Raw genomic sequence first — 72089 nt, 5'->3', positions numbered from 1 at the left:
TTATGATCTTGAAAATTTGTTTAAGCCTCATGATGAATATGATATTTGCAATATTATTGAAAGTGGGTTTGGATAAGTCGTGACTTTAGTTGATGATAATCCCACTATTTTTGAAGAGCGTCAACTTTGCATGCATGTGGATCATGAAAAGAATATCCTATGTGATAGTTACATTGTTGAATTCGAATATGATCCCACATGTAATTGCTATGAGAGAGGAAAATATTTTGGTAGAAACTTTCATGTTACTGAATTACCTCTCGTTATGTTGAGATTGCTATTGTCTCTTTCTTCTTCCTTGCATATGGTAACTATTGGTTGTCTTGACAATCTGTTTTTCTATAAAATGCTTATGCATAGGAAGTATGTTAGACTTAGATGTGATTTTCACATGCTTTATGATGCTCTCGTTGTGCTTCAATTCTTGTCTTTTGTGTGAGCATCATTGAATTATCAATGCCTAGCTAAGGGCGTTAAACAATAGCGCTTGTTGGGAGGCAACCCAATGAAGTTGTCTTTTTCTTTCTGTTTTGTTGCGTCCACACTTTCATAATTCTGTTTTGATTGTGTTTTTTGTGTTTATTTTTTTTTGTTTGATCCAAGCAAAGCCTTTATGACTAGTCTTGGTAATGGTTGTTTGATCTTACTGGAAAAAGACAGAAACTTTTCGCTCACGAGATGATTTTTCATTTTTACTCAGAAAGAGCTTTTGAGTTGATTCTTTTTTCTGCTGATTCATATGATTTTTTCCCAGGCCATTGTATGTTTTCAGATTTTTTGAGGTACCAGAAGTATACGAAGTATACAGATCGCTACAGACTGGTCTGTTTTTGACAGATTATGTTTTTGTTGAGTTGGTTGCTTGTTTTGATGAAACTATGATTAGTATCGGGGGTACTAGCCATGGAAAAATGAGAATACAATATCCTATCATCAATATAGATAGAATTCAAGTTTGCTACAGTACCAAAAGAAGTGGTAGTTTGTTTTCTTGTGCTAATGTTATCACGAGTTTCTGATTAAGTTTTGTGTTGTGAAGTTTTCAAGTTTTGCGTGATGTTCTCATGGACAAATAGATAAGGAGTGGAAGGAGCTCAAGATTGGGGATTCCCGAGGCATCCCAAGCCAAATTCAAGGACACCAAAAAGCCTAAGCTTGGGGATGCCCCGAGAAGGCATCCCCTCTTTCGTCTTCAATCCATCGGTAACATTACTTGGAGCTATATTTTTATTCACCACATGATATGTGTTTTTTGCTTGGAGCGTCTTGTATCGTAGGAGTCTTTTCCTTTTGTTGTGTCACAATCATCCTTGCTTCACACCTTTTTGAGAGAGAGAGAGACGTGCACTCATCGTGATTTTTGCTAGAATGCTCATAGTGCTTCACTTATATCTTTTGAGCTAGATACTTTTGCTCTATGTGCTTAACTTATATATTTTAGAGCACGGCGGTGCGTGATTTGGTAGTTGGCTTATGCTATGAAAGTAGTACCAAAAGTGATACATACCCAAAGAGGATGCAAAAACCTCCATCTTCATGTGCATTGAGTAGAAAGAGAAGTTTTGATTCCTCCCAAATAGTTTTGAGACATGGATTTGGTAACATTAAGAGTTATGTTAGTAGGGTGTTGTGAATCTAGAAATACTTGTGTTGAAGCTAGTGATTCCCGTAGCATGCACGTATGGTGAACCGCTATGTTAGGAAGTCGGAGCATAGTTGATCTATTGATTGTCATCCTTTGTGTTGAGGTCGAGATCGCGCGATGGTTTACACCTACCAACCCTTCCCCTCGGAGTATGCGTTTAGCACTTTGTTTCGATTACTAATAAAAACTTTCGCAACAAGTATGTGAGTTCTTCATGACTAATGTGAGCCCATGGTATAGATGCACCTTCACCTTCCACCATTGCTAGCCTCTCTAGTGCCTCGCAATTCTCGCCGGTGCACAAACCCACCAAATTCCTTCCTCAAAACAGTCGCCATATCTACCTACTATGGCATTTTCATAGCCATTCCGAGATATAGTGCCATGCAACTCGCACCGTTCTGTCTCATGACTTGTGCCGTCACTCTCATATTGCCATTGCATGATCGTAAGATAGCTAGCGAGATGTTTCAACGTCATACGCCATGCTAGATCGTTGCACATCCCGGTACACTGCCGGAGGCATTTCCTATGGAGTCATCATCATTGTGATCTTTGAGCTGTGAGTAAATAAAAGTGTGATGATCATCATTATTAGAGCATTGTCCCATGTGAGGAAAAAAAGAGGCCAAAGAGCCCAAAAACAAAAAAAAGAGAAAAGAAAAAAAGAGAGGCCTAAGAGCCCAAATGAAAAAATAGAAAAAGAGAGAAGGGACAATGCTACTATCTTTTTCCACACTTGTGCTTCATGATAGCACCATGTTCTTCATGATTGAGAGCTTCTTGCTTTGTCACGGCCATATGCTAGTGGGAATCTTCATTATATAACTTGGCTTGTACTCCCTCTGTAAACTAATATAAGAGTGTTTATATAACTAAAATAGTGATCTAAACGCTCTTATATAAGTTTAAGGAGGGAGTATATTCCAATGATGGGCTTCCTCAAAATTGCCCTAGGTCTTCGTGAGCAAGCAAGTTGGATGCACACCCACTAGTTTTCCTTTTGAGCTTTCACATACTTATAGCTCTAGTGCATCCTTTGTATGGCAATCCCTACTCATTCACATTGATATCTATTAATGGGCATCTCCATAGCCTTTTGATATGCCGAGTCAATGTGACCATCTCCTCCTTTTTGTCTCACAACCACAACCACACTCTATTCCACCTATAGTGCTATATCCATGGCTCGCGCTCATGTATTGCATGATAGTTATAAAAAGTTTGAGAAAGTAAGAGTGCGGAAACAATTACTTGGCCAATACCGGGGTTGTGCATGATTTACATTAGTTGTGTGAGGATGATGGAGCATAGCCAGAACATATAATTTTGTAGGAATAACTTTCTTTGGCCTTGTTATTTTGAAAGTTCATGATTACTTTGCTAGTTTTCTTGAAGTATTATTGTTTTCATGTCAATAGCAAACTATTGTTTTTGGGACTAACTTATTAACTCAGTGCCAAGTGCGAGTTCCTGTTTTTTCCATGTTTTTGACCCCTTTCAGAGGAGATTTTGAAACGGAGTCCAAACAAAAGAAAATCCCCGAAAAGATTTTTTCTGGAACGGAAGAAGATCGGGAAGCTTGAGAGCCAAGGCAGGGGAGCCTCAGGGGCCCCACAAGCCCCCACCCCGCGGCCAGGGGGTGAGTCGCGGCCCACAGGCTTGTGGGCCCCCTGAGCGCCCCCTGACCTAGGGGTTGCGCCTATAAATTCCCTAAAAATCTCAAAAAAAATGAGGAGATCATCGAAAGTACTTTTCCACCGCCGCAAGCTTTTGTCTCCGCAAGATACCATCTGGGGCACGTCCTGGTGCCCTGCCGGAGGGGGGATTCGGATACGGAGGGCTTCTTCATCAACACCATGACCTCTCCGATGATGCGTGAGTAGTTCACCATAGACCTACGGGTCCATAGCTAGTAGCTAGATGGCTTGTTCTCTCTCTTGGATCTTCAATACAAAGTTCTCCATGATCTTCATGGAGATCTATCCAATGTAATCTTCTTTTGCGGTGTGTTTGTCGAGATCCGATGAATTGTGGATTTATGATCAGATTATCTATGAATCTTATTTGAGTTTCTTCTGGTCTCTCTTATGCATGATTTCATATCCTTGTAATTCTCTTCGAGTTGTGGGTTTTGTCTGGCCAACTAGATCTATGATTCTTGCAATGGGAGAAGTGCTTGGTTTTGGGTTCATACCGTGCGATGACCTCACCTAGTGACGGAAGGGGTAGCGAGGCACGCATCATGTTGTTGCCATCAAGGATAAAAAGATGGGGTTTTCATCATTGGTTTGAGATTATCCCTCTACATCATGTCATCTTGCTTAAGGCGTTACTCTGTTCATCATGAACTTAATACACTAGATGCATGCTGGATAGCGGTCGATGTGTGGAGTAATAGTAGTAGATGTAGAAAGTATCGGTCTACTTGTCTCGGACGTGATGCCTATATGTATGATCATTGCCTTAGATATCGTCATGACTTTGCGCGGCTCTATCAATTGCTCGACAGTAATTTGTTCACCCACCGTGATATTTGCTATTATGAGAGAAGCCTCTAGTGAACACTATGGACCCCAGGGTCTACTCCACACCATATTTTCAGCCTTACACTTTTTACTTCGTTGCACTTTCCGCCTTCATATCTCACTTTGCAAACAATCTTGAAGGGGTTGACAACCCCTTTGAAGCGTTGGGTGCAAGCTTGTTTGTGTTTGCGCAAGTGCTCTTGACTTGACGAGGCCCTCCTTCTGGATCGATACCTTGGTTCTTAAACTGAGGGAAATACTTACTGCTCCTGTGATGCATCACCCTTTCCTCTTCAAGGAAAAAAACGACGCAAACTAGAGAAGTAACAAGAAGAATTCCTAGCGCCAAGGAAGGACTTTTGTTGCCGCAGCAGGGGGGAGTACTACGGTCGACACACTCCATATGGACAAGTCCCTGGACCTTTTGCAAAGTTCTTACAGGAGACTGGCATAGTTGCCCAGTATTCAATGTCGGGCGAGCCTCAGCAAAATGGAGTAGCTAAAAGGTGTAACCGTACCCTTATGGATATGGTGCATAGCATGATGAGTTACTCCAACCTGCCATTGGGATTATGAATGGAGGCGCTTAAAACCGCCATTCACATTCTCAACAGAGTACCAAGCAAGTCGGTGCCCAAAACACCGCATGAGCTGTGGATAGGAAGAGTACCATCCCTGCAACACTTCAGGGTGTGGGGATGCCCAGCTGAGGCCAAAATGTTTAATCCAAATATTGGAAAGTTAGATCCCAAAACAGTGAATTCCCATTTCATTGGCTATCCTGATAGATCAAAAGGTTTACGTTTCTACTGTCCACAAAGATACACAAGGTTTGTAGAAACGAGACATGCGGTCTTCTTAGAGGACGAAATGATGAGGGGGGCATGGTAGCTCGGAAAATAGATCTTGAGGAGAAGAGGGTGCATGCACCTAATCCGATGATTCAAGAGCCATTTTTCGCACTACCTGTTGTAACTCCAACTATGACAACTATGGGAGAAGATCCGGAACCTGTCCTTCAGGATCCGACTGAACCTGTCGTTGAGCATGAAAGGGAGGTACAACAGCCAATCTTAGAGGATGTGCCTGAGAATGAGGCACTTAGAAGATCTAACAGAACAAGAAGATCAGCTATTTCTGCTGATTATAAAATTTATAACACAGAATTGGTTCATATAGAAGGTGATCCCACTTCATATGAAGAAGCGATGAGAAGTCCTCACTCATCGAAGTGGCTAGAGGCGACGGAACACGAGATGAAATCGATGAGTTCCAACGATGTTCGGGACTTAGAAATTGTTCCTACAGGAGCCAAAACAGTAGGTTGTAAGTGGGTCTACAATACAAAGTATGACTAATGGAAATATAGAAAAGTATAAAGCACAACTCGTCGCAAAAGGATTTACACAAATAGAAGGGATAGACTACAATGAGACTTTTTCCCCAGTCTCATGCAAGGATTCCTTCAGAATCATAATGGCATTAGTTGCACATTTTGATTTAGAGTTGCATCAAATGGATGTAAAGACGACATTTTTAAACGAGGATTTAGAAGAAAATGTCTACATGAAACAACCCAAGGGTTTTATCATGGAAGGCAAGGAAGATATGGGATGCCGCCTAAAGAAATTCATTTATGGACTAATACAAGCCTCTAGACAATGGTATCTAAAGTTTAACGATACTATTAAAAGGTTTGGATTTCAAGAAAATGTTGAGGATAACCGCGTTTATGCAAAGTTTAAAAATGGGAAATGCATTTTACTAACTTGTATGTGGATGATATCTTGCTTGCAATCAATGGTGTTAGTTTAATACAAGAGACAAAGAAGTTTTTATTCTCAAACTTTTATATGAAAGACCTTGGTGATGCTTCATATGTTGTGGGCATTAAAATTCACCGAGATAGGAAAAATGGAGTCTTAGGACTGTCGCAGAAAGCATATTTAGAGAAAGTTCTCAAAAAGTACAATATGCATAAGTGTAAAGCCACACCTGCTCCTATAGTCAAGGGCGATAGTTTTGGGAATTACCAATGTCCCAAGAATCATTACGAGCTCGATGAGATGAAAACAATGCCATATACTTCGGCTGTTGGAAGTTTACAGTATGCACAAGTGTGCACACGCCCTCACTTAGCTTTTATCACCGGGGTACTCGGTAGATATCAAAAAAATCCATGCCAAGAGTACTGGAAGATGACAAAAAAAACATTGCGTTATGTGCAAGGCACAAAAGATATCATGCTAACATACAGAAGATCTGATTCCCTAGAGATAAAAGGGTATTCAGACGCGGATTTTGTGGGAGATAGAGATGATAGAAAATCCACGTCTAGATACGTGTTCACTCTTGTTGGAGGGGCTATTTCATGGAAAAGATCCAAACATACCATAGTTGCATCGTCCACGATGCAAGCAGAGTTTATAGCATGTTTTGAAGCCACCGGGCAGGTGATATGGTTAAAGAAATTTATACCTGACTTGAAAGTGGTAGATTGTATTCACAAGCCACTAAAGATATACTGTGACAACCAGCCCGCAGTATTTTATGCTCACAACAACAAGTCGAGTAATGCTTCCAAGACAATAGATATGAAGTATTATGTTGTGAAAGATAGCATCCAGGATCAAACTATAAGTCTCGAGCATATAAGTACAAAGAATATGCTTGCGGATCCGCTAACGAAAGGCTTACCATCCAGTGTGTTCAAGGAACACTTAGCCAGCATGGGTTTGATGGAAAACCTATGATTCCTGGATCATAAGAGGCCCAAAAGTAAAAGAATTTTTTTCAAAAAAAAACGTGTGTTGTGGCTGTATGATTCTATCGGCAACTAAGTTGAGACGATGAGACATGCTCTACATGCCTATATGTGATGGAACAAATAAATTAGAAAGTATAAAGTCAAAAGTAAAAGTTGAGATCAAGGGGGAGAATGTTAGGTTGATCTCTTCCCGTGTTGGCTCAACGACCCACCGGACCCTGATCTACGCGCCCTGGTCGGGGGCGCCCAACCCGTTATGGTTGGTGGGGCCCTGTGACCCGCGATGTATAAACAGAGGTGGAGGCCGGGGCACGACTTACGAGGTTCGCCGTCGCCACACACCCCACCTACAAACCCATCCGATCTAGGGTTAGCGCGGTGCTCACGGAAAGCTCCACCGATGCCACACCCTTCTCTGTCACCACCGTTGTCACCACCACACCGATGGAGGCCGGCGGGAGTTCATCAAGTTCTGGACAAGGTAAACCCTCGGCTACTACCGTGACTCATCTAACCTAGAAGATCCACGGGGTCTATCACTTTTTATTCAATGTTGGTTTACTGCTGCTTATCCCTGCAGTTTGTTGCATAATTAGTAATCCATTCATTCCTAAATATAAGTCTTTTTAAAGATTTCACAATAGACTACATACGGAGCAAAACGAGTGAATCCATATTCTAAAATATGTCTATATACATCCGTATGTAGCCCGTAGTGAAATCTCTAAAAGGACTTATATTTAGGAACGGAGGGAGTAGAATACAACAAGTTGTTATATTGCAACTACCTTTTTCTTAATCAGGTATACTTATACACCAAATAGGTAAAGTTTGTACTGTCCAACATACAACCAACTGTGCTAGTTATTCAGTAGTATAAGATTTTTAAGAGAAAAACAAGTTGATTTATCTATTGTAAGATATGGTGAAGGTGTGCAGCCATCCAGGTATAAGATAGAAAATGGTTCTAGAATTTCATGAGTAGCAGCAATATAGAAATACAATAGCACAAAGGTCAAAGGTACAAAGAAAACACACTTGACAGAAGAAATGCAAAATGCATAGCTGTAGCAGATTTTAGTACCTGTCCAGATTTGTGACAAATGGGAAGATAGCGAAACCGTCCATAGCAATTTTCCAAAGCAGCTGCACAAATACGTGCTTCATACCATTGTACGATTATTTACGACTGCGCGTTTCATGTGATTTGATCTTCCTCAAAATAAAATACAATCCCACATCACTGAAACGAGTAACACGGCTGGTGAAAGATAGATGACATATCACTTCCTTTTCTAAAAAAAAAGAAAGATGGCATATCACTTGATTGACTTGCTTCTCAGAGCAGGTCCGTCCAGAGGGGGGCCCAAAATCAAGGGGTCCAACCGAAGGAAGAACCAGGAAAGCCGGTAAGGTTTGTACATTGGCTGGCTTGACGGGAATATCCTATTTGACGCTCTTTGCGTCAAACTGTCGGGCAAACACATAGGAGAACAGACGAGTGATTCTTACATGGGTTGGGGTGATCCCGGTTTTGGAAACCTTCCAGAGGTTAGCTGTTTTTTTCGGTTTTGAGAAACTTCTAGAAGGTTCACTGAACCAGTTTTCTTTTGTTTTCTTTTTCTGTTTTTTCTTTTTCTCTTTTCTGTTTTCAAAAACTGTTCTGAATTACCAAAAAATGTTCTGGATACTAAAAAAATGTTTTATTTTTTCAAGCAAATAGAATTGCTTGGCTTGTTTAATTAAGTTTAACTTCAAACTTACAAAAAAATTGCAAAAAAAAGTAAACTCTCCCATTGAAGGGATCTCGGTTCGAATCCGAGTGGCGGCATTCTTGAAAAGGAATATAATAGATTAGAAATCAATTCGAAACTTACAATTTCTAATGTTTAGTTTTCTGTTTCTGTTTCAAAAAAATCTGGATTTTAAAAAATATTTCGGAATTTGAAAAATGTTCCGAACTTTGAAAAAATATCACAGCATTTGAAAAACGTTTCGGAATTTGAAAAAATGTTCTCTAATTTAAAAGAATGTTTCGGAATTTGAAAACGTTCTGGGATTTGAAAATATGTTCTGGAACTTAAAAAAATGTTCGTAATTTGAAAAAATGTTCTAGAATTTGAAAAAATGTTCTGGAGTTTTGGAACAATGTTCCGCAATTTGAAAAAATATACCGCAATTTGAAAATATGTTCTGGAATTTCTATCGAAACGTTTTGGATTTTTCAAAAAAATGTTCCAAATTTTGAAAAATTGTTCCGGAATTTGAAAAAAAAATCCAGAATTTGAAAAAATGTTTCAAAATTCTAAAACATGTTCCGTAATATGAAAAATGTTCTTCATTTTCGTAAAAATGTTTGCTTTTTCAAAAAATGTTCGTAAGTCTACAAAATATTTGTGTTTCAAAAAGTGTACATAAGTTAAAAAAATGTTCCCGATTCAAAAAATGTTTACAGAATTTAAAAAATGTTCCCGATTCAAAAAATGTTATTTTATAAAAATAATTATTCTAAATTTTTAAAATGCTTATGTTTTCAAATTTATGTGTGCTCTTATAAATTCTTCAGAAAGTCAAAAAGATTTCCATTTATAAATTTTATTCATAAATGCAAAAGCTGTTTGAGTTTCATTAATTCATAAAATAAAAAATGTAACCTTTTCGAAGATAGAGAAAGAGAAACACAAAAGAAAATAAGGAAGAAGAAAAAAAAATAAAAATGGAAAATAACTAAAAAAGCGGGGAAAAAAGCAGCCGTTTAACTCGCCAGTAGGAGGTCCCGGCTTGACGCTGCCTGGTAGACCGATCCAATCGAACAAACAAAACTGTCTCCGGAAACGGCGGCGGCGTTGTCTATAAAAAAGTTGCAGCAAGGCGTGCGCGTGTCTCTCCAGTCACCACGAATTCACCATATGTAATATCAATATTTCATTGCAAATCCAATGTAATCCCTAGTACTCCCTCCGTTCTAAAATAAGTGTCTTAAAATTAATATAATTTAGTCCTAGAACTAGTACAAAGTTGAAACATTTATTTTAAGACGGAGGGAGTAGTATACTAGTATAACTCTATCCTAATAAAAATTAATAGGGTTGTATACTTTGTGCTAGCATATTTAATTCAAAAGAGTCAATAGATTCGCTACATTAACACTTGGAAATAGTGCTATGGAGAAATTAATTATGAAGATATAATTAAAGACTTCTATTTCAAAAAATACTAGAAACATCATCCTTTTCAACAACATGAGGTCACTATATGATTTTTCTAATGCATGTACTCTTATAGCATCATTGTCCGTATATTTTAGATATTCCATAAAATAATGTATATTTGAAGTTATACAACTACGCGAAACTATGTTTTAAAAGGATTTATGTAATTTTACTGTTTTCTTGAAAAATATTAGGCCCTACATTTCGCACCGGGGCCTCAAATTTCTAAAGACGGCTCTATCTCAAAGTTGTAAGGAAAAGGAAAAGGTACAGACACCTCTTGAGAAACTTAGTCACCTGCGCAGAATTTTCAGCATAGATTTGCTGATGCCGAGCCCCGGCCCCAGTTCATTTATGTGCATAAAAGCCTGAAGAGGCATTTGGAAAAGTGTCATCAATATCAACACAAAGTTCATCATCTACGTTGGTATGCACCTCTGCAAAAACAATGTTTTGCGAAAATCTGAATGGACTGATTCACTGAATATGTGGTAGCAGCAGTGTTGTGGTGTAACTGTATCGTCGGATTCTTGCTCTCCTGGCTGTATACGGAGTATGATGGATTACAAAAATCCACTATAAAATGCAGCTGCACTATTTGGATGAAATAAACGCACCCTTAGATGAAAAAATGCAGCACATCATTCCACATTATTATGTTTTTTTTCTTTGAAAATACTACAACTTTTGAACCGAGCTTCACAATGACGATCCGTTTTTACGATTGTGTTTCTTACTACGAGCTCTTCAAAACTAGATCCCATATGAATATGTTTCAACAAACTTTTTTTAAGCAACTGTGGGGTGATATGTAGGCAACTTTAGTATTAAAGAAAAACAACTTCTTATTAGTGTGCATATTATGATCGTCTATCAACGAAAAATCCTTCAAAATTACCTATCATGACTAGAAGGTTAAATAACTTCACCCTTTAACAATCACAAGGCAAATGTGGTCATATATTTTCAAATTAAAATGGTTAAATTATGCGTCGGGTGTGCATGTTTGGCTCGGCATGCGTTGGATGTCCATTAATTCATGTATGAAAAAAAAATCAAAAAGCTATAACTATCAAACCGTGTGTCGAAATTATGATATGTTTTCGCCTTGGATTCCTCGTGACGGACTCTTCAAAACGAGATCTCATATGAATATGTTTTGAAGAATTTTTTTTCAAAACCAAGTTCGATGTTAGATGAGGCAACTTTAGTGCTAAACAGAAGTACTTTGATGCTAGATATATTGCATCTTGTGTATACACATGAGTTGTTTGTTGAATACACTGGAGTTGCGCAAAAACATACTAAAAGTTGCTTACTTTTTTGTGATACTCGAGTGCAATTATGACAACTATTCATAAATAGCAGGCAACTGAGCATTAATGGCAGGCAACTAAACATTAACCGTAGGCAATTGACCATCAATGATAGGGAACTGAGCATCAAAATTGAGCAATTTTATAGTATTTTATAGGCAACTAAGCATCAAAATTGAGCAATTTCACAGTATTTGTAGGCAACTGATTATCGTTGTTTAATTATGTAAAGCTTTTAGAGGTGAATCTAGTCAACTGTTAGTCGTGGTAACCAACTTAGAAGAATTCTTCGCTGATGGATAGTCATACTAAGGGGAAAGGAGTTGCTTGCCTACAGCACTAAAGTTGCTCAAAAAAAGTTCGTCAAAATTTATTCATATGAGATCTAGTTTTGAAGAGCTCGTCATAAGAAACACAGCCATGAAAACGGATAGTTATTCCGACATCCGGTTCAAAAGTTATAACTTTTTAAATTTTTTTAAACACTAATAAATGCATGTGCTTGGTTGTCCTGAGCCGCGCCCCCCCGCGAACGGACGCTGTTGCGCTTGATAGCCTAGTCCTTCACATGGGAAATAAAGTCAGGGTTTAGCTCGTCCCAAAGACTTGTAAATCTAAAAGAATGTCTAGCTAATTCATCTAGAAAACTACTTCTCCCTACACACACGAAAGCACGCGCTTGATTTGCCTCCGGGTAACAATATTCGAATGTGATCTTGGCAAGGTTCAAAACCATCTCCTTACATCCCATAACGGTCACATGTATTATTCCATTAGCTTGATTGAGGCCACCGCAGAAGAACAGTCAGACTCCATCTTGCTACAGCCAAGGTCTGCAGACAGGAACCTGGAGTTTCTTATGGCAGTGAGCTCAACTGAGTCAACGTCACCGACAAGAGGTAGGGACCATGAAGCAACTGTTATGAAATCCTCATGATTATCGCGTACCACCGCGCCGCAAGGTCCGGAGAACGTATCGTGATGAAAAAATGCATCAACATTTATCTTGACATGATCGTGAGTTGGTTTCTTCCACATCTGGTCAAAAGTCAGACTAGCTAGCTTTGGTGTCGTTGATTAGATTTTAAACAAAATAGCACATATGTGGGTTTTTCTACTGGAAAGCTTTCAATCTATACACCAATTGTCATGGTACTACAAAGAGCATTAGAAGTAACATAGATTACAACCAAGTCCGTAGACCACTTAACGACGACTAGAATCACTGGAGCGAGCCGAAGACACGCCGCCGATATCAGCCCTCTCTCGCGAGAGCCGGCAAACTTTCTGGTAATAGACAGACGAAAGACGACATGCTAAGGCACCACAAGACCATTGCATGCACTAGAACAACAATCGTCACCAATAAAGAGAATTAGATCGAAACTTACTTTGCTCTAGGTCTGGAGCCCTACTTTTTAACGCGGTCTACGGAGAGACAAGGTGGGAGAGGAGAGAGGAAGCTGGTTGACAAAAGCTAATGAAGTCCTAGCAAGCTGAGGTCTGAAAAAGAGTCAAGAGAAACACCTTCTACCTGCTTTGATGGGCGCCCTTTTCTTTTTCTTAGCTACCGTAGTTTTTCACCTTCAAAAGAAGGTACCAGCGCTTTTGTAGTGATCCTCCGGGGTCCCTCGTTGTTTTGGTGCACCTCACCCCGTTAGTTTTGGCTTGTACTTGACTTGACTCTCCCCCACTTACTGCTTGTTGATCGCAATTTTACCAATACATAGACATACGAACGCGAATGGACGAAGACTGGATCCACGAAGATCCACAAAAGAACAAAATCGACCAAAACGAGACCCCTTGGAAAGACAACTCCACACCTTCGGACGACACTAAATGTACCATCGGGACGGGAGGGTAGGCAGGGAGGGCTTTATTCTATCTTCAGGGATTCGATGTCGCTTGTCTTCCCGAGCATGACACAAATCTTAATGACACCACTAAAGGAAGTGTCATGTAGTAGACGTTCACATGATAACACTAAAGGAAGCAACAACACATGTATCATGAAAATATTGAATAAATACCAACTTTACATGATTACTTATAACAAGACTTCTTCCATGCCCCCGAGAACAAAAGTAACTAAACAATTCATCACCATGTTCAATATCAAAGGCATAATAAATATGATAAAAGACATGAACATATTATTTTTCACCAAACAAACTAACAAACATCAACTACAGGATGTAATCAACACTACTAGTAACTCGTAGGTACCAATCTGAGGTTTTGAGACAAAGGTTGAATACAATAGATGAACTAGGGTTTGAGATGAGATGATGCTGCTGAAAATGTTGATTAAGATTGGTCCTCCCACGAAGGAGGAAGTGTTGGTGATGACGATGGCTTCGTTTTCCCCCTCCCGGAGGGAAGTTCCCCTGGGAGAATCTCTATACCGGAGAGCAAAAGGGTCTCGGACTAGGTTTCTGCTTCGAGACGGTGGCGCTTCGCCTCAAAAAATATCTTCTTGATTTTTTCTAGGTCAAAACCCGTCATATAGAAGAACAGGGGGCCGGGGGGCGCCTCTCGGCTTGCCAAGCCATTGGGACGCGTCTAGGGGGTGGGTGCGCCCTGTTGGCTTCGCACCAATAGGTGGCCCCTCTCCGTCACTTCTTTGCTCCATAAATTCAGATATATTCCATAAAAAATATTCGTGAAGTTTTCGATCATTTAGTGTCCAGAGAATGTTCAACCTTTTTCTTGGTTTTGAGGTCCAGAATTCGAGTTTCTGACAAACCTTGTAAATTAAGAAAGAAAACTCATAATAATTGTATCATAAAATAGAATAATAATAATAAAATAATATAATTATCAATAAAAAATCGTGATGCAAAATGAATGTATCACACATAGGTGACACAACCGGTCACTAATATAAACACCAACAACTACACGTCACCTAGATTTAGCAAAGTCCGAGTCAGGTGCTGAATCCCTATATTGCGTCAAGATTCGTGCATAGGGGAGGCTTACTAGTGTTTTTACGAAGCCAAATTTTATCTCAGATGCGGCGGGTGTTTCTTTGAGACTTTGAGGGAGATCCATGATAGATATTGTAAGAGCATCTTCAACAGCAGCGTAAAACAAACGCTGTGTTCAAAAATATGCGTTTTTAGCGCGCGCGCGACGCGGCGGGATGCTCCAGCGGGCGCGCAAAAACTGCGCGCGCGCTAAAACAAGTTGGGCGCGCTGTCCATAGCCTTATCCCGCACTGGTAATTTGGAGCGCACACTTCCGCGCGCGGCAGACTCGAGCGCGCGCGCGAACTCTCTCTCTTTCTTCCTCCTTCGCACTGCGCGCGCCGACGCCAGCGCCCCTGCCACCATGGACGCGCAGACCGGCACCCCGCTCACCCCGTTGTACAGCCGCGAGCACCCCGCCGCCGCAGCCGTAGCCGCCGCCGCCCCCGCCGAAAACCCTAGCGCGGCGAGCGTTGGCGCCGCCACCGCCGGAGCTCCGCCGACCGTCGGCCTCGCGCGCAGCCTCTTCTTGCCGCCGCAGATGACCACGCCGATGGGTGGCGTCGCGCCGGCGCCGTCCCATGCCGCCGCGGATGACCACGCCGACGAGTGGCCTCAGCGCCATGGGAGACATGGGTGGCTTTGGAGCCATGAGATGCATGGGGTGCACCTCCGGCCGCCATGGGAGGCATGGGTGGCTTTGGATCACCCTCCGACGCTATGGCCGCCATGGGAGGCATGGGTTTTGCTTCTCTCATGGGAGGCATGGGTGCACCTCCGGCCGCCGTTGAAGATCTTGCCAACACCGTCGAAGCTTCACGTGATGCGGTGCGTGATGAGGTTAGGGAGGAAGATTCATCTACGGAGGCGGAAGAATCGTCTTCGGAAGATGAGGACGAAGACGAGGAAGATGATGATTGATGTGTCTTTTATTTATATGTCTTGAACTTGTTTACATTTTGAACTTGGTTGGATGAACTTGTGGGCATGAACTTTTATGTATCAACTTATTTGTGTCAAATTCACATGTTTGCATTTTTGCGCGCTGCTGGAGCGGTGCGCGCGCTGCATTTTAGCGCTGCTGCTGGAGCCAGTGCTGCACGACGCGCCAAACCAGCCATAGCGCGCGCGGCAAATAAATTTTTTAGGCACGACGCGAAACCCGGCTGTTGGAGATGCTCTAAACCAAACCATAAGTTGGGGAAACCATCGCATCATGACCAAAGCATACGCTAATTACAACCTCGTGAAATTTGTAACACGGAAATAGACTACTGCTAGAGATGATTTATTTACTCCTTTAATTATCGACATATATTTAGACAAGATTCTTACTCCCTCCGTTTCTCAATATAAGTCTTTAAAGAGGTTTCACTAGTAAACTACATACGGATGTATATAGACATAATTTAAAGTGTAGATTCACTCATTTTGTTACGTATGTAGACTCCTAGTCAAATATCTCAAAAAACTTATATTTAGGAACGAAGGGAGTACAATGGATCACATGTGCAACCACTGTTACATTTATGGACGCATAGGTGGACCAATTGAGGGATGGGGCCGGAAAATGGGAAATGCTTGAGTTGTTTCCCATAATTAAAGGGGTCATGGGGAGGGAACTTGCAGACTTGTTGCACTCTGGTCACAGGAGCGGGCTATGCTAGAACAATGGTCATGAGGCGTTTGATCAGGAGATAGATCATCAAAGTTTTGACTCTTATATTTCCTTAGATGTATCAAATCAGAGGAGCTCGATTATCCCATATTCACTTTATGGTGTGGCTTTACGAGAATTGATGTTTGCTTTTTTATAAGTAGTAGAGACAGAGATGCATGGCCACTTTTAAAATTACATAATCCATTTTTTTTCCAAAATATGTACCATACATTCAATTTTAAAACCTCTCCGGACTCCACCTTTCAATATCAAGTTACTTTATCTAGAAATGTGAGAGAGACAAGAAATAGAACTAGGGAAAGTGTCCGCTTCGTCATGGAATAGAGGGAAATTGGACATAGAGTTAGGGATCGGTAGTGGCAAGAAGACCCGTGTCTTGCTCATTTTTCGAGGGGATGTATTTTTGGAGATGCATCGAGTGCGGGTTCCGAACCGACTCAAATAAGATTTGTGAACTCAGCAAGTCACTACTAAATTTGTATACCTTTTTATAACTTATTTTTTGTCAAATTTCAATCATATTAATATATTCGGTTAAATCTTGCCTCAACTTAAATGATTACATTAGATTTTTGTTCCAATGTATTATGTCTTAAAGATAATTTGAACCATTTTTTTTGTTAAACTTGAGAAAATAAGAGAAGGCAAAAATGCATGTCTTCGAAGATTAATTATTGATACTTGAATATAGTTTAGGGAGTCACTACACAGCGGCGCCGCATGAGCACTTTCCCGTGCGGCGGTTTTTCCAACATGCATGCAGACTAGTACAACAACAAAGATTCTTTTAATGTTGAATTTTTAAAAAGTTTTATCTCTTAAATTATGAATTCAATTGACGATTCGTTTTCACCGTTAGCTTTCTCGCAACGAGATCTTCAAAACTAGATCCCATGTCGACATGTTTTGACAACTTTTTTTCGTCGATAGTTGTCAGATTGCTATTATTTAGTTGTTACATTATGATACACTCAGTAGCCACATTTAATTAACTTAGTTGTCAACTTGGCAACCGTGTGTATACATTTTTTATAACTACGCTTGCTTAAACCCGACGACCATGTTTGACAAATGATTGTTGCCTTGCAGCAATTTTCATTATACATGATATAAACGCATGTCATAGGTTTGGTTTGCCAATTTAAATAAGTCAACTTGTCATATTTACATACAACTTTGCTAGTTTTTTTTGTTTGTTTTGCGAGTTTAATTGTGCCGACTTGTCATATTTACTAACAATACCAAAAACAAAAAAGATTTCTTGTGGTCGTCGGTTTTAAATATGGTGAGTTGTCATATTTTTGCACGTTATCGTTTCAAAAAAGTTGTTTGTGCTTGTCCGTTCGATTATGTCGAGATGTCATATTTATACGTAATTTCTAAAAAATATGGTGATTAAGTTATTTTTTATCAGACAAATAAGTATTTACTAATATGACAATTAAGTGCAACAAATGTGGTAAGCACGAGCAAAAAAAATGTTGTCAAAACATATTGACATGGAATCTAGTTTTAAAGATTTCGTCGAAACAAAGTTAACGACGAAAACGAATCATCGATCGAATTAACGGTTTAAGAGATAAAAGTTTTTGAATTCTGACCATAGGAACGAAATCTAGGGTGAGCCGGCTGAATGAGGGCACCCGTGTACGCACGCTTCTCTTTAGATTTTTCCTATAGTTTATATGTTTGTATGTGTGTGCGCCTTAACTATCACTTATTTACTAATTGAAAGCATTTTCAAGACTTCTAATTAATTCACATCATTAAAATTAAGTACACCGTTGGATTGTAAAATTAGCATTCAAGATAAGGAAAAAACTTCCGTAACGTAGATGGTTCTGGCAGTCCAAAAATATGAAATATGACACGGTAATGTTTTGAAGAAAACATCCATCCAGTCCTTTTAAAGAAAATGATAAGACTATTCTCAAAAAAATAAGACTCCTTCCATAACTATTCTACAGGATCCGGATCCGTGTAACTTAACTTTATTTTTACATATGCAGGATCCGTGAAACCCTTCTACAGTACAAGTTAAAAAAGCAAATGCATCAATCATCAGTAATACAAAGAGAAAACATCTCCCCCGCTCCTGTACATCTGTTCCTTTAAAGAAGAGGCTTCTCAAAAACATCTTATTCGTGAAACTCTTCTTCTTGCTAATTAAATAAGGGAATCGTTTTCATACGGCGCGCCGGCCGAGCCGACGCATCGGTCGTCCCTCGCGCGCGGACCCATGCAATATTTTTCCCACTCGCGCGCTTCGCTGGTCAATGGATGCAACATTTTTCGTCTAAATTTATTGCAACCAACGTTATTTTTGTTGCAAGCATTTTTTACTACATTTTGTCCCAGTATAAAAGTTGCATATACGTCTGGTTGCAACTTCAGTTCGTTGGATTTTTCATTACAATCGATGTTTTTTACTTTTGTTACAACCGTGTTAATTTTTGCTACAACCGGCATCATGTTTTGCTGCAATCGTTCACTAAAAAAGTTGCATACACATCACGTAAATATTTGTTACAACCGGCGTTTGACTTTTGTTACCACGTACCATCAGATTCGTTTTTTCTACGATCATGTAGATATTTTTTTGCTACAAATTTTGTTTTTTGTTACAACCGTTAAAAAAATTGTTGCATCGTATCGAAATTTTGCTGCATACGAGAAAAAATGTTGCATGCGGATCCAACGATGCGGACGCGCGGGGGTTGATGGATCGTGCGGTCCGCGTGCGGCCGGCCGAAAGTTTGGGCCGGTGCGCCGGCGCATATCACTCCCCATTAAATAATCGAAAAAATATGTCCATGAAAAAGAGAGAACATCTCCATTGGCTCCTGCATATGGCCAGACCTTTCAAGCCTTCTCACTAATCATTGACCACTGATGTAAATTTATATCCATGTCATATGAACTAACTACACCACTGATGTAAATGTATGATAGAAAAAAAAAGAGAAAACTTGCCGAGCATAGATGATGCCGTCCAAAAATTGTCATGTGACACCTCCAACATTGTTAATAAAACATCCACTCATTCCTTAAGAAGAAAAGATAGCGTCCGTTGAAAAAAAAACTCTACCAGTAAAAAGGAAAAAAGACGGAATCCATTTGATGACCCACAAAACTCCATGAATAAAATATTTTGTCGATGAATTAAAAAAACATCTGGCTCGGCTCGTGTACACGGCCGGTGACTCCACCTCCCCTTCAATCCTGCTCTCCTACATATGGCCGGTGTTTGCGATTTCTCTAACTGATCGATGTCCCAAACTCCCCATCACCATCAAGTGCATTCTCCCACCCATAGGGCCAACATCACACCACAAAGGAACCTCAAACCAAGTGTTGCGAGGTATGACGCGAGATCGACTGCGCCCTAAGTGGGGATCGATCTTCGTGATGGTTAGTGTCGCCATGTCTCCCTCCATCCACCCCGGGCATCAAAGTACACTCGCTTTTATCATATAAAAAAGGCTAATTATCAAGTACAACCTCCATCACGTTCCTTTGGGCTTCATGTTCCGAGAAGACTACAATCTAACTATGATAATAATGGATTAATGGTCGATGCAGCCTAAGATGACGTGTACACATCATTGTCTAAAGTAGATCATGTTGGTGTGTTAATTTGTAAACTCGCCATCAAAGAGCCTTTAGTGAATAGGAAACACAATGATTTATCTTTGTAATGTTGTTCATCGTTGGTTCTCCAAATCCACAAGCAAGTAAAATCTATCATGGAGTTTTTTTAATGTGTGACTTGATTTTTTGCCCTTTGAACTCATGACTAGCCATGAGCACACTCCACCCGTTTGTGTTTTAGAGGAGCGAACCAGATTCACCTGCATCAAATGTGGCCAGGTATAAAGTAGGGGTGTCATGATGTATAAGTGTTGAATAATCTGGAAAGTCAATTATTATTTTGCATATGCATAATGCGATTTTTTAAATATACACTACATTGCCTGTCTCGCATTCAATTTGTGAATTACATGCATTGCTAATACATATCTGCATATATATAGTACATATGCATGTCTTCATTTTGTGCTTAGAACAAAGAGAAAAAATAGCTATAAATGCATCTTTAAAAACATATAAATTATGAAAGTAATAAGAAAATCTGAATGTATCATGCGCCACAAAGATCTCATATTAACACATGATTATCTATGAGATATAGATATGTATAAATTATGGATAGAAATATTAAAACTGGCATCCATATTAAAAATTCTTAAATAATTTTTTTGGTTGAGAGAAGAACTTAAAATTTGAATAATCAGTGGTACATATAGTAATGAGAATATACTACAAAATACCGTTTGCCATCATACAATGACAATATTGATAAGGTATTAACAAACAAACAAATCTAGTGTATTTAAATTTTACACAACGAGATTGTCAACGAAACATTGGAATATTGGTTTACCCACTATCTTTTCGTGTCAAATGTGTCTTACATATTAAAATTGGTTATGTTGATGTCATTTATCTATTTTATCATTGACGTTGAAATAGCAACGTTGTCATGCATCCGAGCATGCAGTCTCATCAGAGGGCGGTGGATTTTGCAGTTTGCAACTCCGTGTGGCCAGACCTTGAACGTTCTGCACGCCTTCTTCGTCATTTTTTTCTCCGAGGCGGCAATCTCAAATCGAAATCGTTGGAGTCTTCCGGTCTACATCAATGGCATTTGGCTACTCCTTCCATAAGCTTCTGAGTTTTAACAAGTTTGCTCTGTAAGGACCGTAGGCGGCAACTAGCTTTCCTCACGAGTCACTCCGCGTCGTCGATGGACGCAAAAGGAAGAAGGCCTTGGCACCCCACGTGATTTGGATGTATTTTGCAATATTTGTAAGGACACCTTTGTAAGTAGTAGGAAAGAAAACCCCCTCTCAGAACCCGCAAAAAAAAAAAAAACTCGCAGACACTTAACGTGCTCCCGACCCCGTTGAGCGCAGCAGAAGCTCGTGGACTTATAACAAAACAGAGTGCATGAGCCAGCTTTGGATAACCGGTTAACCACCATCCCAATCAACCAACTACCGAGACAACACTCCACCCTGAACCGCTCCCCCTAGAGAAGGGGATCGCCAGGAACTGCCACAGCGCCACCGGTCCCTGCCTCTTCCGTTGCCCACTCCGGGGACGTGAGGAGGTGGGGACCACGGCGCTGCGACGTCGGTTTGTTGTTAGGGTTGGTCTAGTGTTTTCTTGGAACGCCGTTGGGGTGGTGGGAACGGCGTTCGGGCAAATAAATCTGCCTCAACTCTATTCCCACACTGACGGCGACCTTCACGGCGGCGTCTTGGAGTTGATGGCAACGTGTGCTGCTCGGTCCTTCAGATCGGTGGCTTGGTCTTCTCGCCGTTCTTCAGATCTGGCGAGATCAGTTTCTCGGTCTGTCGCTAGCGTTCGTGGTTATTCGCGACGGCGTTGGCGGCCGGGGCAAGGTGGTTTTTCTGAAGCGAGGATGTCGGTCCGAAGGTGGTGGATCTGCCGTTCCTCTCCAACTTTGTCGATGGGAGGCGACAACTCTTGGTCCAAGACAGCACGGGGACGTCCCCCGGTCGACGTGCCACAACGACATGTGCCTTGCTGCGTGCAGGTGCGGATCCAGGTATTTGACATGATTTGGCTGCTGCCATACCTAAATTTTTGTGTAAGTACTAGATATAGGTATTGTAGATGGTTCAAAGTTGTAGCTCTGCACTCTGCTGCTGTCTATATATGGACAACACTGGAGGAACAGTGAAAGGAAAGAAAAAATGAAGCTCACGAACAAGTATGAGGCGTGATACACTTGACAATTGGGTTGTATGTGTATCTAAAAAGAAAGGGTTGTGCGTGAGAGTAAGTCTACTGGAAAGAAGACACGAATATAATACTTTGATATACTCCCTCCGTTTTTAAATATAAGTATTTTTAGAGATTTCACTAGTGGACTACATACAGATGTATATAGACATACTTTAGAATATAGATTCAATCATTTTGCTCCGTATGTAGACCTTTAGTGAAATCGCTTAAAAGACTTATATTTAGAAACGGAGGGAGTACGATACAACCGGCAACATGCATGCACGTACGTGCGACTTGTTGAAAATATGAGCAATTTACCATAGGATTTTATTACAGAAAAAACTAGGAAAAACATAACCAATATAACAACAACGAAAGAAGGCAAGCTATATAGAGATGAGAAGACACAAGACATGCACATGTAGGATCCAGAAAAGAGCATAGTAAAACCGTTCTACAAAGATAAGGTACCATATGGAGTAATGAGTAGAAACGGAACATATGTAGCAGAGAAGCTATAGCAAAAAGGTGTGATAGGAATTCAAAGAAGAAGCACAAAAGTATGTACTGAGTTGCAGCAGCAGGAGCATTGGTGTTGGCGTTGTCGTTGGCCATAGTACCGAAGAGGTGGTCGACGTCGGGGAAGAAGTCGTCGTTCGGGAAGAGATCGTCGGAGTCCGTGATGGAAGCCAGTAGTCGCGCTGAGCGCTTCCCAAAAACCTTATCGCCCTTCTCCCGTACAGGACTCGAAGAGATGGAGTTTCGGAGGCCTACTGTCCCGACGAACGGTGCACGCCGCAGGACGGCATGAGGAAGAACGTGAAAACGTTCAGCTTTTCCCGAATGGCCTTTCATATACCAGTCTTGCGTGACAAAAATTTAGTTCGGCTCGGCTCATTCCCGCAACCCGCGGCGCGGCGGGCGGCGGAGGAGGAGGAGCGCGCGTGTATGTCTCTCTTGTTCTCAAGCTCATACATGTGTGAAAACATCCTCCCTTATAAAGAGGTCCAACTCCCACTAAACTAGCGATGTGGGACTAAACATTTCCACCTCTTTCCTTGCACAAATGGGCTGCGTGGGCCTCTAGGATTTATTAGGAATTTCTGAAATTACATATTGGGCTGGCCCATATATACACAAAATTCCAGCAATCCCCCACCAGATCCCAGAGGCACACAAAATTGCCTTTGGTTCCAAAACAATGTTTTATATACCGATATTACAGTGGAGACTCTTAAGTTGAACTTCCACTTAGAAATCTATGCTACACTAGTGTTGGGGAACGTCGCATGGGAAACAAAAATTTTCCTACGCGCACAAAGACCTATCATGGTGATGTCCATCTACGAGAGGGGATGAGTGGTCTACGTACCCTTGTAGATCGTACAGCAGAAGCGTTAGTGAACGCGGTTGATGTAGTGGAACGTCCTCACGTCCCTTGATCCGCCCCGCGAACAATCCCGCGATCAGTCCCACGATCTAGTACCGAACGGACGGCACCTCCGCGTTCAGCACACGTACAGCTCGACGATGATCTCGGCCTTCTTGATCCAGCAAGAGAGACGGAGAGGTAGAAGAGTTCTCCGGCAGCGTGACGGCGCTCCGGAGGTTGGTGATGACCTTGTCTCAGCACGGCTCCGCCCGAGCTCCGCAGAAACGCGATCTAGAGGAAAAACCGTGGAGGTATGTGGTCGGGCTGCCGTGGAAAAGTCGTCTCAAATCAGCCCTAAAACCTCCGTATATATAGGTGGGAGGGAGGGGAGGAGGCAGCCTCAAAACCTAAAGGTTTGGCCGAAATTGGAGGTGGAGGAGTCCTACTCCAATCCTACTTGGAGTAGGATTCCACCTTCCCACTTGGAAACTCTTTCCACCTTGTGTTTTTTCCTTCTCAAACCTTATGGGCCTTAGTGGGAACTTATTCCAGCCCACTAGGGGCTGGTTTATCTCTTCCCATAGCCCATGAGACCCCTTGGGGCGTGACACCCCTCCCGGTGGTCCCCGGCACCCCTCCCGGCACTCCCGGTACACTACCGATGAGCCCGAAACTTTTCCGGTAATGCACGAAAACCTTCCGGTAACCAAATGAGGTCATCCTATATATCAATCTTCGTTTCCGGACCATTCCGGAAACCCTCGTGACATCCGTGATCTCATCCGGGACTCCGAACAACATTCGGTAACCAACCATATAACTCAAATACGCATAAAACAACGTCGAACCTTAAGTGTGCAGACCCTGCGGGTTCGAGAACTATGTAGACATGACCTGAGAGACTCCTCGGTCAATATCCAATAGCGGGACCTGGATGCCCATATTGGATCCTACATATTCTACGAAGATCTTATCGTTTGAACCTCAGTGCCAAGGATTCATATAATCCCGTATGTCATTCCCTTTGTCCTTCGGTATGTTACTTGCCCGAGATTCGATCGTTAGTATCCGCATACCTATTTCAATCTCGTTTACCGGCAAGTCTCTTTACTCGTTCCGTAATACAAGATCCCGCAACTTACATTAAGTTACATTGCTTGCAAGGTTTGTGTGTGATGTTGTATTACCGAGTGGGCCCCGAGATACCTCTCCGTCACACGGAGTGACAAATCCCAGTCTCGATCTATACTAACTCAACGAACACCTTCGGAGATACCTGTAGAGCATCTTTATAGTCACCCAGTTACGTTGCGACGTTTGATACACACAAAGCATTCCTCCGGTGTCCGTGAGTTATATGATCTCATGGTCATAGGAACAAATACCTGACACGCAGAAAACAGTAGCAACAAAATGACACGATCAACATGCTACGTCTATTAGTTTGGGTCTAGTCCATCACATGATTCTCCTAATGATGTGATCCCGTTATCAAGTGAAAACACTTGCCTATGGCCAGGAAACCTTGACCATCTTTGATCAACGAGCTAGTCAACTAGAGGCTTACTAGGGACAGTGTTTTGTCTATGTATCCACACAAGTATTGTGTTTCCAATCAATACAATTATAGCATGGATAATAAACGATTATCATGAACTAAGAAATATAATAATAACTAATTTATTATTGCCTCTAGGGCATATTTCCAACAGTCTCCCACTTGCACTAGAGTCAATAATCTAGTTCACATCACCATGTGATTCCAACGAATCAAACACCCATATAGTTATGGGGTCTGATCACGTCTTGCTCGTGAGAGAGGTTTTAGTCAACGGTTCTGAAACTTTCAGATTCGTGCGTTCTTTACAAATCTTTATGTCATCTTATAGATGCTGCTACTACGTGCTATTCGGAAATGCTCCAAATATCTACTCTACTATACGAATCCGTTTCACTACTCATAGTTATCCGGATTAGTGTCAAAGCTTGCATTGACGTAACCCTTTACGACAAACTCTTTAACCACCTCCATAATCGAGAAAAATTCCTTAGTCCATTAGTTACTAAGGATAAATTTCGACCGCTGCTAGTGATTCAATCATGGATCACTCTCTGTACCTCTCAACATACTTTGAGTCAAGGCACACTTCAGGTGCGGTACACAGCATGGCATACTTTAGATTCTACGGCTAAGGCATAGAAGACGACCTTCGTCTATTCTCTTTATTCTGCCGTGGTCGGGTTTTGAGTCTTACTCAAATTCACACCTCACAACGCAACCAAGAACTCCTTCTTTGCTGGTCTATTTTGAACTCTTTCAAAAACTTGTCAAGGCATGCATCTTGTTGAAACTTCTATTAAGCGCTTTCGATCTATCTCCATAGATCTTTGATGCTCAACGTTCAAGTAGCGTAATCCAGGTACTCCTTTGAAAACTTCTTTCAAACAACCTTGTATGCTTTACAGAAATTCTACATTACTTCTGATCCACAACATGTCAACCACATATACCTATCAGAAATTCTATAGTGCTCCCACTCACTTCTTTGGAAATACAAGTTTCTCATAAACCTTGTAAAAACCCAAAATCTTTGATCATCTCATCAAAGTGTATATTCCAACTCCGAGATGCTTGCACCAGTCCATTGAAGGATCACTGGAGCTTGCATACTTGCTAGTATCTTTAGGATCGACAAAACCTTCTGGTTGTATCACATACAATGTTTGCTCAAGGAAACCGTCGAGAAAACAATGTTTTGACATCCTACGTGCAATATTTCATAAATAATGCATCAACAACTAACATAATTCTAACAGACTTTTAGCATCGCTACGAGTGAGAAAGTATCATCATAGTCAACTGTTTGATCTTATCGAAAACATCTTTGCGACAAGTCGAGCTTTTCTTAATAGTGACTTATCACCATCATCGTCTGTCTTCTATTAAAGATCCATTTTTACTCAATAGTCCTATGACCATCAAGTAGTTCTACCAAAGTCTACACTTTGTTTTCACACATGGATCCTCTCTCGGATTTCATGGCTTCCAGCCATTTGTCGGAATCTGGGCCCACCATCGCTTTCTCCATAACTCGTAGGTTCACTGTTGCTCAACAACATGACCTCCAAGACAGGGTAACCGTACTACTCTGCAGCAGTACGCGACCTTGTCGACCTACGAGGTTTGTAGTAACTTGATTCGAAGCTCAATGATCATCATCATCAGCTTCCACTTCAATTGGTGTAGGCGCCACATGAACAACTTCCTGCGCCCTGCTACACACTGGTTGAAGTGATGGTTCAATAACCTCATTAAGTTCTACTACCCTCCCACTCAATTCTTTCGAGAGAAACCTTTCCTCGAGAAAAGATCCGTTTCTAGAAACAAACACTTTACTTTCGGATCTGAGATAGGAGATGTACCCAACTGTTTTGGATATCCTATGAAGATGCATTTATCCGCTTTGGGTTCGAGCTTATCAGACTGAAACTTTTTCACATAAGTGTCGAAACCCCAAACTTTCAAGAAACGACAGTTTAGATTTCTCTAAACCTCAGTCTATACTGTGTCATCTCAACGGAAATACGCGGTGCCCTATTTAAAGTGAGTGCGGTTGTCTCTAATGCATAACCCATAAACGATAGTGGTAATTCGATAAGAGACATCATAGTATGCACCATACCAAATAGTGCGTGGCTATGACGTTCAGACACATCATCACACTATGATGTTCCAGGTGGCATGAACTGCGAAACAATTTCCACATTGTCTTAACTGTGTACCAAAACTCGTAACTCAGATATTCATTTCCATGATCATATCGTAGACAGTTTATCCTCTTGTTACGACGAACTTCACTCTGAAACGGAATTGAACTTTTCAACATTTTAGACTTGTGATTCATTAAGTAAATACTCCTGTATCTACTCAAATCATGAGTGAAGTAAGAACATAATGATATCCACTGCGTGCCTCAGCACCCATTGGACTGCATACATCAAAATGTATCACTTCCAACAAGTTACTATCTTATTTCATCTCAATGAAAACAAGGCCTTGCTCATGTGGTATGATTCGCATGTCACTAGTGATTCGAAATCAGGTGAGTACAAAGATCCATCAGCATGGAGCCTCTTCATGCAATTTATACTAACATGACTCAAGCGGCAGTGCCACAAGTAAGTGGTACTATCATCATCAACTCGTATCTTTTGGCACCAATATCATGAACATGTGTAACACTACGATCGAGATTCAATAAACCATTGAAGGTGATTATTCAAGAAAATAGAGTAACCATTATTCTCTTTAAATGAATAATCGTATTGCAATAAACACGATCCAATCATGTTCATGCTTAACGCAAGCACGAAATAACAATTATTTAGGTTTAACACCAATCCCGATGGTAGAGGGAGCGTGCGACGTTTGATCATATCAATCTTGGAAACACTTCCAACACGTATCGTCACCTCGCCTTTAGCTAGTCTCCGTTTATGCCGTAGCTTTCATTTCGCGTCACTAATCACTTAGCAACCGAACCGGTATCCAATACCCTCGTGCTACTAGGAGTACTAGTAAAGTACACATCAACATCATGTATATCAAATACACTTCTTTCGACTTTTGCCAGCCTTCTTATCTACCAAGTATCTTGAGTTGCTCCGCCTCAGTGATTGTTCCCCTCATTACAGAAGCACTTAGTCTCGGGTTTGGGTTTAATCTTGGGTCTCTTCATTAGTGCAGCAACTGTTTTGCCGTTTCACGAAGTATCCCTTCTAGCCCTTGCCTTTCTTGAAACTTAGTGGTTTTACAAACCATCAACTATTGATGCTCCTTCTTGATTTCTACTTTCGCAGTGTCAAACATCGCGAATCGCTCAAGGATCATTGTATGTATCCTTGATATGTTATAGTTCATCACGAAGCTCAAACAGCTTGGTGGCAGTGACTTTGGAGAACTATCACTATCTCATCTGGAAGATTAACTCCCACTTGATTCAAGCGATTGTCGTACTCAGACAATCTGAGCACATGCTCAACGATTGAGCCTTTTCTCCTGTGCTTTGTGGACAAAGAATCTTGTCGGAGGTCTCGTACCTCTTAACAAGGGCACCAGAATGAAATCACAATTTCATCTCTTTAGAACATCACTTATGTTCCGTGATGTTTTACAACGTTTTAGGCGCCTTGCTTCTAAGCCATTAAGTATTTTTGTACTAAACTATCGTGTAGTCATCAGAAACGTGTATGTCGGATGTTCACAGCATCCACAGACGACGCTCGAGGTGCAGCACACCGAGTGGTGCATTAAGGACATAAGCCTTCTGTGCAGCAACGAGGACAATCCTCGGTTTTACAGACTCAGTCTGCAAAGTTTGCTACTATCAACTTTCAACTAAATTTTCTCTAGGAACATATAAAACAGTAGAGCTATAGCGCAAGCTACATCGTAATTCGCAAAGACCATTAGACTATGTTCATGACAATTAGTTCAATTAATCATATTACTTAAGAACTCCCACTCAAAAAGTACATCTCTCTAGTCATTTGAGTGGTACATGATCCAAATCCACTATCTCAAGTCCGATCATCACGTGAGTCGAGAATAGTTTCAGTGGTAAGCATCTCTATGCTAATCATATCAACTATACGATTCATGCTCGACCTTTCGGTCTCATGTGTTCCGAGGCCATGTCTGCACATGCTAGGCTCATCAAGCTTAACCCGAGTGTTCCGCGTGCGCAACTGTTTTGCACCCGTTGTATGTGAACGTTGAGTCTATCACACCCGATCATCACGTGGTGTCTCGAAACGACGAACTGTAGCAACGGTGCACAGTCGGGGAGAACACAATTTCGTCTTGAAATTTTAGTGAGAGATCACCTCATAATGCTACCGTCGTTCTAAGCAAAATAAGGTGCATAAAAGGATTAACATCACATGCAATTTATAAGTGACATGATATGGCCATCATCACGTGCTTCTTGATCTCCATCACCAAAGCACCGACACGATCTTCTTGTCACCGGCGTCACACCATGATCTCCATCAACGTGTCGCCATCGGGGTTGTCGTGCTACTCATGCTATTACTACTAAAGCTACGTCCTAGCAAAATAGTAAACGCATCTGCAAGCACAAACGTTAGTTATAAAGACAACCCTATGGCTCCTGCCGGTTGCCGTACCATCGACGTGCAAGTCGATATTATCTATTACAACATGATCATCTCATACATCCAATATATCACATCACATCGTTGGCCATATCACATCACAAGCATACCCTGCAAAAACAAGTTAGACGTCCTCTAATTTTGTTGTTGCATGTTTTACGTGGTGACCATGGGTATCTAGTAGGATCGCATTTTACTTACGCAAACACCACAACGGAGATATATGAGTTGCTATTTAACCTCATCCAAGGACCTCCTCGGTCAAATCCGATTCAACTAAAGTTGGAGAAACCGACACTTGCAAGTCATCTTTGAGCAACGGGGTTACTCGTAGCGATGAAACCAGTCTCTCGTAAGCGTACGAGTAATGTCGGTCCAAGCCGCTTCAATCCAACAATACCACGGAATCAAGAAAAGACTAAGGAGGGCAGCAAAACGCACATCACCGCCCACAAAAACTTTTGTGTTCTACTCGAGAAGACATCTACGCATGAACCTAGCTCATGATGCCACTGTTGGGGAACGTCGCATGGGAAACAAAAAATTTCCTACGCGCACAAAGACCTATCATGGTGATGTCCATCTACGAGAGGGGATGAGTGGTCTACGTACCCTTGTAGATCGTACAGCAGAAGCGTTAGTGAACGCGGTTGATGTAGTGGAACGTCCTCACGTCCCTTGATCCGCCCCGCGAACAATCCCGCGATCAGTCCCACGATCTAGTACCGAACGGACGGCACCTCCGCGTTCAGCACACGTACAGCTCGACGATGATCTCGGCCTTCTTGATCCAGCAAGAGAGACGGAGAGGTAGAAGAGTTCTCCGGCAGCGTGACGGCGCTCCGGAGGTTGGTGATGACCTTGTCTCAGCACGGCTCCGCCCGAGCTCCGCAGAAACGCGATCTAGAGGAAAAACCGTGGAGGTATGTGGTCGGGCTGCCGTGGAAAAGTCGTCTCAAATCAGCCCTAAAACCTCCGTATATATAGGTGGGAGGGAGGGGAGGAGGCAGCCTCAAAACCTAAAGGTTTGGCCGAAATTGGATGTGGAGGAGTCCTACTCCAATCCTACTTGGAGTAGGATTCCACCTTCCCACTTGGAAACTCTTTCCACCTTGTGTTTTTTCCTTCTCAAACCTTATGGGCCTTAGTGGGAACTTATTCCAGCCCACTAGGGGCTGGTTTATCTCTTCCCATAGCCCATGAGGCCCCTTGGGGCGTGACACCCCTCCCGGTGGTTTCCGGCACCCCTCCCGGCACTCCCGGTACACTACCGATGAGCCCGAAACTTTTCCGGTAATGCACGAAAACCTTCCGGTAACCAAATGAGGTCATCCTATATATCAATCTTCGTTTCCGGACCATTCCGGAAACCCTCGTGACGTCCGTGATCTCATCCGGGACTCCGAACAACATTCGGTAACCAACCATATAACTCAAATACGCATAAAACAACGTCGAACCTTAAGTGTGCAGACCCTGCGGGTTCGAGAACTATGTAGACATGACCCGAGAGACTCCTCGGTCAATATCCAATAGCGGGACCTGGATGCCCATATTGGATCCTACATATTCTACGAAGATCTTATCGTTTGAACCTCAGTGCCAAGGATTCATATAATCCCGTATGTCATTCCCTTTGTCCTTCGGTATGTTACTTGCCCGAGATTCGATCGTTAGTATCCGCATACCTATTTCAATCTCGTTTACCGGCAAGTCTCTTTACTCGTTCCGTAATACAAGATCCCGCAACTTACATTAAGTTACATTGCTTGCAAGGTTTGTGTGTGATGTTGTATTACCGAGTGGGCCCCGAGATACCTCTCCGTCACACGGAGTGACAACTCCCAGTCTCGATCTATACTAACTCAACGAACACCTTCGGAGATACCTGTAGAGCATCTTTATAGTCACCCAGTTACGTTGCGACGTTTGATACACACAAAGCATTCCTCCGGTGTCCGTGAGTTATATGATCTCATGGTCATAAGAACAAATACCTGACACGCAGAAAACAGTAGCAACAAAATGACACGATCAACATGCTACGTCTATTAGTTTGGGTCTAGTCCATCACATGATTCTCCTAATGATGTGATCCCGTTATAAAGTGAAAACACTTGCCTATGGCCAGGAAACCTTGACCATCTTTGATCAACGAGCTAGTCAACTAGAGGCTTACTAGGGACAGTGTTTTGTCTATGTATCCACACAAGTATTGTGTTTCCAATCAATACAATTATAGCATGGATAATAAACGATTATCATGAACTAATAAATATAATAATAACTAATTTATTATTTCCTCTAGGGCATATTTCCAACAACTAGTAAGCAACTTGAACAGTGGACTAGGCCTTGAACTGCAAGTTTTCTGCGAATCTAGCTTCACACAGATCCTTGACCGATACTAGGCTGTCGTGGGACTTCCCCGCGGATGGAGATTATGCGTCATACTCCGAGACCTTTCGTGAGTATACTAGAGAGCACCCTGCTCTCATAGATTGCGACGTTTAACAATCTGACTCATATAGGTATGTTCTTCAAAAGATGTTCTGCAGGACAACATCTCTGCTTCAGTAAACAACTTAGAACATATTAAGATGTATATCAACTTGCCATGCAGTTCAGGAAAGTATTGCATCTTCATGGAGTGGTATCATTAATGATAAGGATACTTTCCTCTCAGTTGACCAACAGCTTGTCTTCCACATCTAATTCACGGGATCTCCGATCACAAAGAATAGGTTACCACTGTGAACAACTCAAATTGTGGGTCTCATACCCATCTCCCTCGATACATTATCTATCACATTACGTGATAGACCCTTAGTAAAAGGATCTGCCAGATTTTTAGATGTTTGGATATAGTCCAATGCAATAACTCCGGAGTTTCTCATTTTCCTGACAGATTTTAACCTTCTCTGTATGTGTCTTGATGACTTCATGTTATCCTTAGAGCTGCTCACTTTCGTGATCACAGTTTGATTGTCGCAGTTCATAAGGATTCCAGGTACTGGTTTCTCAACAACCGGAAAGTCACTCAAGAGCCGACGAAGCCAATCTGCTTCGACCGAAGCTGTATCCAGTGATGTGAGTTCTGCTTCCATTGTTGACCTTGTTAAGATCGTTTGCTTGCAAGACTTCCAAGAAACAGCGCCACCTCCAAGAGTGAATACATATCCGCTAGTGGCTTTTATCTCATCAGCATCAGAGATCCAGTTTGAATCACTATACCCTTCAAGCACCTTTGGGTTTCCAGTATAGTGAATTCCATAATTTGCAGTGCCTTTCAAATAACGCAAAACTCTCTCTAGAGCTTTCCAATGCACATCTCCTGGTTTTGAGACAAACCGACTCAGTTTGATAACAACAAAAGAGATGTCAGGTCTTGTAGCACTAGCTAAGTACATAAGTGAGCCAATAATCTGAGAATATTTCAATTGATCTCTAGCAAGTCTTCGATTCTTTCGAAGCAACACGCTCACATCATATGGTGTGGGAGAGGACTTGCAGTCACTATACCCAAAGCGACTCAAGATCTTTTCCACATAATGAGATTGACGCAATGTAATCCCACCATCTTCGTCTCTCAACAACTTGATGTTCAGAATGACATCAGCCACTCCTAAATCCTTCATCTCAAAACATTGAGATAGGAAATCCTTGACCTCTTTAATAACATTCAGATTTGTTCCAAAAATCAGTATGTCATCAACATACAAAGCAAAGGATAACTCCCTCGCCCCCACCATGGCGATAGTACACACATTTATCAGCTTCGTTTACTACAAAGCCTGCAGTAGTTAGAGTTCTTTCAAATTTCTCATGCCACTGCTTTGGTGCTTGCTTAAGTCCATATAGAGATTTCAGCAACTTGCATACTTTCCCTTCCTGACCATGTACTACAAACCCATCTGGTTGTTCCATGTAAATTTCCTCATCCAACTCTCCATTTAGGAAAGGAGTCTTAACATCCATTTGATGAACGAGAAGACCATGTGAGGCGGCTAGTGAAAGTAGTACTCGAATAGTGGTCAGTCGATGTCACGCCCAAGATGCGACCCTATCCTCAATTTGGCACGAGGGCCTCGTCAGGGATAGAAGCGCATCTCGTCGTGTCGCAAGAATGGATATCGTCACAAGTACATGTACTGAACAGAAGAGATATATATAGAGTTGGCTTACACTCGCCACAAGCTACATCAGAGTCACATCAGTACATTACATAATCATCAAGAGTAAGAGCAGGGTCCGACTACGGACGAAAACAAACGACAAAAGAAGAACGACGTCCATCCTTGCTATCCCAGGTTGCCGGTCTGGAACCCATCCTAGATCGATGAAGAAGAAGAAGGAGAAACAACTCCAAATGAACAAACAACGCGCTCGCGTCACGTAACCTTTACCTGTACCTGCAACTGATGTTGTAGTAATCTGTGAGCCACAGGGGACTCAGCAATCTCATTTCCAAAGGTATCAAGACTAGCAAAGCTTAGTGGGTGAGGCATGGTTAAGTGGTGAGGTTGCAGCAGCGACTAAGCATATATTTGGTGGCTAACCTTACGAGTACAAGAATAAGAGGGGGAAGATCTACGCATAACGGACGTGAACTACTGATGATCAAATGAATGATCCTGAACACCTACCTACGTCAGACATAACCCCACCGTGTCCTCGATCGGAGAAGGAACTCACGAAAGAGACAGTCACGGTTACGCACACCGTTGGCAAGTTTTAATTAAGTTAAATTCAAGTTATCTAGAACTAGTGTTAAACAAAGTTTCCACGTTGCCACATAACCGCGGGCATGGCTTTTTGAAAGATTTAACCCTGCAGGGGTGCTCCAACTAGTCCATCACAAATTACCACAAGCCGCATAGAAATCCTCAATCACGAAGCTCGCGATCTCGTCGGATTCCCTAGTGGAAAACCTCAACTCTGAGATTACCCAAAGCATCACCGGAATCCCGATGCACAAGATATCTCGTCAAAGGTAAAAACTAATCCAGCAAGGCTGCCCGACGTGTCGACGAACCCGATAGGAGCCGCGTATCTCGTTCCCAGGACACGACAGATGGAACTAGCTACGAGTGCCAAACCTCGAGTTTCCTCGCGGTGGCCCCGCAGGCAGACCATTTGGGACCAACACCATCAGCACTGGCCCCTCCTGTTTATGTAAAATTAGTCCTCGGGTAGCGCTAACTCCCTATGCATTTCAATTTATCAAAATTATTATGTTGGGCAAATGTAGAACCAAAGTTGGGCCTTGCCAGACTAGCTTTAACCTAAAATGAATTATCAAGGGGGTCCCCATAACAACCCCGATCGTGTTAGGAGCGCTCGATTATGGAACATAACACCGATAGCCGAAACTAAGGGGGCAAAGGTGGAACAAAACACCAGGCTAGAAAGGCCGAGCCTTCCACCTTTTACCAAGTATATAGGTGCATTAAATCAAATAGCATTAATATGGTGATATGACAAGGAACCCATGTTGACACATGGAGACAACTGCACCTGCAACTAGCAACGCTAACACAGGGTTAAGCAAGAAGTAACATAGCCAATCAATGGTTTGCTAGGTCGTACAGGTTGAAGGTGATCATGGCATTGTTGAGAGGCTAATATTTAACAGGTGGTAGGCAACGAGACATAATCGATAGAAGCGGTAAAACTAGCATGGCAATGATAGTAATGGTATCTGGGGAAATGATCATCTTGCCTGAGATCCCGCTTGGAAGAAGAATGCCTCCGTGAAGCAGACGAACCGACGTAGTCGAACGGGTCCTCACATCCGACACGCTTGCGGCACTCTATCGAGACGGGGGAAACCGGGAACAAGCATCAACACACGGAATTCACCACACGATGCACAACACAAATGATGCATGAGCAGCTAAATACATGCAAGTCACGGCATGACAATTTCACACAATCAAAACTACACATTAAGTGAAGTTCAATATGCAACGAGTTGCATATTGACGAAACTCCACATATGAATTATTTAGTTCACTCTCGGTTATTTACACGGCAATATTAATGTTGTCAAACATGCAAGAGGCGAAGCGGAAATTAAACTACCTATCTAGACATTTTAAATGAGGTCGGAAATGACATATAGCACCTCCGAAAGACCTCACATGGTAATTTTCAATTCTGTCCAGATCTGACTTAACACCTTTGATTAGTTGTTAAACAGCAAAACAAATAGGTTCACGTGGTTCTACGCGTCAAGGCAAGCAATATACACATAAAGAACATCTCCAACGGAGCTACGGATCAAAAGATACAAGCACCGCAAGATATGATGGCATGAACGCAATACGTGTGCAATGACGGTCACGAGCACTTCCAAACATTCAAACAGCAAGAGAAAATGAAACTACACGAGATTCTAAGCAAGTTTCATGTAGGACACGATCAAATCGGAGCTACGGTTCAAAAACTACGAGCAAAACAAGAAATGACTACAATCTGCCAAAATCAGCCACATAGCATTTTCTACGCCCCACAACTACGGCTACACAACTCCGATAAATTCAAGCAAGGCATGGCACGAAATAGGGCAAGACGCTCTACTACAAACAACTAACAACAACTAGCATGTCAGCAAGGAGCACTAGGACAAGAAGACACAAAATGGCATCTCACACACTATTTCAGACTTCGTGAAAATTACACCTCATGAAAGTGCAGTTTTCGATCTGAAGTAATATTGACAGCAGCAAAATCCTATGTTACAGGACTCCAAATCGCATGAAACTTTACAGCATGCTAGAGAAACACAAGGGGTACAACTAAGTCCATTGGACCAACCTCAAAAGAGCTACAGATCACAAGATGCAAGCAAGACAAGACAGCAACAAAATATAACAGATTCCAGACTTGGAAATATTTCAGCTACTCTAAAACAGCACTATTTCTAACAACTTGAGAGCAAGCAAACAACTCCTAAACATGCATTTCTATTGCAACTAAAAATAACAGGGGCTAAACCAAACATCCAAGATCAACTCCCTAGTTGACAACTAATTCAAACGTGGCACGGAATAAATCCTACGAATTAAACAAAAGCGCAACTTAGCAAAATATCTCGCGAACTAACTTACTCGAAAGCTAAAACTACTTGCACAAAAAAATCCATGGGATTTTTCTACCCCAGAAACATATGAAATATGTGGGGTTTGCAACACAAAATAAAGCCATACGAAAATGCGGGAAATAATCCTAGACACGAAAAATAATCTAGCGGCAAATCCCTACACGCAAAAATATCAATGACCGCACTCAAATACATAGAAAAATGGTCCCTAAAACATGGACATTTATTCTACGGCATACGAACAACCCGGACACGCGCGAAAAATAACTACGGGCAATAAACCTATCGAGACAGCACGTAAAACTAGGCATTAGGCACGCCAAACTAAATCAAACAAATATGCAAGTTGTGAAATCGCGTTCTACTCGCAAAACTACATGAAAAACATATATAATATGTCGCGATCCGACAAACGGTTTAAAAGATACGGGCGTAGCAATATACGACTATTTACTGAAATTAACTAAACCGAAATAAAACCTAAAATGCTAAATGGGCCGACAGGGACGCAAGATAAACAAAAAAAAATGCAAGGCGGGGGATAACCTTGGGGAAGGCCACTGGGCCGGTTGGAGGGTTGGAGGAGTGGCCCACGTGGGAGGCCTTGGCCTGGGAAGGATCCGGGCCGACCGAGGAGGCAGGCCGAGCAGCTGGGCGTGGGGCGCCTGGACCGGATCTGGGGCAGGCCAGCTCGCCAGGCGCCAGCTGGGCCGCTGCGAGGCGGTGCGCGCACAGGAGCTGGGCCGGCTGCAAGGCCCAGCCGGGGGTTGGTGGCGGCCTCCGCGGTCACGGGGGGAGCCCGATCGATCTGGCGACGGGGCGCAAGTCTGGGGCGCTGTCGATCTCCTCTCGGCCGGAAGTGCCGACGGCGGCGGCTGACGGCTCCAGCACGGATCCGGCGACAGCTGAGGGCTGGCCGGCGAGGGCTGACCGGATCTGGTGGTTCCCGGTCAGGGGGGATCCATATCCGGCGTGACGGGGCACAGGAGGTGGCGTTGGAGCTCGGCGGCGAGAGACTGCAGGTCACCGGCGACACGGAAGGCAGGGCGGCGGCACGGGCGGCTCCGACCGACAAGGGGCGGGGCTACGGTGGCGGTTGCCGGCGTCGGAGGCTCCGACGACCGAGGGGAGGAGCGGGGCACGCGCGGGGCAGCTCGCAAGCTGCGGGCTCTCGGGAGCTAGCTCGGGGAGAGGGCGCGGCGGCTGCTCGGGCAGAGAGAGAGAGGCGGCGGCGCGACGGGCTCGGCGGCCGGTTGCGAGCTCGGCGGGCCCGGCGGCTGGTGAGGGAAAGAGGAGGCTGGCTAGGGTTTCGGTGGGGTGGCGCGGAAAACGAGGAGGGATTAGGGAGAGGCTGTCTAATTAATGGCATGGGGGCTATAAATAGACAAGCGGGGGGGGGGGGGGGGGCTCGGTTAACCGGAATCGCGTTCCAGATCCAACCGTGCGGTCGAATTCGGACGATTCCGAACGCGGGTATGGGTACGCGGCCGTGTAGAGGGGATAACCGGAGACAAGAGGGAGAACGGGCGGCGCGGCGGCACAATTTTAAAACACCGACACACGTCCGACGGTAGACCGAATACGGTGCCGCTACGGTCGACCGTTCGGGTACCAGATGAACTCCGATCGCGACGAAATTCGACAGGCGGCCTAACTATAACTAATCACGACCGCGTGCCAAGTTTCACCCCGATCAAAGAAAGTTTTACGCATACTTTTAAAAACAGGGTTTCGACGGTGCCGCGGGCGCGTGCGTGTGCGGTCGGGCTCAGACGGAAAACGACGCGAACCGGCAACTAACAACGGATGCGAGTTTTGAAAACTGGCGGCAACGGAGATGCCGATGCAATGCAGATGATGCGCATGATGCAATGATGATGCGACAAAAGAAAGATAGACACATGACGAAAACAGAATAGAAGGGGAATCTTCTGGCACGTCGGCATCGGGCTGTCACGGTCGAGCCACGGGTGAGTAAGTATCAAAGAAGTCTTCACCTTCTTTCTGGGTATAACCCTTCGCCACGAGTCGTGCCTTGTACTTTTCGATAGTACCATCAGGCCTAAGCTTCTTCTTGAATACCCATTTGCATCCTATAGGTTTGCACCCATAAGGACGATCAGTGATCTCCCAAGTTTCATTTGCCAAGATGGAATCCATCTCACTACGGACTGCCTCCTTCCAGTAGTTAGCATCTTCAGACGCATAGGCCTCTAAAATAGAACTGGGAGTGTCATCTATGAGATACACAAGAAAATCATCACCAAAGGACTTTGCAGTCCTCTGTCTCTTGCTCCTGATAGGAACTTCATTGTTCTCCTCCACAATATTTTCAAAGTGTTCCATTGAAATGATAGGTTCAGTAGATGTAACTAATTCATGGTTTGATGAATTAGGCATCTTCTGATTAGATGAGGTAGATATATCCTTCATGGGAAAGATATCTTCGAAGAAAGTCGCATCATTCGACTCCATGATTGTACCGACATGCATGTCAGATACCTCAGATTTTACAACCAAGAATCTATATCCAATGCTATGAAAAGCATATCCCAGAAAAACACAATCCACAGTTTTTGGTCCTAGCTTGCGCTTCTTTAGGATTGGCACATTGACTTTTGCCAAACAACCTCGGGTTCGTAGATAAGAGAGTTTTAACCTTTTCTTTTCCCATTCCTCGAATGGAGTTATCTCTTTGTTCTTTGTGGGAACTCGATTTAGGACATGACATGCAGTCAATATCGCCTCCCCCCACCATGCCTTGGAGAGACCCGATGTGTCTAACATGGCGTTAACCAAATCAGTTAGAGTACGGTTCTTTCTTTCGGCTATCCCATTTGATTGAGGTGAATAGGGAGGCGTCCTCTCATGGACTATACCATGTTCCGCACAAAAGGAATCAAATTCATTTGAGAAATACTCTCCACCACGATCGGACCTAAGCCTCTTGATCTTTCGATCAAGTTTGTTTTCTACTTCAGCTTTATAGATCTTGAAAAAGTTCAAAGCCTCATCCTTAGATTTCAAAAGATACACTCGGCAGTATCTAGTGGAGTCATCAATTAGTGTCATGAAATATTTCTTTCCACCTTTTGTCAAAATACCATTCATTTCACATAGATCTAAATGTATGAGTTCTAGTGGTGCAAGATTCCTCGTTTCGGCAATCGTGTGAGACTTACGAGGTTGTTTGGCTTGCACACAAACTTGACACTTAGATCCCTTGACGGTGTTAAAGCTAGGGATTAAGTTCAATTTGACTAGTCGCGACATGCAACCAAAGTTAACATGACAAAGACGTGAATGCCACACATTTGATTCACTATTGTTGTAACCAACAAAAGTTCCATACTTGGATATTACAAATTTATTAGACTCAAAGACAAGCTTGTAGCCATCTCTACACAAAAGAGATCCGCTAACAAGATTTTTATTGACGGAGGGGACATAATGCACGTTCTTCAGCCGCACGACTTTTCCCGGAGTAAACTTCAGATCGACCGTGCCAACACCACGAACAGAAGCACGTGAACCGTTGCCCATCAGGACGGTGGAAGTCCCTGCGGACTGATAAGATGAAAACATGGAAATATCACCGCATATATGCACATTAGCACCCGTGTCAATTAACCAATCAGGAAAATGGCATACTGAAAGAATAGTGGGTAATATACCATACCCAACATCCTCCACGTCAGTGTCAGCAATAACGACATTAGCAGACTTGCCGCCTTTCCCATGTTGACGCTTGTCATAACGATTAGGGCAGTTAGGTGCCCAATGATCAGGATCTCCGCACACATGACAAACACCTTTCTTCTTGTCATTCTTCTTCTTGAAGTTGGTGTGCTGCACAGCCTTGTTTTTCCCATCGAACTTTGCTTTACCATCGAATTTGCCCTTGTTCTTGAAATTGTGGGGCTGGAAGTTTTTCTTCTGTACCAGATTGGCACTAGAACCTCCCTCAATAGCTCGAGCACGTGTGTCTTTTGCTCTCGCCTTTTCTTCCACATCAAGAGTACCTATGAGATCCGGAACGGAAAACTCCTGTCTCTTATGCTTCAGTAAGGTAGCAAAGTTCCTCCATGAAGGAGGAAGTTTAGTTATGATGCCTCTGGTAGCATGCAATTGAAGTGCTCAAGTTCTCTTGCAAATGATTGTATTTCGTGAGCTTGCTCAACCACGGAGCGCTCTTCAGTCATCCTGTAATCATAGAATTGTTCCATGATGTACAGCTCAGTGCCAGCATCCGAGACCCCAAACTTGGTCTCGAGTGCATCCCACATATCTTTTCCATTATCAATTGACGCATAAGCATCAACTATGTTCTCACCAAGAACGCTCAAGAGAGCAGCCTTAAACAAGGTATCCATTTTCTCAAAAGCTAGCTCATGTTGAGCATCATGATCTCCTTCAAGTTTGCCAAGAGTGGCGTCATAGCAGCTCATGGTTTGAAACCATAGAACAGCTCTCACGCGCCACCTCTTGTAGTGAACACTCTCAAATATAGGAGGCCTCATGGAGGCAGCAAAACCACTCGGGGTAAATTGCCTATAATAAGGTTTTTGGATTGTTGGAAATATGAGCAATTTACCATAGGATTTTATTACAGGAAAAACATAACCAATATAACAACAACGAAAGAAGGCAAGCTATATAGAGATGAGAAGACACAAGACATGCGCACGTAGGATCCAGAAAAGAGCATATGTAAAACCGTTCTACAAAGATAAGGTACCATATGGAGTAATGAGTAGAAACCGAACATATGTAGCAGAGAAACTATAGCAAAAAGGTGTGATAGGAATTCAAAGAAGAAGCACAAAAGTACGTATTGAGTTGCAGCAGCAGGAGCATTGGTGTTGGCGTTGTCGTTGGCCATAGTACCGAAGAGGGGGAAGAAGTCGTCGTTCGGGAAGAGATCGTCGGAGTACGCCGCAGGACGGGATGAGGAAGAACGTAGCAGCAGCACAGAGAGAAGAACCGGTGGCGAGTGGGAACTTCTGATGCGTCCTCTCTCTGGAGAGGAGGTAAATTTAGTTCGGCTCGGTTCATTCCCGCAACCCGCGTCGCGGCGAGGCGGGCGGCGGAGGAGGAGGAGCGCGCGTGTATGTCTCTCTTGTTCTCAAGCTCATACATGTGTGAAAACATCCTCCCTTATAAGGATGTCCAACTCCCACTAAACTAGCGATGTGGGACTAAACATTTCCACCTCTTGCCTTGCACAAATGGGTTGCGTGGGCCTTTAGGATTTATTAGGAATTTCTGAAATTACATATTGGGCTGGCCCATATATACACAAAATTCCAGCACGACTTGCCACCTCTTGTCGATTCCCTAAAAAGCCTTATGATTGTGATCATGTGAGGACAACGGTCAACTGCCGAGACGAGGCCGCGGCAAACAAGGAATAGATATGGTCTCGAGTAGAAGAAATATACAGTGCAATGTTTCGCAATTCAAATTGCAATTTGAGCTTGAAAGAAATCTTGATGTTGTAGACTACTATGTACTTTAGTGTTGTACCATTTATATGTTTTATTAGCTCCGCCACACCATGACTTTTTTTCTGCCTTCGCCACTGGCTGCGTGCAGCGGGCCTATTCATCGACTCACAAAGCCTCGTTGGCGATGATGATTTCTCTGATCTTGGGATGATGGAGGCTCGGCGTCTCTTCCGGCGTTCGCCTCGGCGGCGCTGGAGTTGGGCGGCGGCCGTTCACTATGGTGGTTGCAGGAAACCATAGGAATCGTTTTGTATTTTCTCGATCTCTTAGTTTTTTATCTGCAAATTAAGGATAATCATTTTATCCCGGTTTGTTTTTTAGTTTCTACGTGTGTTGCTTATTGTAACTTGTTTTTCGATTAATGAAACATGTGATTCTCTCTAAAAAAAATCAACCAACTACTCTACAACCCCAAGCTACCGCCCACCTGTATCAAAAAAGAACACGTAAACATTTCCATTTACACGACTGCTCCGTTAACGCCTTGATGTGCAAGCCGACGGCCCCGGAGGACCGCTGAAGCGCACGCGCAGATGAATTGGCGGCAAATGCCAACTACCAACCGCGCGCCGGCCCCACCACTCGCTCCTCATCATTCCCTTTGTTTTATCACCTGATTTTTAAAATCCCCTTGTCACCGCTTTGATCTAGCGTATAAATCAGAGCACCCAAAAGATTAGCCAGATATAGAAAAAATTATAATAACCATTGTGTGCGAAAGCAACTGACGGCCATGGTAAACCGACGTTGTGTTCTTAACGCGAAAAACCAAGACGATGACGGTCAGCGGTTTACCTTTGCCCTGCAAATAACGCTACTACCCTTTTACCAGTTCTGATTTTCTTTGTTGCCTACTTCTGGACCATTCTGATTAGTAGTAGTATAGCTGATATCATTAAAGGGCAGCTCTTACGCATGCACTTTGGCCTTAATTGCAAATGATGATTAGGCATGAAGTTGACCCAGCAAGTACATATTTTATTATGAATTTATTTCGATATTTCCGGCAATACGTTTTTAATGAAAGGGGACATTTCCCTTGACGACGAAACGCCTATGATAATTTTTCAAATCTTAAGATGATATGTAGGTTCAATCTTTTGAGTGTGCTCATAAGGATATGATGTGCGTGTGTGCGTTAATATGGATGAGTGTATGCGCGTGTATATAAACGCTTGTGACTATACTATATTAAAAAGTAGATATTTTTTATTTCCGTATATATTTAAAATGAAATCATCATGACATATATGTGGCCTGGCAGCATTTTAAAAATCAAGACGATAAATTAAAAATCACTCCATTTTTAAGAGAGAAAATGCAGAAAAGTGGAAAACTCGCAAAAGCAAGGGGGCAGAGTAAAATAGTATAAATAAATAAACAGAGGAGAGATTAAACAGCTGCGCCGGAAAACAATTAATTATAAACTAGCTGAGTGCCCGTGCGTTGCCACGGAACAACAAAATAATATCGATTGTATTTATCCTCCTTCGACCCTCCTTCCACCTCTCGCCCCCGATCCGTCCACTCTCTCAATCTCACGAGAAAAATCTCCACCGCCGCCACCACACGCGGATGATCTGCCCACACCCAAGGTGCCCGCCGCCGAGGCATGGGAACGCGGCGGCCAGAGGTTAGGTGGCCGCCAGGGCCAGAACCATCGGGAAGGAGAGCGATCGCAATCGCAGGTGTCGTTCATCGTCCTAGACGATCTCGCCTCATCCTCGGATCGGTACACCAACGATGTCATCTCGAGGGAGCCCGACGTGTGCAGCGCGCTCATCGGTCTTGTCAGGAAACCCATGTCAAAAAATATTCATATCAAATAGAAACATACCTTATATAAACGCATCGTCAAGGTGGCTAGTAGACGCGGTGCATATGTTTGGTCTCCTCTTGGCGACTCAGCGTCTCGCCTGTCATCTTGGTGACATGGGGAGTTGGTACCTTTTTTGGGAGAAAACAAAGATCATGAATTGATTGCTTACTATTGTATTTGTTCGGCCAATGTAATTCACAAATTTGTGGTCAAAGATGTAATGATTCCTTACACTACTGCCATGTATCCAACTCCCAGTTGTAACATTGTTGAATCAAATTCAGAACAACAGAAAAATACCGCTGCCTCCTGCCCATCCTTTGTTTAGTTTTGCTGCTGCTCTACATGTGTCTTTCCTGAAAGAATAACAGTATATGGTGGCTAGTAGAAACATACCTTCTATAAACACAAATCAATTCAAGTTATACTCAACTGTTTTTTTTTCTAATATGCATTTTATTATCATGCCCCACCAAACAAACGCCGGTCTTCCTTCTTCATTATTTATCTCTACTCACGTCGTTGACATGATAAGCTCGTGCTTATGATGCTTTTCTCTGCATTTTCACTGATCGATAACACTCGTGTATAGGTGTATATTTCTTCAATCAATCCGGATTTTGGACTAATAGGATATTAAATTAAGTGGTCTCTGTGATTTTCCATATTGTTTTATTGTGCTCACTTGTACTGCTCCTTGACTATGACCTGAACTCATTACTCATTGCCATCCTTGTTTTTATCAAAACACAGAACAAAAGCATACTGATTTGTCAAGAGAATAAATTGCAAAAAAAACCACCATAATTATGGGCCCTAAATCAAAAATCCACCATCATTCTTTTTTTCTTTCAAAATTCACAAGTATTTAATAATCCTTTTGCACAAAAACACTACTCGATCAATAAGAGGCAGAATCTTTGTAAGTGCTGACATGGCGGTCCAATGTCTTTGACTCACGCGGCAGCGCCAGCCGCGGTGGCTGTGTGTGCCTGCCCGCCCACCCGCCGCTGCAGCTAGGTCCCCCTCGCTCGTTGCCTGAGCCTTGCACCACTGTCGGATATAGCGCACCGTCCACCGCTGCAGCTCCTGCAAGCCATGGACGTCGCTCCGCACGACAGTCGTCTTGCTTGCAGCCAACCAGCGCCGGCACTGGACCACGGAGTTCTTGTGCTGCTCCACCTCGTGCAAGTTGTGCACTGTGCACACATGCCTCCTACATGCTTGAATGGATTGGATCATTAGAAGCAGACTGGAAGCCTTCTTTTCGCCATGGTCGAGCTCCCAAAGACCCTCCTCTATCTTCTTGCATTCGATCGAACACCTAGCAGGCATCATAGCAAGAGACGACGGCGTCGCAGTGCGCCACTCGGTCTTGAAGGTCCTTGACAACGTCCACTGCCACCTCATGCTCCTCGTCCTCCCCGATTATGGGCATCGCCGTGCTAGTCGTCTACTTCGTCTGAGCCATTGCCGCCACCGTGTGCTGTCACTGCCGTGTACTGGCCACCATCGTGTGTTGTCACTGCCGTGTACTGGCCACCACCGCGCCGCCTCTGTGTTTGAGCCGCCTTGCATGTACACTTTACGCCATGCAGGCCCGAGATCCCGGCTCACGGTCTGGCCTTCGTGCTGCTCCAAGCCACCGTACGCGGGTGAGCGTCGTGCTCGTTCACCATGCGCACGCAGCGCCATCCCAACTCGCTGGTATGTGTGTGCTCTTGGAGGCGGTTAGATCGTTTAATTCATCCGCTAGTATATACGTATCTAGCTAGCCTCCATATGGATCAATCAAGCAGCTTGTGGTACACATGTACGTATGTATTCGCGGGCACGCGAACGACAACGGGTTCCGACGTGGATGAGGCTCACCTCGATGGTTTCGCTCCACTTCTCGGTGTTCATGGTAGCCAAGCTGTCGATCTTGCCCAGCTCGGTGTGGCACCCGATGAATCTCCTGAAGACGCAAGGAAGCAAATAACAAGATCTATCACGCGGCACAAGATGCAACTTCTCTGACCTCTGACAGTGCCCGTCTCCAAGACTGAGCCATGGCCGGCGCGCGCAAGGAGCAGCGGCGTGGTGCGAGCTGGGTAGTTGTGGCGACGCGACGACCCAGGATGGAGGGAGGATGTCGTGAGTTGTGGGTTCTCGCCCATGCGTTGGCGTTTTGACGGGATCGAGGGCGAGGTGGTTTGGGAACATTGTAAGACGTGGGTTGTGGGCTAGCGTTACGGTTGTGGGCTAGTTTTCCGGATCGTTTTTTCATAGTGCGAGAGGGACGTGGCATCGCTCGGGAGGAATCACGTCAGCGAGGGAATCACGTACGAGCGAGGGGTGGTCAAACCATCACGACGACGGTAGATCCCCTTTAATAGTAGAGACTAGTTGAGTGCCCGTGCGTTGCCACGGGTTAATAATAAATGTTAACGATCAAAGAATTGTTTTGTTTTAAAAATATGTGTCAAACATGATAACATTTAGTTTGTATTCATATATGGCAGCAGTTGTCTCTCTCACACGTATCCTCCTCAGACATAAATCCCGTAGCAACGCACCAACTTCACCATGACCCAGCATCTCAACAGACCGAGGGTTTACATATAACAAAGGGTTTTTTTTCCTCAACAAAACACATTGCATATACAAACATAAGACAGGCTAAAAATGACTTAATTATTTTCAGATAACAGAAGCTCAGATCAGCTCCGGAAGAATCCATCATAACACACGTATTTAACAAAAACTAACAATAACTAAGCTACATTAAAAAAATACTACATATGATCTTCATCATGAGACAACTAAACTTATAAATTGAAAGGCACAATCATGCGTAATAGACAACTGATTTCTGCTATCTCTACTACATGGGTCAAGCTTTCTTTGTATACATCTTGTGTCGGGGATCATTTGTAGACAGCCCGCTTGCTAACAAATCCCACCTCTTCTCAATAAATTCTTGAACAAACTCCATGTCAATCAACCCACCTATTATTTTCTGGCGAATGTCTATTAGAAATGTTGTAATTTTTAGTATTTAAAATTTGCATGCACATATCAATAATAATCACAAGTAATTGACTCGTATTTGATTATATGTCAGAAGTACCATCAAGTGCACGTGCTGAAGGATGATCCGGGTTAAATGCAAGGGTGGTGTAACTTGAAGTTTCCAAATTTCCTATTGTCAAGATTTAAAAACTATTTAGCTCAACATAACAATACACTTTCTCAGAATATGCAATACATAAAGATGTACATGCATAGATTATCATATTTTCTATTCTTACGGAGCATAGTTGCAAGGACAATAGATTTATTGCCTTCAGTTGTTGACCACCTATACGAGTTTTGAATCAAGTTGCCACCCGAAATGCCAACAACTATAAGTTTGCCCCTACAATTTTGAATATTTAAAAATAGTAACTATACAAGGACTTCACGAATTAATTCTTATAATTCGGTATAAAAGAGTTGCAATTATGTATATTAACTACACATACCAAATATCCGTGAAGGTGACCTCTCTGTACAATTCAGCAGATGGGTGTCTCCCGATGAGTTGATGATCATCATATTGAACAACTATGCCAACTATGTCTGTATTAAATATCATTAGTTAAATTTATAGACAACGGCAGATCCTCCTTTAATAGTATAGATATATGTTTGAATGCGTACCTACGAATGTTTTGTTTGGACACCTCATAACTTCATGGATGGACATCAAATGCTTTGGATATCTTGGAAATTATAGTGAGAGTGACTCAACAAATGTTCTTGCACTGAAGGAGCACTCATATGTGTGGTTAATGAATCTACACTCCAGCTCTTCAAAGTTGGGCCGAATAGTAACACCATAAATGATGTACTTACGACCAATGTGCAATGTTAAATCGAATTTATGCACTAAATCATTTCCGGCAACTATAGCCTCGATTTTGGCACCCTTAGAATTGCATCAGAAAATGTTAGATGATGACAAACACATGTTTATTCTACCAATCTAAACATGTTTGAGACTTACAGTTCTATCCATCAGAATGAAGTGAAGTCTATCACCACTCGGATTAACAGGAAATTTGACATCTATCCTCACGCAAATGCTACATGTTCTGTATGTATCCGACCAGTTGAGGTCGTCAAATTATATGAATCTATAACAAATAGATTAGATTAGATAATATTTTTTCAATTTCTTTTAAATATGAGAAAGCATGTTAAACTTACGTAGGCTTCACTGGATTTTTTGTGAAGTTTGCAAATGTCCGTTGACATCCAAGATTAATTGGCGCCATCTTATACAATTTAAACAAACATGTCACATATAAATTTGGAAGCAAAACATTGGCAATGCGGAAAAAAACATACTAATCAACAAAAGTACAATACACATGCATAGTATATATAAACTTTGCAATCATTGCATATTTCTATTGCCTTGTATGATGATAATAAGTTAACATATATCTTCATGTGAACAAATAAAGAAAAATCTAACAATTGCTGCACAGCATGCTCTCGGATCAAGCATACCATTTTGCTAGTTATTAGTAAAAAGTTGCATCATCTAACATTTGCACACGGAGCCGGCGAGGACACCGTCGACACGAGCGGTGACCTCGCGGAACGGGTCGTTCTTGTACCCGGGCTGGTTCTTGTACCATAACTCGTCGTCTTGGTGGAACGAGACGTAGAGTTCGAGGACCGCGCGGTAGGCGTTGGATGGCAGCGCGACGCTCTTGGGCGCGACGTCGGCGGCGCTCTAGATCGGGAACCACAGCCCGCTGTTGAGAAGGAGGGCTCGCGACACCGGGACGATGAGGTCGGCCGGAGCCGTGGCGGGCGGCGGCTTCGTCGGCGGCATGCGGCGGAGGTAGAGGTGGAGCGCGACGTTGGCATGGTACACGCCGGTGAGCGTGGCGTTGACGAGGTAGCCGAGGTACACGGCGAAGGTGGGCTTGCCGGCGGCGGCGAGGAGGGACGCGTACTTGGTCACGTCCTTGGATACGGACCAAACGATACCGTTGGGCGGCGGTGCTGCCCCGGAGGAGCTCCGCGCCGCCGAGCCAGACGCCGAAGACCCCGACAGGCGGCACACCACTCGAGCACCGCGAGGGAGATTGCTGAGGCGCGGCCGCCCGCCTTGACGAGGCAGCGCGGCGGGGAGTAGGCGGCGGTCGCGGGGGGGTTTGCCGAATGTGGAGCCGAAGGAGGCGGACAGCAGGAGCGCGGAGTTTCTGTTTTTTCCCGTACACTTTCTTGTGGTCAGCCGGTCAGGCCAATGTCTCCTGATTAAAATTTGATATTGATGCCATTCAAGCCATTGTTGTAGAAGTAGAAATAACTTAAGAAATAGATTCTTTATAGTTCTCTCGGTTTGATGGACAAATGGAGTTAATGATTCATAATACCATTGCACAAAACCACCATGGCACGTGGATATGGAACCTATATGTTAGTATCTCTCGGTTTGTTAGTATCTTTTTAGCCCCGCCTGAGTGTCTACATGTGCTGAAGAAAAAATTGAAACAAATGCAATCATGTGGCACAGCAGTCTGGATAAATCTATGGCCTCAAAATTGACCTAGAGTTGGTAAAAGCAATGGTACTTATAGAAAGAGCGAAACTGTAAATTGATCCAATGACAATTCACGGATATGGCAATTTTATGGTGACCATCGATGACAATGTTATGATATTTAGCAGACCAAGAAGGGTCATCTTTAACTGAATGAATCAGTAAAAATTTAGAAGCAGCACAATTATGAACTGAACAGGTATGTACACAATCTTCATGGACATGGATGTTAATGTGTAGCCCTACTTTTCATCTTTCTTTCTTTGTTGTTGTTGCTGTTGTTTTTACTCTTCTTTGAATCGTATTTAGTTATGTGTTTTATGCTGAGTGTAATCATTTGGATCCTGCTGTGCTTTATGCTGAGGATGTGTTAATGTAAATGTGATGACACTGGTTGATTTCTCCTTGGTCAATAGAACTTGATCATCTATTTAGTATCTTTTTAGCCTTTGCCATTTACAGTCTTTTTAGCAGTTGTATTTACCTGATTAGTGTCTACCTGAGTGTGTACATGTGCTAACGGTTGTATTTACAGTTTTGTACTCTCGAAAACCCTATCTACTTCCTACTTTGGAAAACCCTATCTACTTCCTACCTTTTATCATCAACAGTTCACTAAGTTAACACCTGAACTTTGTATTTACAGCTAGAATGAGAGAGAGATAGAGGCAGGTGCACCTGGGAAGAGGCGGACACGAAGAGATGTTACCAACACAGCCAACACGAGCTGCAGTGATCGGTTCGGCAACAGCAGCAGATGCAGATGCATGGAGCCGGCAAGGGAGGCCGACAAGGGAGGAAACACCAGACGGGGAGGTGGAGCCAACCACTCTGGCGATGGATGCGTGGAGCCGGCAAGGGAGGCCGGCAAGGGAGGAAACACCAGGCGGGGAGGTGGAGCCGGCAACGGACGAAGCACCAGGCGGGGCAAGGTGGTGCTAGCACCAAGCAAGGCAAGGTCTGCACCGGCGGCAAGAGGTGCTCTCCTGAGTCGTAGCTGGAGCCGGCAAGGGAGGAAGGGTTGAACCGCTCTGGCAAGGGAGGAAGGGTGCTCTCCTGAGTCGTAGCTGGAGCGGGCAAGGGAGGAAGGGTTGAACCGCTCTCGCAAGGGAGGAAGGGTGGAGCCGCCAGGACGTGGGCGTGGGCAAGGGAGGAAGGGTGGAGCCGCCAGGACGTGGGCGTGGGCAAGGGAGGAAGGGTGGAGCCGCCAGGACGTGGGCGTGGCTTAGGACGTGCGTGGTTTAGTGGGTTTTTCTGCTTTTTGTGTTTCAACCGTTTTGTAATCAGCACTGGTTTATGGAGGGTTGGAAAAATCGAAAAAATCAGTGGAAGAAATCGGTGGAAGGTTTAGCGCTAAAGGGGGATCGCTGGTCGAACCATCACGACGACGGCAGATCCCCTTTAATAGTATACTAGCAAAAGAGCTCGTGCGTTGCAACGGGATCAAACCATACAACACTCCCGGCCATCACGCCATTTTACGCCTCTTCTTCGAGTGCATGTTACATAGAAAATGCACTGGAAGAAAGCCTCCCTATTGCAACCCTTTGTTACCTTACACCATGGACGGGGCCGCAGACGATTCCGTCGACGGTGACGAAGCGGCTCCCGGGGCCGATGGAGATGCAGTAGTCGCCCGTGCCGATGGTCGAACCGGTGATGTGGACGTCTTCGCTCCGGTCGACGTGGACGCCGTCGGTGTTGGGGCTGTTCTCCGGCACGGTGATGGTGAGCTGCGTCACGTTGACCTTGCCGCTCATGCTGAGCCCGATGTGAATCTGCGGGCTGTCCTTGCTGCTGAATTGGCTCAGCTCCACGTCGATGCAGTTCATGACCACCAAGGCCTGTATCCATCCATGTAGTCATACGTGTGCAATGAGGTTACATGCACGCCATTTATGCTAATTACCTAGCCACTACACTTGCTTTCTATTACAGTATATACTGACCGTCGGTGCCTTAATCACACAATCTTGAAAGAAAAGAATAATAATAGTTGAGTGAAAACTGATAAATGCTTCGGTTTAAGGAAATATATCGACCATTAAATACTTTCTCTCCGAAGAAGATTGGTAAATCAAAGGGCACTTGCCAAATGTAAGGAGGAATTAAAGAAAAGAAATCCTTAAGAGTTGAGTTGGGCTTCCTCACATCATTATTGGCTTTGCATTTATCGACCCACCACGTCTGGCCTATGCCGTCCAGCAAGCGGGTGCTGTTGCCAGTAACCGTGAGCCCGTCGACCAGGTAGAACATCAGTCAATGGTTCTTCTTCTCGCTCCATGCGCTTGCCGGCGGCGCCGTAATCGTGCCCATGACATGCGACAACCAAAGCAAGTTTTCCTGGTCGTCCGATGAAGCCAAACCACACCCCAGATCAGGATAGACGGAGGAGCGGTGCGTGCCTGGACGGTGATTCTGGTGGAGGCGCATGGACCACTGAACCTGGTGAGGCCGACGAGGAATGACTTCGCCGCCTGAACGAGCAGCGTCGCCAACGAGCCAGTGGGGACATGTCTCCTTGTCACAGATCAAGCTCAAGTGGGGACATCGGACAAGGCAGTGGCTGATAAGAATACTGGCAGTTCGGAATTAGTCAGACTTCATTTATACACGTCGTTTTCCTTGCCACTCCCTTGTAATGATTTTTGCAATAACTTGGGTTGTGAGATCTGTGAGCATGATGTAGAAGTCACAGGATTATTCCTCCCCCACCTTAACTTGAAGAATCAACACTATTATTCCTCCCCCAGCTCAGAAAAATAAAATAAAATAAAAATACTAGGACTATTCCAATTTGCAACGGCAATTCTTATTTCTGCTATGAACATCCCAGACATGCCCACGGATGGAGGAAATTTCACCGGCGCCGGGGCAGAGGTAGCGGAGATTGGGAGACAGAAAAAGAAGCGAATCTGTAGTAGAGAAGGGACCTTGTCTTGCATGGTGAGGAGGGGCATCCCGGCGCCGTCGAGGATGGTGCGGCGGCTCCGGATGATGAAGATGGCGCCCTTGACCTTGAGCACCACGGCGTCGTTGGCGTCGGTGATGGCGAAGTCGCCGTCGGAGAGGCTGAGGGACTTCTTGGTCACCGTCAGCGGCACCACGTAGGGCGCGCAGAACTGCTGCCCCACCACTGGCAACGGCGCTGGCGGGGCTCCGCTGGGCATCGCCATCGGTTGTTGGCACCTCGGAGTAGCTCCTGAGAGGGAGACGGTGGGTGGCAGGTGGTGTCTGCTCCGCTTGCTCGGGCGATGGATTCGGTGCGCGTGCTTGGCGTGTTTCGTCGGATGGGACAGGGGGAGCGAGTGGGGAATAGGGGACGTCGCCGGCATGCTGCACGCCGCATGCATAGTTGGTGCCGTCTCCAAGTAGTCAATGGTGGAGCGCACCAGCTCGTCGTCCAGCCCGCGGACGGCGTCCCTGATCCGTCCGGCGACGGACGCCAGCGGTGCCTGGTCCCCCGAGCCGGCGGCGACGACGTCCCGCACCTTGCAGGCGGCGCCCAGTAGGATGATGCCGTTGCCGAAGTACCGCGCTCGGAGCGGCGGCCTCAGGCTGTGCCGGAGGTTAGCCGGGAAGGTGAGCCGCATCTGGGCATCCGGCGGCAGCCTCCGAGCGGCGCACATGGTGGTGAAGGACGGGAATGGATAAGGCATGGCGCGGGTGGTGATTGCAAGGGGGTTTACATAAAAACGAAACGTTTTTAACTTACAAAAGGACCGCGGGTTGATTACCAAGAAACAGAGGGGTGTTTTTGCAAAACTGCCACGACGGACGACCAAAAACCTTATTTGCTTTATATATATATATATATATATATATATATATATATATGGAGAGATATATAGAGATAATAATAATAAATTTAGTCAAACGCACATCGCTTCTGGTCGTCTTCCTGCCTCCCTCTCCTCCTCCTCCTCGCCGACCTTCTCCTCTCGCCATTCCCTCGCCGAATCACCGCCCAAATCCACCGAAGCGACCCCTCTTCTCCGTGCCGTGCTCGTCGAGCAACCCGGAGCTCTCCGTGGAAAGATTCTGACGAGCAGGCCGCGATCGCCCCCCTCGTTTGCGATTCTCCCGCCGTATCGCCGTGGCGAGCGGCCTGAATCTCGAGGCCGAGCAGCTCCCGGCGCGTATAGCGCCGGCCTAGGCTCCTCCGCGAGTCGGCGGACCGAATCCGAGTCCAGATCAAACTACCAACCACGATATAATTTGTCTGTTAGCGGATCCTATCCGTCGAGCCCCGAAGCACGCGCTTGTGAGCAACGCGTCATAACAGAGTATAAGTTTCTCTAATTATGTAGATCAACATTAGGGCCGTAATCTAATTACACTATCTAGCTTCTTTCAATTATCAGCGTATTTGGGTAGTCTTTCCAATATATAAAATATATTGAATTCCACCGATAATTGACCAGCTTCCTTAAGTATACAACTTAAGTATTCCAACAAGTAATAATTTCATGATAATTATGTAAAGTAATTCCATGTATAATTTCATAATGAGATATTTTGACTATTAGCAATTTCTATTATTTGAATATAGTTGCAGGACATATAATTCCAACATTGTTTCCCACAATTAATGGGCCATGGGAAGGGAACTTGCACACTCATTGTGCTCGAGTCACAGGAGCAGAGTGTGGCAGGACAATGGTCATGAGACGTTCGATCAGGAGGTAGAGAACCAAAGTAATACCGACCCTTATATTTTCTTAGATGGATCATATGACAGAATCTTGATTACTCCGTATATACTTTATGGTGTGATTTTAGGAGAATTCATGTTTTTGCAACTCTGTGTGGGCAGACCTTGGACGTTCTGCAGGCCTTCTCCGTCATTTTCCTCCCTGGGGCGACAATCTCGAATCACAACCATTGACGATCTACGTCGATGGCTTTTGGCTGCTGGCTTTGGAAGCTGGGTTACTTGGTAAAGACGAAGGACCGTAGGCGGCAGCGAGCTTTCCTCACGACACGCCGTGGATGGACCAATAAGGAAGAAGGCCTTGGCATCCGAGTGATTAGGATGTACGTAGGAGTATTTTGCAATTTTTTTGAGGACATTATTTTATACTCCGTAGGAAGGAAAGAAAAAAGAGGCCTAAGGCCCCTCGCAGACACATGACGTGCTGCCGACCCCCTTTGGGCGCAGCACAAGCTTGTGGAGCAGGGCACCTTGTAAACAAAAGCCAGCTTTGGATAACCGGTTAACCACCATCATCATTATCAACCAACTGCTGCTACAATGCTAAGCTACCGCCCACCTGCGTCCAAAAAGGACCATGTAAACATTTCCTTTTACGTACATGACTGCTTCGGTTAACGTCTCGTCGCTATGCAGGCTGACGGCCCGGCCCGGCCCGGCCTCCTAAAACCCCACATATCGCATAACATCATTTGGTTCTAGTGTATTTGACATATTTCATCTTAATATTTCTTTACAAATCTTTAAATTCTAGTGCATTTTTTTCAATACCCAATACACTATCTTATCTAGTGTATTGAGGATAAATGGAGATTTGAAGGGATTGGATGAAGTTTGGGGTTTCATCCAATCCCTGTGGGGATTATCCACACCAATCTCCTCAAAAACCGTAGTACCAAACAAGGCCTTAGAGGGACTAGCAAAAAGGCCCATGCGTTGCAACGGAAGAAAGAAATACCACACGGCACACGCTCTTAATTTATAAAAAATATCTATAATTTGAGAATTTATAGTTTCGATACAAATAAAGATGGTCTTATCCTATAAAAATGCAGTTCAAAATTTCACAGGTCTTCTATTTTAACACGGCTTGTATGTAGATTTAATACGTACAAAGAATCAGTCAAGTGAGCTTCAGTTTCATCTCTAATCCTGATTTTGTTGACGTGTTCATCCCCAACCCGGATGAGTACCGGTATGAACGAAAGACGAATAATGACTTATTTATTAAGATTGCACCCTAGATAGTATTTTTATTAAACGTTTAACAGATAAAATAATATCATATTTAAATTCTACATATTTTTCTAATCAAATTCCATGTATAATATGTTAAATTTAGAGTTACGGTTTAAAAGATATGAGTATTTAAAAAAATATTTAATATATACTACGAGTTTAATGTCATAAACAGTAAGGTTTTTTTTTTGTAAAATCACCTCGGTGGGTTTTCCGACGGAAGCGATAGCCTCTTTATTATTATTAGGTAAAGATTAGACTAAAAAAATCCCTTTTAGTCCCTAGGGGTGTGTTCGGTTTGAGGATCAAAATGCATGGAATGTCATGGTTCCATTCCGGATGCATGGGTTGGTTCCATTCTTGTGTTCGGTTGGACATAAAAAATGGCATGGGTTGATTCTGTCCATGTGTTTGGTTTGGGAGGTAAAATGAGAAGAATCTCATTCCACTCACCTCTTCATATGAATGGTGAGATTACCTCTAATGTGCTCATATATATCTCAGATTTGGACAACATATAATTTAAAATTTTGACAGCATTTTCTTTGTATTTTCAACAAGCAATTTAATAGTATATGATCACAAGTCAAACAAATATATAATAGCATATATAACAGATTTTCAATAGAAATACCATAAGATGCAACCGTATCACAAGGTCATCATCGAAAAGAAATATTGTTCATTACAATCCATACATATGGTTCACATGCTAGTCATCCAAAAGCTCTCCTAATTAAAGTTGGATACAAGTTCATCATCTCACGCTAGTCCATACAATAAATGCATCATGTGAAGTTCTTCGTCACATACCTACTCACCCAAATCAACCGGTTAGAGTCGCTGAGCGACATGAAAGCTCTTGCTATCTTGGGATTGTCCACAAGATGGGCATAGTAGTGAGCAAGGTATCCTTCAGCAAATCCAATAATGCCGGAGACAACTTCCCAAAGGTCATCAGGTATAGTATCGTCATCTCCAGCAGACTTCACAAGAGCTGCAGCTACAAGTTTGAACCCATCTTGAAGAGTTGTCATCAACGGATCATCCTTATTTTTCACCACCTTAGCCTTCTTTTTTGCTCGTTCATTGGGATTTGAGGACTCACCAACATTTGGTGACATGTTCACCTCACCATTGTCATCATCTTCTATGTCAATGGAAAGGTCATCATTACCAGACCTTGCATTCTTTCCTGTAGCAGTTTTTTGCATGAAAATTGTCTCCATCGCATGGTAGTGCTCAATTGGGGTATTCAAGAAGGCCACGTCAGATTTGTGATCCTACAAAAATTGTTCAAATGATTAGCCTGATAGTACAAAAATTGTTTAAGAAGGCCATGTCAAATCTTCATGCATCAAAGCTTACCTTGCAATGACCTGCATAGTGATCATCGCTCAGCCTGATAGTACAAGTATCCTCATCCCATAAAGCTCCACTTAAATTCTTCAATGTGACCAGCCTGCCCCAAATCTTCCTCCACTTCTTAAGATGGTTGTAAACCTGGCCGCCGGTGATCACTAGCTTGAAGTGTTCGTTCAAAGCTGCAGCACATTGGTTGTGATGCATCATCTTGAACCCACTTGAAGTCCTCTTGCCATCAGCAACTAGGTTAGCCAAGAAGCCTAGCATCATGGTGGTCATGGAGTTGGTCCACACAGCTTGTCCACTTCCAGCAGTGGTTGCACTTGCTTCCGAGAGATCAATGGTGTCCATTTCTGTCCAGCCATGAAAATGTATCAAATATAGTAAGTAAAATTCTGTCCAGCCATGAAAATGTATGAAATATAGTAAATAAAATTTTGTCCAGCCATGAAAATGTATCAAATATAGTAAATAAAATTCTGTCCAGCCATAATAATAGATTGTTTCAACAGAACAAATGGTGCAATTATCGAGCCATTACATAAACTCAAAGATACATGGTTTTGACATGTAATATGCCATACTACTCAATTTCCATACATGGCCTGCCTATCCACCCACATTTGTGTAGCAATTTGTTGCCTACGGTCAATCGTGGCCCTATGGTCACTTGCTTGTTGCCTTTGTGTTCGAACTGGTTGGGTGGTCCACGTCACCTCCGGCATAATGAATTCATCAGTCCCTTGAGATAGTGCATAATTATGAAGGATGCAACAAGCTATGACAATGTCTACTTGTACCGGAAATAGAAAGAATGGTTTGGCATCATCTAAAATTTTGAATCGTCTCTTGAGAGATCCGAAAGCTCGCTCTACCGTCACCCGTAGTGATGAGTGTCTCAGATTGAACAACTCCTTTTCATTTTGAACTGGATTGTTGCCCCACTCGTTCAAATGGTATCTCACGGCACGGAAAGGTGGCAAGAAACCGGGTTTGGCTCCATATCCCGCATCAACTAGGTAGAATTTTCCTAAAAAGAGAAAGAAAAATGGTGATAAGGCTTGCACTAATATATGGACAAATATAAGGCAATCTCTTACCTTCTGGCACTTGTAACCCTCTCTCACGTGCTAATGCATCAGCTAAAACAGTCGCATCATGGGCTGTCCCCTCCCAACCAGCCAACACATATGTGAAGCGGAGGTCAAAATCTACCGCTGCCATCACATTTTGAGTGGTGAATCCCTTCCTACCACGAAAAGAGGCTTCAACATCCTTTGTAACCGATGCTCGCACATGGGTACCATCAATAGCTCCAATGCAATCCTATATATTGACAAAATAGTAAATGGCCTGATTTATATTCTAAATAGCTAAGGAATAGTTTTTTTAAATACCTTGAAATATGGGTCAAACCGATGATTTCCTTCTATTTTTGTTGGGATCTCCAATGAAGGGGGCCTGATATAATCATTACGCAGCTGACCTATGGCATGAAGGACACGTCTAAAGTAGATGCTAATTGTCCCAAATGATCTACAAAAGTTTGTTGCCACAACCCTATTCCGAAGGTTATGTCCAATAGTATGCAAAAAAATTGCCACTTGTTGCTCCACATCTAAATGTATAGTCGGTTTGAGCAACTTGCGATCCCTCAATATGTCACACAAATGAAAGAAAGGAGCTCTCTCAAACCTCAACATGTTTTTACACTTCACATCACACTGCCAAATTTTGCTACTTAGATAATCAAATCTTTGCCGGTCTCTTTCATGCATAGGGCCATAGGAAATGCAAGCTCTCCTCTTCCTTATTATGGCACGAACAATTACCGCCACTGCAGCAAGAACCACAAAAACAACAGCACCCCTAATCATCCTCTTCCTTCTATTCACCCTCTTGACCATCTACAATGCATGGACTCTATCAAACATAACAGCAGCAAGAAGCCTATCTTTTCCTAGTACAAGAAAAGTGGAGGGATGGTGCTGGCCAACAAGATGCATACCTTCAGGAGGAGGAGGGGCTGCTGCAGCTCGACGAAGATGGGGTCGGCGCGGCGGGTCGGGCTGGGAGGAGGAGGGCCTGCTGCAGCTCGACGAAGATGGGGTCGGCGCGGCGGGTTGGGCTGGGAGGAGGAGGGCCTGCTGCAGCTCGACGAAGATGGGGTCGGCGCGGCGGGTCGGGCTGGGAGGAGGAGGGCCTGCTGCAGCTCGACGAAGATGGGGTCGGCGCGGCAGGTTGGGCTGGGAGGAGGAGGGCCTGCTGCAGCTCGACGAAGATGGGGTCGGCGCGGCGAGTCGGGCTGGGAGGAGAAGGGCCTGCTGCAGCTCGACGAAGATGGGGTCGGCGCGGCGAGTCGGGCTGGGAGGAGAAGGGCCTGCTGCAGCTCGACGAAGATGGGGTCGGCGCGGTTCTTTCCCCGCCGGTGGCCGTCGTCTCACCGTCGGTGGAGAGCGGCGGCTGGGAGGGCGGCTGGGACGGAAGAGCGGCGGCTGGGAGGGGAGAGCGGCGGCTGGGAGGGAGAGGGAGAGGATAGGGTTCGTGGGTGGGACGTTCTCGGGGGTGAGGGGGTGAGCGGTGAGGCTTTGTTTTTTTTTTTTGCGTTTAATCGATGAATAACGAGCCGGTTCCAACGTTTTCCAGGCATCGGTAGATGAAGCATCTTCAAGGAATATCCATTGCATGCGGACGGTCCGGTTCCGGATGAAAACACAAGTGAACACGAGGATGGGCTGCCAGGGACGGAATCAACCCATCCCATGACACCTTATCCTCAAACTGAACACACCCTAGATAAAGAAACATGAGAGACTTTTCCTTAAGGCCTTGTTTGATACTAGGGTTTTTAAGGAGATTGGTGGAAATAATCCCTACAGGGATTGGATGAAATCCTAACCTTTACCCAATCCCTTCAAATCCCCATTTATTCCCAATCCACTAGGTAGGGATAGTGTATTGTGTATTGAGAAAAATCACTAGAATTTAGGGATCTGTGAGGAAATGTGGGGGTGAAGCATGTCAAATACACTAGAACCAAATGGTGTTATGGTATATGTGGGATTTAAGGGTTTGACCAGTACAATCCCCACTAATTTCTTAAAATACAATAGTACCAAACAAGACCTAAGGGACTAAAAAAAAACCTCTATTAAAGGAACTTTTTTCTTCGGTCCTCAGGACTAAAAAAAATCAAAAACACCACCTCAATTGGTGGCAAACGCCAACTATACCAACCCGCGCGCCGGCCCCACCGGGGGACGGAATCCCCCGGCCGAATCGCCCACCACTCGCTCCACATCATTCCATTCCATTTGTTTTATCCCGTGATGATTTTTTAAATCCTCCTTGTCACCGCTTTGATCTAGCGTACAAATCAGAGCACCCAAAAGATTTAGCAAGTTAACTTGCAGGAGTACTCCGTAGAATTGTGCGTGAAAGCAACTGACGGCTACTCCTCCCCCGCCACGGTAAACCGACGTTGTGCTCTTAACGCAACACAAACCAAGACGATGACGGTCAGCGGTTTAATAACGCTACCACCCTTTTACCGGTTCTGATTTTCTTTGTTGCCTATTCCTGGGCCATTCTGACTAGCAGCAGCTGATCTCATTAAAAGACAGCTCTTACGCATGCACTTTGGCCTTAATTGCAAACGATGATTACGCATGAAGTTGACCCAACAAGTAGATATTTTATAAAAATTTTCCATTTTTTTAAATGAAACAAATCCATCATGACATATATGTGGCCCGGCAGCATTTTTAATCAAGACGATAAATTAAAAACCACTCCATTTTTAACAGAGAAGATGCAGGAAAGTGGAAAACTCTCAAAAGCAAGGGGGCAGAGTAAAAGAAACATACATATAAACAGAGGAGAGATTAACAGCTGCGCCGGAAAACAATTAATTATAAATAATAATAATAAATTTAGTCAAACGCACATCGCTTCTGGTCGTCTTCCTGCCTCCCTCTCCTCCTCCTCCTCCTCCTCGCCGACCTTCTCCTCTCGCCATTCCCTCGCCGAATCACCGCCCAAATCCACCGAAGCGACCCCTCTTCTCCGTGCCGTGCTCGTCGAGCAACCCGGAGCTCTCCGTGGAAAGATTCCGACGAGCAGGCCGCGGTCGCCCCCCTCGTCTGCGATTCTCCCGCCGTATCGCCGCGGCCAGCGGCCAGCGGCCTGAATCTCGAGGCCGAGCAGCTCTCGGCGCGTATAGCGCCGGCCTAGGCTCCTCCGCGAGTAGGCGGCCCGAATCCGCTGCTGGAGGGAGCTCGCGCTTCCGGATAAGATCGGTGCGGGGATTGGAGGGGCTCGCTGGTGAGTAGGGCGGGGCCATGGCGCTGTTCCGGAAGTTCTTCTTCAAGAAGCCGCCCGACGGGGTGCTCCTCATCACGGACAACGTATACGGTAAATGGAGATGGAGCTGCTTTCCTCTGCGCTGCCGTTGGTCTGGTTGCGTGCAGCAGACGACTGCATTTTTACACCCGCTGGCCGTTTTAGTAGTGGAGGAAATAGGTTTCAGTTTGGTTGATCTGTTGCTGATTGCACCTCCCAACTAGTAGTATAAGCAACTGAGCATGGTTCAAATGCTGATTTGTGAAGAAATTCAATTCGAGCATTTCCTCCATTTTAGCACACACGTATGTTTTAGTTATATAGCGTTCACTTTGTTTTCAGTTGCTAAAATAGCCATTTGAATTCAGAACAGAGTTGAGCAGCAGCATGGCTGACACATGTCGCTTGTATCCGTTTCAGTCTTCGATCATTGCTTCTCCTTGGATGCGCCGGAAGAGGACCAGTTCGAGGCACACACCAGGGGCATCGCAGCGCATCTTCTAGAAGATTTTCATGATCACTCGTTCATGGTCGCCAACTTCGGGACTCGGACGGAGGAAAGCCGTTTGTACCACATTTTATCCGAGTATGGCATGACTGTTTTGGACTACCCGGGCCACTACGAGGGGTGTCCAATTCTCACCATCGAAATGGTCCACTGCATCTTGAAGTCCAGCGAAAGCTGGCTGTCTCTGGGTCAGCAGAACTTACTCATAATGCACTGTGAACAAGGATGCTGGCCTATTCTGGCTTTCATGCTATCTGCTCTTTTGTTGTACCTGGGCCAGTATTCAGATGAGCAAAAAACACTGGATATGCTATACAAGCAATCATCTGCGGAGTTCTTGGAGATGTTTTCACCACTAAATCCCATGCCTTCTCAAATTAGATACTTGCGCTATATTTCGATGAGGAATGTCATGCCTGAGTGGCCTCCTGCTGATAGAGCCCTCACACTGGATTGTCTGACTTTGAGGATGCTTCCTGATTTCCAAGGTCAAGGTGGGTTTTGTCCGATATTCAGGATATATGGTCCAGATCCACTCATGCCCCATGACCAGACTCCCAAAGTTCTTTTTTCAACCCCCAAAACTAGTAATCTTGTCCGTTTTAATTCACAGGTAATTGTTCATTTTCTGATAATCTAGTTGAAGTGAATCTGCATGTCCTTAATTGTCAATGGTTAGTACTGCACTAAGGATTTTAATAGCTAGCTATAACTGTATTTACTAGCGACTAGCGGGATAGCTTCAATTACCTCCGCTCGATAGCTCCGCTACTCTATATAGATATATTCATCATAGTTTAGTATGGTAATTTTTAAATACGACTTTACGAAAAGGCAAAAACATTACTTATAAGGTTAAACAACAACAACAACAACAACCAAGCCTTTCAGTCCCAAACAAGTTGGGGTAGGCTAGAGTTGAAACCCATAAGATCTCGAAACCAAGTCATGGCTCTAGAACGTGGATAGCTAACTTCCATGCACCCCTGTCCATGGCTAAGCCTTTGTCGATATTCCAAACCTTCAGGTCTCTCTTAACGGACTCCTCCCATGTCAAGTTTGGTCTACCACGACCCCTCTTAACATTCTCAGCACGCTTATAAGGTTAAACTAAAAGAAAAATATCAAGAGACTTCAACCATGCCTTTTCAATACTCCAACATCCATATTTCTTAGTCAAAAAGTACTTGATTGATGTGATACATTTTTTGTTATGGCTATTCAATTCGGCATGTATCAATGCATTTTATTCTTTATATTATGGTATTAAAATTCTATTGTTGATAGCTTTCAATAGCTTTCTAGGGACCTTGCCGCTAAGCCGTGAAAGTTGCGTAAAACCTTGTTACTGCATTGCCACATTAATAGGCTATCATGTTGATGATCTTCTGAAGTATATAGTTTTTAATGCTCTTAAACTGACCATTTATGTACTTAGGCAGATGAAAGGGTGAACATAAACCTTCAATGTCATGTCCAAGGTGACGTTGTCATAGAGTGTAGCAACTTGTATGATGATCTAGATCGCGAGGAGATGGTATTCCGGATCATGTTCAACACCGCTTTCATCAGGTCAAACATCTTGATGCTCAGCCGCGATGAAATAGACATGTTATGGAATGCAAAAGATCAATTCCCTAAAGATTTTCGAGCTGAGGCAAGTGTTTAAATTAACTTGAGAACTAGCCTCCTTTTTGTACATGATTTTTTACTTGCAACTTGTGTTGATGCTAGGTTATCTTTTCTGACATGGATGCAACTACTTCGCTTGTTACGACAGAGCCTTTGACTCATCAAGATAAACAAGGACTTGGTGTTGAAGAGTTTGCTAAAGTGCTAGATATCTTCAACCATTTGGACTGGTTGGATGGGGATATGGATACTGCACTGGACACACCCCAGAAAAGGTTCCAGGTTACTTCCCAAGGAAATATTAATGCATCTCCTCCTGATGAGCCTGAAACCTTTTTTGATACTCAAGAAGTACTTGGCTTTGATAATTTCTCTGGTGAAATCAAGTCTTCTGCTCGTGTGCTGAAGCTTCAGAATCACTTTGGTATGCTTGGCAGCACTGAACTTAAACAAGCCCCCCTACATTCAAGTCCAATGGAATCTCCATCCAAACCACATACAACAGATTCAAATCCTTCACGAACACGGCCTCCTTCCGCATTGTTTTCACCATTAGAGGTTACAACGCCAAAGGCTATTGCTTCATCAATAGCATCATCTTCAGTTACAGTCACAACCCAACCAATATCGTCACCAGAGCCACTGGCATCTGATTCTGCTGAGCAAATTTTATCAGAGACATCAGTGACAACATTTGCAGAGAAGCCTGGTTCACAAACTCCAATACAGCATGAATCTTCACCTCTTATGGCAACTAAATCAGGATCAACAACATCTTGGATACCATCATGTACACCTCCTCCGCTTCCTCCCCGACCAGCCACTGTTTCATTAGCTCCTGTTTCCCCTACTTTACCCATAAATACTAGTAAAAGTATGATCAGTGTTTCCCTTAAATCAACCATGCCCTCCCCTTCACCTCCTCCAGAGCCATCAACCTTTCCAGAAGCTTTTGCAACTAAACAACAGGTTGAATCACAAGAATCTTCTTATGAGATTCTCAAGTCACTGCCTGATAATTCTACAGCTTCAGCTTCTTCAGTTTGTATAGTAAAGGAAGCTAGCAATCCCAAAGCATCTTCACCGGTGACTTTGCCTGCAATTCCTCTGACTTCAGACTCAGGGCCCTTAGTAACTCCAGTCACAAGGTCAGATCCTACCCCAGCATCGTCGGTGCCACCACCACCACCACCACCACCACCTCCTCCTCCTCCTGTAAAAGCAGCCACTGTGTTATTTCCTTTGTTACATAATGAACAGGAGAAAAGCAGGAAAGAAAAGGTTGCACCACCTCAGCCTCCACCTCCGCCGCCTCCACCACCTCCTCCAGCACTGCCACGAGCACCTGTTGCAAATTATACAAAGTTGTGTACTGCATATGAAATTTCTTCCCCACCAAAGAAAGTTCGATCTTCACCACCCCCGCCACCACCTCCCTCATTGGTAAAATCATCATTTTCTCCTCCACGTGCACCGCCGCCACCACCCCCGCCTCCTCCACTACCTAATAACCATGTAACTTCATCATCTCATATGCAATTTGCTGACAAAAAGGTTAGTTCAGCATCAAAGTACGCGGTTCCCTCACCTTTGAGCCACAAGGTTTCACAAACAGTTCCAAAGCTGCAAGCACCACCCATTCCACCGCCACCTCCACCTCCACCTCCACCCCGAAGTAGCTCTTTGGTTTCTTCATCTCCATCCACAAGTGGTAGACATTTCATGGCTGCCCCTCATCCTCCCCCACCTCCTCCACCATTACATACCATGTCATCTCATGCATCGGCACCACCTGTACCCCCGCTACTCGTGGCTGCCCCTCATCCTCCCCCACCTCCCCCACCATTGCATACCATGTCATCTCGTGTATCAGCACCACCTGCACCCCCATTACCTCCTCCGAAGCTAGCTGGAGACAGCAATGCTTCACAAAAGCCATCATTAACCCGACCACCGCCACCTCCACCAGGCCCACCTCCTAAGAATTCCTCAAACTCTTTGCCAAGCAAGGGAACCGTCGTCAGTGGTGCCCCTCCGCCACCTCCTACATCACCATTTGGTGCAAAGGGCCGCAGCGCAGTCCGGTCAAGAAGCCCTAGAGGTTTGCGTGCCAATCAGTCATCCAAGAAGACACCTTTGAAGCCATTACACTGGGTAAAAGTGGCAAGACCAACACAGGGAAGCTTATGGGCAGATACACAGAAGTCTGATGAAGCATCTAGGTATCAAAATATTTTCGCAACATTCTTTGCTAGTTAAATAGCAATGGGCCTGGCACTTTGACATGTTATTCCACATACATGTTCAACAGGACTCCGGAGATTGATCTGTCTGAGCTGGAAAGTCTTTTCTCAGTATCCATGCCAAGTACGGAGGCAAAACGGACACGCCAACGTCCTTCTGTTCCATCAAAACCAGAAAAAGTTCACTTGGTACTTATATCTCCAAGCAACTCTTCACTACTAAACAATGAGATAAAAACTCGAATGATAAATAAATAAATAATGTTGCACTTCTCTTCTGCAGATTGACCTCCAGCGTTCAAAGAATTGTGAAATTATGCTGCGAAACATTAAGATGCCATTGCCTGATCTGATGGTAACTAACTTTGTATTTAATAGAAGATGTTATCTCAGCATAGAAACTTTGTCAGAGTTATCAGGATTAGGTTCTTGACAAGTAGAAGAATGTTGGCATTGTCGGTGGTCTCATTGAAAGAACAGAATAGCTTATAAGTCATTTGACAAATCTGGTTAGGGGTGTATTGTCACATCTTACAACTTACAGCCATAAATTTTACTGGAGATGAAGTCTTACTGTCTTCAATGGTGTTTTGACAATTTGAGTATGTAATGATTATATCATATTTTTTTTTCCAGGCTTCAGTTCTTACCCTTGATGATTCCATCATTGATGGTGATCAAGTAGATTATCTGATAAAGTTCTGCCCAACAAAGGAAGAAATGGAACAGCTCAAAGTACAGTTCTGCTATAGGCACTCATTATTCATGTTGTCGGAATTTTTATCCATCAGTTCTCTATAGCGACTGAGCTTTTATTCCACCTTTTCAGGGTTATACAGGCAGCAAAGAAAATCTAGGAAAATGTGAACAGGTTAGTGTTTTGCTGTGTTTTTTTAATCTTCCTTTGGTGATGAATTCTGTTTGGTAGCATTTAAATATCGAACTGCATAGTTCACTTTGGGGGAGGTCTGCACGATCTTAGTGGGAGGTCATTGACATCACGCCATGCTATGCGTGCTAACCCACAATCAAAACATAGATGTTGGTTGGTTTCCTGCTGAAAGCAAAAACTGCATTGCATGTCCTCCTGCCATTTCCGTTTAATGAAATTGTCTTTTGCGAGGATAACTCCCTGGCATAGAAACCAGAGGAACAATTTGATTTTAAGTGGTAATCTGAGTCGCCATAACCGTTCTTCGACCTGAAACGTACATGCATATCTGTTAAAGCCGAATACATGGAGTGCACCGAAAAAACTCCAGTGATATGCAAATCCCACCTAAATGAGTCCTGTTCTTGAGATAGTTGCACCTCTGCCACCTTCAGGACAAGGGCATTCTGTTCAGCCAAAATGCCGAGCAATGAGCGCCCGACGGAAGTCCACAAATGGGTTTGCCACCCCAAGAACAGAGGCAACTGTGGCATCCTTATGACGCACAATGAATAACCGGGGGGTACATAGTAGAAAAGGAAGTATCCCCTAACCATTTATCTTCCCCAAATCTCACTGATCATGAGCCAAATTGAAGAAAAGCTTTTTTAACACTCATGAGGCCCTTCTAGAAGTGGGAGTCCATTGTTTGCCTTTCACAAATGAAAGTATCTTTTCCCAAATATTTTCAATTCCAAAAGCGGATGCTAAGCCCCGTCCTCTGTTATTTTTAGTATCTAAATCTTGAATACTGAGACCACTTTGGTCCTTCTGGGTTCATAAAATTCCTCACCTCGCTAATCGGTATTTTCTCTTATGCTGATCCAATGGCCAGAAAAAGTGAGACAGGTAAAAGTCAAGTCTCTTTCAGACCCCTTTCAGGATCTCTAATAACGACATCATAAAGATCGGTAGACTACACAGCACGGAATTATTAAGAACCAGACGGCCGCCATAGGATAAGTTTTTAGACTGCCAACTACTAAGGCTTCTCAGGATGATCTGCGATTCCAATCTTGGTTACGAAGTTTGTGATTAATGGATGGGAATGCCAAGGTACTTAAAGGGGAATGAGCCCAAACCACAGCCAAAAAGCTGAGCGTAAACTCGTGCTCATTGGCCTTCCCATAACAGTAAAGTTTGCTGCTGTGGAAATTTATCTTCAAACCCAAGAGTTATTCAAACACACTGAAAATTAGCTTTATATTCACAGCTTTGTCCAAATCATGGTCCATATAAGGGATCATATCGTCACCATACAGCAAAATAGTTGTTCCATCATCAACTAAGTGTGGAATGAGACATTGTTCATTTTGAAAACACTAAAGCAATAACTTCATTGTTGACTTTCTTCTCTGTTTTCAGTTCTTCTTGGAAATGATGAAAGTGCCAAGGGTGGAGTCAAAACTGAGAATCTTATCCTTTAAGATAAAGTTTCTTACACAGGTCAGAATAACTTCACATCCTTGTAAAGTGCTCATCTCTATGGACTATCCTTACTGTTCTATTTAAGTCATTGCTGAATCCATTTATATGCTGTTTCAGGTTGCAGACGTGAAAAATAACTTGAATACCATTAATGATGTTGCTGAAGAGGTACATTATAGTCAGTTTATCTCGAGTCTTCGACTCTTCTTTGACATGTTATGTATACATTGTTCATTCATGATGTTACTTGGCCAGGTTAGGAACTCTGACAAGCTCAAGCGAGTGATGCAAACAATTCTTTCCTTGGGGAATGCATTAAACCAAGGAACTGCAAGGGGTGAGTCAGAAAACCCAGTGTAAGCTTGATATATTTACCATATGATTTTCCAAATGAATGACGTAATATGTATAAATGCAGTGCACAGTTTTTTTATGCCGGCCAATGTCTTATTTAAATTTTATTGTACAGTACGTACCAGAAGAAAATGTCAGTTAAAATAATTCACTTTTGCTTCGGTACAACCCCCTCCCCCACAAAACGTATAAAGGAGAATGTATATCCACCTCGTATTGTACATTGTAGGCCGCCGTACGTATATCCACCTCATATAGTATACTTATGACGGCCTATAGTGTACAATACGAGGTGGGTATACATTCTCCTTTATACGTTTTGTGGGGGAGGGGGGTTGTACCGAAGCACACCTCAAAATAATTTTGGATCATTCACCTGTGGAAACATAGTTAGGGGTTAAGAGGCGGAACAAGATTGCACAACACAACTGCAACTGTGGCATTCTGATTTCCAAATAGGATAGCCAACTTTACTATAGCTATTATATGTTGCACTGCTGTTTTCTCTAAAGCTCAACTTGTTTGGGGGAAAAGAAGTCAGAAGATCAGGAATATTATCCAACAGAAATCAGTCCAACTGATATTATTATTTTTATTTGTACTTTTTTGGGGTAAGACTGAAAGTCGTATTCACTATTCAGGAGTTAACCGGATAATCAACAATAGTGTAAAGCCGAAAAGCCAGTCATGGCAGTTTGTTTACAAGAAACCTCATGAAATTGATGGCGAACTGTTAATCCTATTGCTCACTTTTTCTCACAAGTGTGCCTTTTCAGGTTCAGCGGTTGGATTTAGATTAGATAGTCTTCTTAAGCTCAGTGATATACGGGCACGCAATAGTAAGATGACTCTGATGCATTATTTATGCAAGGTATGGTACTTAATTTCAGTTATCCTCTCCTTTATCATGTTCTCCTGTCATAAGATTCAAAGTTTTGAATATCACATCTTCTTTTATCTGCTCTTTATGTTTGGGAGTCAAATTGGTGCATAGTACTAGAAGTTTCACACACATGTATGTTTGTATTCCCAAGGTTTGAGCCCTTATAGATTCGGTCTACCAGTGTTGTGTTTACTGCTTAGTGATATCATTCCGATCACATTATGAGCGATTGATCACTATTGAAGGAAGAGAGATGGTAACTATGCTTAAAGCCCTCCTTTTGCTCAGAAGCTGTACTCTGATCAACTGCATTCATTAGTGGGCTGAAAATATCTGTATTTTCAACGACTGGGCTCGAATTGATCAATGTTCAGGGACCTTTTGCTGTTTCTCCCACAGCAGTGACTTTGTAGTTTATTGAGGAAAAAAAAGACCGCTGTTTCTCCAACAGCACTGACAAATCGTTGGTCAATGCGTGCTTTATGAATGAACTTCATCGAAATTTGTTTCTTCCACAGGTTCTTGCAGGCAAGCTTCCTGAAGTTCTTGATTTTGTTAAGGATCTTGCGCATTTAGAACCCGCCACAAAGGTACCTCATATCTTAATGCTAGATTCATTCTAGTAATTTATGTCTTCTTTCTTACCACATCGTGGACAAACAGATCCAATTGAAAGATTTGGCGGAAGAAATGCAAGCGATAACTAAGGGACTGGAAAAGGTCGAGCAGGAACTGGCAACATCTGAAAAGGATGGTCCAGTGTCTGAGACGTTTTACAAGGTCAGTGCTCCATTCATTTCTACATAGGCTCGACTTTAGATATATTATTTGTTCATTGTTCGCTAATTGTATAACAGCGTGTATAGTAAAAGCATGGAGATACCCTTACTAACTATGGGAGCAATTAGCCATTCAGTTAATTACAGTAGCATACCAATTGGTCCACTCAAAAGAGTTTTTGTTTCAGAAACTGAAGGAATTTCTTGCTAATGCCCAAGCTGAAGGGAGGTCATTAGCTTCGCTTTACAGTACAGCGGTATGCCTGGACTGCGAAGCTGTCGATATCTTGGTGCATGCATCATGTTCCTAAGTTTTAACATGTGCTTCGTGCTAAATTTTATTTATTTTACTTTTAGGGAAAAAGCGCGGATTCTCTAGCACATTATTTTGGTGAAGATCCTGTGCGATGTCCATTCGAGCAAGGTATTTTCTTTCGAGCTGAACGGCCTGTTTATCCTGCAAATATACAAAGCATATCTAAATGGGTCCCAACAGAAGGAGGATAAGAACTGTTCATTTATATGCAAAGCATGTGAGAAAAAGTTCCATGGGGCATGGGTTTCAAAAGTTATTCCCATTGCACTCATCATGTTTCAACTAAGACGCACTTTATTCCCAAACAATTTATTACTCCCTCCGTCCCAAAATAAGTGACTAAAAAATGACTCAACTTTGCACTAACTTTAGTACAAAGTTGAGCCGCTTTTGAGTCACTTATTTTGGGACAGAGGGAGTACTTGTCACAGCTTGAATACGTAGCACTCCCTCCGTTCCATAATTATTGTTCAAATTTGAACTAAACCACGACAAAAATTATGGACCGGAAGGAGTATTAATCACCCTTCCCTGGTTGTGTCAATCTCACCAACTCATTCACACTTGTAAAAGTCTGGTTTGACAGAAAATCATCATGAGTTCCTGCAGTCCTCAGTCTTGTCGAGCCTTAAGAACCACTTGTGGCTGAAGCTGTAATAATTGCATCAACCAAATCATTGGACCAACACTGGTCGACACTAAATGTCCCTAACAGCTTATGCTGTTTCCCCCTTTCATGTAAAAAAGGATAAATACTGTAGTAGTAGAATTATCTTGTCCAATACAATAATGGTTGAATTATTCACAGCAGCATGGTTTCCCCCTTTTTTTGTGGACAGTTGTCTCCACTCTGCTAAGCTTCATGAAAACCTTCGAGCGGGCCCACGCCGAGAACCTCAGGCAGGCTGAGGCGGAGAAGAAGAAAGCCCAGATGGAGGCCGAGAGAGAGAAGGCGAAGGCCGCCGCTGCTCACAAGAAGGCCGGGTCGCCGGAGCCAGGGGTTTCCGGCCGAAGCTAGACATGACAGATTTCCACTAATTTCTTACCATGTGAAAGTGGAGGCCAGGAAGACAAAGCTCGGTGTAAAAAAAAGGTAAAGAAAAGAAAAGAAAAGTCACAGGCAGTAGTGCATACCAATGTGGCAATGTGATTGATAGGTAGACTTGATATAGCGACGCATTTTGCACATAGCCATGTAGTTCACCGCTGCTCACTGTCCATAGGGAAGTAAAAAAGTTCATACAGTTTTGTACTGTTGCTCACTGTCCATAGGGAAAGAAGTTCATACATACAGTACTACAGTTGTTGTATATTTTGGGGGGTTCCCCTGACGACAAACAAATTTTGTAAATGGTTCCTTCCATACGTGAAAAACTACGTGCATTTCCGCCGTTGTATGATGTGATGTAACATTGTTAGTACTAGACTAAGCAGAAATAGTCCATATTTACATGATTATTATATTAGGTCCGTGCGTTGCAACGGGAGAAAAAAATACCACACGCTTTTAATCTTTTTATAATTATTTTGATTTATTAAAATAATAAGTTAACTAACTAATGTAGTCAGTCCTATCCTATTTTGTTGAGAAATCAATCTGTCCATTGTTAATTCCACCATGATAAGAAGTTGAGCGGGAAAAGCAAAACAAAGAGGCTACGTGAATTGATCAATGGACTGTTATCTTATTTCACTCATGGGATAGAGAATGTGGGATCAGATGATAAACTGAAGGTGGTGTTCCATTCTCTGTCTCTACAACAATACAATCTTACATTCAATACATTCATTCATCAGCAAACAAATTTCAACAAAACAAAATTTCTTGACGGTGCTTGCCACACGGTTGGAGGC

General features: G+C 43.5%; 2 protein-coding genes across 6 annotated transcripts; one reads left to right on the top strand and one right to left on the bottom strand.

Annotated features, from left to right (window-relative positions):
• Positions 1-54759: 54759 nt before the first annotated feature.
• On the bottom strand, positions 54760-58937 carry LOC123405802. The gene is made up of 4 exons (XM_045099350.1): positions 58829-58937; positions 56824-57173; positions 56277-56738; positions 54760-54879 (listed from the first exon to the last, which is right to left on the bottom strand). The coding sequence occupies exons 2-4, from the start codon at positions 57169-57171 to the stop codon at positions 54760-54762; spliced, it is 930 nt and encodes a 309-aa protein (XP_044955285.1). The 5' UTR covers positions 57172-57173; positions 58829-58937.
• A 1790-nt stretch (positions 58938-60727) lies between these two features.
• Positions 60728-71635, top strand: LOC123401609 (formin-like protein 7). Of its 5 annotated transcripts, XM_045095441.1 has the most exons (17): positions 60733-61233; positions 61582-62282; positions 63108-63326; positions 63404-65523; positions 65613-65733; positions 65828-65899; positions 66181-66279; positions 66374-66415; positions 67841-67921; positions 68021-68071; positions 68159-68240; positions 69034-69128; positions 69659-69730; positions 69804-69920; positions 70108-70176; positions 70277-70343; positions 71075-71635. In XM_045095441.1, exons 1-17 carry the CDS (start codon positions 61161-61163, stop codon positions 71251-71253), a joined length of 4260 nt encoding a protein of 1419 aa, XP_044951376.1. In that variant the 5' UTR covers positions 60733-61160; the 3' UTR covers positions 71254-71635. The 5 variants fall into 5 exon arrangements, 3 of the variants coding, with proteins under 3 accessions (XP_044951377.1, XP_044951375.1, XP_044951376.1); XM_045095440.1 differs by having other exon boundaries at positions 60732-61233; positions 68021-68240; XR_006611132.1 differs by lacking the exons at positions 69804-69920; positions 70108-70176; positions 70277-70343; positions 71075-71635 and having other exon boundaries at positions 60729-61233; positions 68159-68259.
• The last annotated feature ends 454 nt before the right edge of the window (positions 71636-72089 follow it).

The sequence above is a fragment of the Hordeum vulgare genome, chromosome 6H (assembly GCF_904849725.1).
Source record: "Hordeum vulgare subsp. vulgare chromosome 6H, MorexV3_pseudomolecules_assembly, whole genome shotgun sequence".
Lineage (NCBI taxonomy): Eukaryota > Viridiplantae > Streptophyta > Magnoliopsida > Poales > Poaceae > Hordeum > Hordeum vulgare.
Note: the sequence above shows the minus strand (reverse complement) of the source record. Positions and strands in the feature narration are given on the sequence as shown.

Excerpts from the sequence above, each read along its gene's own strand:
- LOC123401609 (XM_045095440.1), top strand. The coding sequence starts at position 61,161 with ATGGCGCTGTTCCGGAAGTTCTTCTTCAAGAAGCCGCCCGACGGGGTG. Across the intron at positions 66,416-67,840 it reads ATCTAGGAAAATGTGAACAG|TTCTTCTTGGAAATGATGAA; the intron begins GTTAGTGTTTTG and ends CTCTGTTTTCAG. Across the intron at positions 69,921-70,107 it reads TGTCTGAGACGTTTTACAAG|AAACTGAAGGAATTTCTTGC; the intron begins GTCAGTGCTCCA and ends TTTTTGTTTCAG.
- LOC123405802 (XM_045099350.1), bottom strand. The coding sequence starts at position 57,171 with ATGGACACCATTGATCTCTCGGAAGCAAGTGCAACCACTGCTGGAAGT. Across the intron at positions 56,739-56,823 it reads ACTATGCAGGTCATTGCAAG|GATCACAAATCTGACGTGGC; the intron begins GTAAGCTTTGAT and ends CAATTTTTGTAG. Across the intron at positions 54,880-56,276 it reads ACTCTAACCGGTTGATTTGG|GAGGCCGGGCCGGGCCGGGC; the intron begins GTGAGTAGGTAT and ends GTGGGGTTTTAG.